General features: G+C 42.8%; 1 protein-coding gene across 2 annotated transcripts; it reads right to left on the bottom strand.

Annotated features, from left to right (window-relative positions):
- Nucleotides 1-15385: 15385 nt before the first annotated feature.
- On the bottom strand, nt 15386-64131 carry ptch1 (patched 1). Of its 2 annotated transcripts, none has more exons than XM_085180429.1 (24): nt 63992-64131; nt 60726-60918; nt 45308-45497; nt 44393-44462; nt 44189-44280; nt 42694-42889; nt 42439-42560; nt 40331-40478; nt 38807-38938; nt 38534-38689; nt 38082-38180; nt 36881-37006; nt 33685-33803; nt 32478-33138; nt 31641-31950; nt 29883-30025; nt 24783-24966; nt 22794-23074; nt 20620-20757; nt 20303-20445; nt 16999-17098; nt 16532-16885; nt 15873-16401; nt 15386-15754 (listed from the first exon to the last, which is right to left on the bottom strand). In XM_085180429.1, exons 1-23 carry the CDS (start codon nt 64016-64018, stop codon nt 15874-15876), a joined length of 4512 nt encoding a protein of 1503 aa, XP_085036555.1. In that variant the 5' UTR covers nt 64019-64131; the 3' UTR covers nt 15386-15754; nt 15873. The 2 variants fall into 2 exon arrangements, with proteins under 2 accessions (XP_085036555.1, XP_085036554.1); XM_085180428.1 differs by lacking the exon at nt 63992-64131 and adding an exon at nt 62334-63173.
- Nucleotides 64132-67873: the final 3742 nt, after the last annotated feature.

Here is a 67873-nt window from a genome sequence, read left to right as displayed (position 1 = left end):
TTTGAAAATATACATCTTTTCCATGCATATCCTTACATTCTCATCTGAGTGTACACATTTTCTTCGGGTTAAGGGTCCACAAGGTGAAGCAGAGTGCGTAGCATGGCCAGGAATTCAGGGGTCCCAGAGTGTGTCCCTCTGGGACCCAAACCCAAAACTGTGAAGGGTTTCTAATCTGCATAGCTCAAACTGACAAATCACCCAGAGGCTCCAGTCAGACCCAGAGCAGCCTAGCACTCTGCACCAGGAAACGGTTGTTTAAACATACGCAATACATTGTGGGAGTTCATGCATGTATGTCTGTGTACATAAGCACTGATCCCAACATTAGAAAAAGAGCAAAATGTTGGTATTTGAACTCCTTGCAACACGACTTGTGCATGTGTGTATGTGTGGCCCGGTAACGGTTAATGTAAGCCTTTAATGCTGAATATTCAAGTACAAGCTATGGAATGTGTGCACACTAGTAAAGCTATGCAGTGTGTTTGATTTGGGAATATGTTTAAAGTGGTTTAGTGGCTCTACATTAGACTTCAGAATTTCTGTGGTAGGAAAGCCCAGGCCTGTGGTTTTTGTGCAGATGAGTGTAAGCTATAGTGGGTGTGTGACTACAGGTGTGTGCGCTTATTTAAGTATGTATGTTCAATAGCTTTAAAATAATGCTGAAATTGTAGGTACAGGCTGTGAGATGTAGCTATCTATCTTACACATTTAAGTATATAAATGTGTTTCTAATATTGGGATCTGCTAACATCGAGAAAAAGCAGCAGTTAAAATGATAAGCCACCACCACAAGCTTGCCATCAGCTCCACCCTCGTTGCCTGCTTGGGCCAGCATGTAGGTCAACCGGTGCTTGATCACTCCACATGCATTGTGGTGTGTGTGTGTGTGTGTGTGAGTCTTGTAAAAACATCAGACTATGGGTTTGGAACAAGGTCCCTGGCAAAACTCAAAAAAACTAGCGAGAGAAGGAAAGAAAAACCACGGCAAAAACTTTAGAGAGTGTGGTTTGATGCCCAAAGTGGAAACCCACACGCTGATGTTTTTTGTGTGTGCACGCGTTTATGTATGCGGCTGTGGGTGTGTGTTGCGATGCTTATGCTTGAATGGGCACATATATGGATTCTAGAAGAAATGTAGTGTAAACCACGTGTGTTTTTCCTGTACTGCTACTCTGTGATTATTACAGAGCCAAGAGACGGGTTGTCATGCAGCGGAGCAGCAATTCATCCATTTGCTGGTGTGTGTATGTTTTGCGTGTGTGTATGTTTGCTTTCATGCTTGGAACGGAGGCCTGATCACAGCCAAATGGGCAATTGTGCCAGTGGGATCTTATTTCAGCATCCAGACACAGTTTGGGACACTAAATAAATAAAAAGGATAAATAAAAATTAATGACTACTATTGTGTTGACCTGTAGAAACTCTGTGCACTCTCAAATTCCCAGGTTCACCATCTCAATTACAATATCGATATCACTAACAGTAGTCCTATTAGATCATTTAGGAAAACATAAAGACACAAGATAGAACATAGCCAAACTGTGATGCTGGAAATTAGAAATGCAACTCCCACCCCAGTGAAAAAAATATTAAGCATAAATAGAGTTTAGGGAAAGGCAAAGCATGTGATGAACAAATTTTTCAAGTTGTCTTTTTGACCTTGTGGTTTGGCCAGAGAGAGATGGAGCCAAGTGAGGAGATTGGATATCAATCTCTCCCAGGGTCACTGGGACCAGGAGCTGCACAGCTGCTGACAAATTAGTTCTGATCCAAACCAATGCTTTTACCAGTTCTGGTCCAAACCAAAGCTATTACAAACCTGGCTCTGCCACCGTGGCTCTATACGACTTGCATTTCTCACTAAACCATCCACCGATGCTGCTCTGTTATATGGCCAGCTTCTGTGAGTGTATTCATGTGGAAAATATGATGGCTAAGATAAAGTACATTTTTAATTTCATCATTTAAGAAAACAGGGATTATTCTTTTTGCATTTGTAAAATAAAGTGAAGAAAATGAGATATAAGCTAATCTTGTATGGTGAAGTTACGTATAAATCAAGAAGCCTTGAAAGTTGTACTTTATTTGAAAGTGTGTTTACAACAAAAAACCACGGAAAAGACAAATTTCCCAGCATCTCAAAGGTGTTGATTCCTCTGTGATAAAATTTACCATAAATGATCACAGCTGGGCTTTATCAGGAACTCGTTAAGGTGAGGAAGGGGAGGAAGGAAAGAGACATTTAAATTAAAACAAAGGAATGTGCTGTTTAAAATCTTCAGATCTGTTTGGGCTTAACTCTGATGTCTGGCTTTGAGGAAACACAGAAGGAGGGGGCCAAGGAGAGAGAAAGAAAGAAAAAGCTCCTTTTTTTAAAAAAGAAAAAGGAGTAACTGTTAGAGGTGTCTCCTGACATTGGGCAGCTCTCCTTCATTAATGGATCAATGTCTCAAAAAAGTGTTAGTCTGTAACTGCATGTCTGGTGGTTTTACTTTAATGTGCATTCAATTATTAAGGAAAGTTGGGACAGGCTACAATGCCAATAATGTCTTTTGATAGAAATAAGTCTATTTTAAATGTACTAGTCTAGTTTAACTCCAGCAATTTTTATTTTTGTTATCTTCTCTTTTCATTTTCTTTGAAATGAAGTAGGAAGAGTTTGCTGGGTTTAAAGGTATCGACTCCATATGCTTTGGTGGCTTTGTTTCAGAAGGAAGAGCAGATTGTCCCCGGCTACTCACGGGACCCTCAAGTTGCCCTCATGTGGGAGTGTATGTGTAAATGTTACACAGGGTGCTTGCATATAGAAAAAGTGTTTGCATCAATCTATGTATGATTAGGTAAACAAGGCTTAAAAAAAGGGGGAAAGGAACCAGCCAGTCTTCCAGCACCCTGTCAGCTCCTATTAGCACTGTCTTTTACTTAGATTGCTGTTTGCTCACCTCCTGGAGCTCTTCGGTCTGCTCCAAACATGGAAATTCACTGATTAGCAATCAAGGTGTTTATGCTTGTATCCAACACTTCTGTTTAGGACAGGGACAAGCTATCTAACTATCCTTCATTGGTCTAAGGCCTGGTTCTTTTATAGGGTGCTTTGTGAGAACAAAAAACACATTTGTCAGCCAGTGAGTATGAATTTCTAGCAATTTCCAGCAACTGCTACCTGACGAGACTGCATGGAAACCACTTTCCTACAAGTTAACCATGTTCCTAAAACATATTCTTTATCCTCCTTTTTTTTCCTCTGAGGCCAAAACAAAATCATGTGATATTAAATAAGACTTAAAACTTAAGACTGAGGCCATAAGTGCGTTAAGAAAGTGTCTACAGAGGTCATAGATCAAGGGAGCAAACTGAGAATATTTGCATAGAAGTCTATAGTTTGTAGCTAGAGGAGATGCTCCCTGCTGGACGTGATAAAGAATGCAGCACTAAGCCTTTTCAGATTTAACTTAATTTTTTTAAACTCAAGAGCTGTGCCCACGATCTGTCTCACAACTGCATTAAAATGTTTTCAAAAGGCACCAAATTCACAAACATATAGGGAGGTCACGCTCAGTAAGTTGAAGTGTCCTTTAAACTCTGCTGTAGGACACAAAAATGTTAAAAAGCAGAAAATGAAAATTTGTCAAGCAGAAGGAAATCAAGTTCCACTGCCTTGGTGCAAACAGTCACAGAAAAAGTGTTTCAAATTCTGCCTAGAGGAACACACCTCACACAACCCTTCTCACGTCTTTCAACTGCAGACACTATAACACATGTAATAAGGTAAAATACGTGGCATCGAATAACCTTACAAATATACAAAAATGTATTTACTCTATCCTATTCTCTTGTTCGTGGACAAACACATGTAGTCACAAGGGTACACACTTTATTGGCACTAGTAGGCATTTTAAAGTATTTTTCTTTATTGCTTTGAGAGGAAGCTGGGGATTGGCTGAGAAAGGGTGAGTGATTCTGGGACCAATGTATACACCATCACACTATCAGGCATGCATGGACACACAAATACATACTTTCTACAGTGAAGTGAACTTGAATACTTACAGGAACTTTGCATGAGGTTGTAAGTATTTACACAAATGTTTATGTTTGAATGTATTCATAGAGTGCTTTTTTGGTACTGTGTGCGTTTTTTTATGACATGTCCTTGAAGTCTCGCATCTCTTTTAGATTGAAACCTCTACATAAAATGTAGAGGTTTCAATCTACTTTTGTCTGTACCTCTGCCTTTCTCTCCTTAAAACCATACTTACCCAAAACCTCCTCATCATCTCTCTTCCCTTCACCTATATGTCCACTGAAGTCTCCTCCAATCACTGCCCTTTCCCCCTTTTGGACACTCTCTTTCACTTCATCTGATTTACTCCTGAATAGCTCTTACTCTGCTGACTGACATCCAGCTTGTGGGGCATATGCACCGATATCACCCTTTCAGTTTCCTGCTTCAAACTCATCATCCTGTCTGATAGTTTCTTCACCTTTATTCACATCCTGTTACTTCAAGATTATACCTGCTCCATTTCTCTTCCTATCTACACCATGGTAGAACAGCTTGGATCAACCTCCAATGCCCACAGCCTCCCTTCTCTCTATCATCAGCCAGTTCTCTCCCTTTAATAGGCTTTTAAAGTCCCTACTCTCCCCTCCGCACTCCTGCCGTTCCTTCTATTGCTGCCTTCCACCGGCACCTTGCTGGCCAACAGCACCGGAGCCGCTCATTGTTAAACCAGGTCCCAATTGATCCAATATGGAAATCTCATTCTTGATGATGTAAATGTTTGATCTGGCAAAGACTTTACGCTGGCGCTTCCTGACGTAACTCTTCCCATGGGCTTAGCTGAAAGTCAAAATTTGCAATCAGTTAGTTGAAAAAAAAGCAAGAAATCAGCACTGAAACTCTGGCAGCTGTCATGTCTGACATCTTTAGCTTCTAATTGCCCCTCTCAATGTCAAATCCAGAAATGTACAAACTTTCTTTGAACTCCACAATTTGTGTTTCAAGCCCAGAAATTCTCTAAGCAAAGTTTAATCCATGTTTGATTGATTGAGTTTAAAACAGTACATTATAAATATATTCATTATTGCAGTGAACACTTTTAACTATTTATGTAAGTCGGATCACTAGTTTAACAAACATGAGCTAAAAGTTGATTGTGCTGTTGCCAAAGCTGGAATCACTCCTGGCTCTGTTGAGCCCCTAAAGACTCCACTTGAGCTAAAAATGACAGCAACACAACTTTGTTCATGTCATTCATTCATCGCCTAAAATCAACAAGCTGATACCAGAGACTTGTGCGCATTTTTACCATGACACGCTGTACAGTCCACACACACATACTCTTGAATTCATACCGACGCAATTACCGCACACACACGCATACATACACACCTGCTTTCTATTAGTCCAGTAGATTGCAGGGAAAATGAGTGGGAGTGTTAAACACACACACATCCATCTATCTGCCCCTCTGTCCACAATAATTACACACTTCCTGCTCTAAAAACCTTCTCCAACAGCTTCCAATCTAAGTTTGAATGTGCATATGTAGGTGTGTGTGTTTGAGGGGTTCGGTTAGCAGATGCGTAAGTTTGCATCGCTTCATCATTAGCAACACAGACACTACAATACTTCAAGCAAATATTTGACTCTAGCGCCTCTAAAATTTTCTTAGGGGTGGCCAGATGAAACCAACTAAAATCTTAGTGTGTCACAACAACACTAAAAACAGTAACAGAAGCTCCCATTTTGTTGTAGGAAAAAAACATTGAACAGTTGTTGTGGTGGGGCGTGGCCTGCGGTGCCATGCAGGGAGGGCGGACGCACCAGCACGGCATCCTTAATCACGTCCGCCAAGTTAAAAACAGGAGGACTCAGGGGTTGCGGGGTTGTGTTGTGATGTTAGATCAATACAATGGCTCAAAACACTGATCCCTGGACCCGCTACTAATACAAGTAGCATCACATTATCCGAATTTTGGTTCTGATTGTTGCTTCCAGCACAAACAACCTCTCAACCTGGTTTCTTGAACATGACAGTGAGTTCATTGTATTCAAATGGCCTCCAGTCACCAGATCTCAATTCTTTGAATGTAAAAGGTGGGTCCAACCTGGTATGATGAACTTGTACCTAACAGAGTAGCTAGTAAGTGTACATGTTCCAAACGATGCAGTTCAACAGAATGGTGCTTTGAGAATGACCACGAAAGAAAATCATTCACACATATTGTATCAAAGAGGAATAAAGCCACCATGATATTATTCAGCGGTTCACTACATTTTTAAGTCTCTGTTTTAGTGTTTTACAATGTTGTGGGGGTTTTTTTTAAGCTAGAAGGAAGCATACTTGGACGAGAAAGTGGTGCACAAGTTATTGGCTAATGCAAGCAAGTTTGGTTTATTAGCTGATTTTACTAATCACTCACATTAACTGAAGTGCGAACGTCTTGTGCCACATAAACACAGCATAAAGCACATTTAGCAGAGGCGAAAAAGCAGACAGCTACTTGGCACAGCTAACTGTTTCAGCCCATGTCTGTCAAAGTGTCTACTTCTCAGAATCCAGTATCCAGATGAATGATTAATCAAAGTTAAAGATTTATTTTAATGATGCAGACATGGGCGATTTAACATGGGAGCCACTTTTACAGCAGAAACAGGCAACACCGGTGGCCATAGCTACTAGCTGCCTGCTAGGTTTCAGCCACATTAGTTCAAGTCACAGAACTGTAACCTTTAGTTATGTTTGTGACTTTTGGAGCATTTTAATACATTTGTGATATATTAAAAAATGTTTTTTCTAAGTCTTTATTCTGTATGTAGTGGCGACTCAGACAAAATTCACAGATATAAATTCTGGTATATAGCAAATGTAACATTGCATTTGCAGGGATGTGATGAAATCAAAACTGAATTGGGATTCATAATATTTTTTAAAAGCATATCATTTTTCTTTAATCATCTATATCTATATGTGTATTTTATTCATCTGTTTCATCACTATTCTAGTTGTTAATCTTTGTCATTAGCTGAGATAACTGAAAGACTGAGGTAGACTTAACAAACTTGACATATAGATGAAGGACAGGATCCTGCTGTCTTTAAGTTTTGTAAAGGAACAAAAGGAGCGTTTAAAGACCGATAGTTAAACAAGTTATGACCTTGTGGTGTGCAAATACTCGGGGGCTCATCTCCACGTATTCATACACTCATATCTGTATATATATTGCAGACCGACTCTCTCCTTCTCTGGGGTCCTCAGAACCTCCTTCCAGCCCTGTTCCTCATTAAGCATCTGTCATGGTGCCAGAATCAATAAGCACACACGGAAGAGAAAAATATTTCTCCTCTCCTCTCTTCTTCTCTTTGTGAATGGGCTGATCATTAGCAAATTCCAAAGTGTTTACCATCATCACCAAGGAAATACCCTCCTCAGATTTACTGTACTTTGAGTAATTTGTAGTCGTATAATTTCCATCTTTTAAAAAAAACAACTTTAAGTCCTCCGCCTTCACACAAAGTGGTGCATATATGTGAAAATCATATGCTCCATTTTGGCATATCATGTCTTTTCTCAACTCTTCCAGACACAGATGAAAATGTTTAGTTGTGGGTTTCTTTCTGTTGCTCTTTCCCTCCTCTGACCCCCCTCCTTCATCTTCAGATGACACATCTGTTTCCATACATTGTTGCATGTTTGCTGGCTGGCAAAGACAAACAGAATTGTTTAAACAAAGAGGTGGGTGGTGTGTGCTCGTCTGGTGTGTGTGCGTGCATGCCACCAGGACTACATTAAACAAAAAGGAAGAAAGGATGACAGCATCCAACCTCAGTTTGTCATCTGCAGTGTAAACGGCCGTACATCACGCTAACATCTTGCATGTGCTCGCAGCAGCCGCACATAGCCGTGTCAACACAGCAGCAGTGAAAACAAAAGGCTGGAAAGAGGGAGCTGGGAAAGAGATGGATAGAGACAAAGGAAAGTTTAGCAAAGAGAAAAACGAGAGACGTCAGATGGAAGCAGAATATTAGCGAAGGAGAAAGAGAGAAGCTGAGGGCAGAATAAATGTTTCCAGTATTAGCGGAAGAGACGAGATTATGGCATGGCTTGGCACCACTCCGTAGCGCTCGTCTGTAACGCAAAGAAAGAGTGGGTGGGTTGTCCACCTCGCAGAATAAATGATGCGAAGGGAAATGGGAGTAAACAACATCAGTCATTATAATTACTCTCATACGGCTACTCCCATCCACCATCAACCATCCTACATCCCTCCTCCCTTCACTCTTTTACTCTTGCTATTTTCCATCTGTCCTAACTTCCAGTCTCTTGACTTGATTACACTTTTTACTCGATTCTCTCTCGCTCACACGCTTCTTTTACCAATCCTCAGCAAAGCATTTTTCTTTTTTTCGGGCAATTTCCAAATTAACCGATCTGTTTCAGGCCTTAGATCTGGGGGGTCTGGATCTACAGAAGTAATATGAGGCTGTGAGAGTTCGAAAAATCAGGAGATAAGCATTTGAGTTGGGGAAAGACAATAGCCAATAACCATAAGCCAGCGATAACAATAATAATGGCATATACATTTCTTAATCAAATAAAGGTTTTGAATTTTGGCTCTGTAGGCGACTATCGTGCAGCAGAAACCTCTGAATGCTGCTGGGTGAATACAGTGGATCATATCAGCTGTTTCTAAGAACTGGATGTGGTTCCCTCGCTGTCTTGGATGTCTCTGCTACTCTGTCTCCCCAGCTCTCTTTCTCTCATTTCTTATATGATTCCTGGAAAGCTGTAGTATGTTGTTTGAAAAATGTGTTCCTGGGCTATTCCAGGATTTTTTTTTAAATGTGGTGGCATATGTTGAACCAAGAACTGGGCAGGGAGGCCCATGGGAAATCAGAAAATTCAATCAGAAATAAATACAGTGTTGAAGATTGGCTGAGAAAACATTGTGGATGATTTATTAGGCAGGGATCTGTGCCCTAATACAGATGGTTATAAAAGTAGCGATGCCCAAGACTTTGGAAATTGTTTTGATTAACTGTTTTGCGTTTTGGACTGTGGAAGAAAGCTGCAGCACCCCATGGAGAGAAAATGCAAACTCCATAGGGAAAAGTCCTCGCCAACCATGAGGTTTGAGCACATTATTGCTGTGAGGTAACAGCGCAAACCACTGCAGCATCATGCCACCCAGATTTCAGTGTAGACCATGTGCTGAATAGCATTTTACCAATGATCTTCACCATGCTATGATACGCTACGTGTTTATTTGATCAGTTTTTGAATTTCTGATAAAAGGGATTTCGAGAGTCGCTGCATTCGTAATTTATTCTAAGGGGCACATTTTCAGCATACACATGTATCATGGCAATCTATCCAACCCAATGTTGTTGAGACACATCACTTCATTTTTTTTGCAAAATCTAATCTAAATTTATATAAGCATAACCTGCTTATCAGTCAGGTAATATCATGGCTTGTGAGGTTAAAGAACTCAAATTTAGAGTGAGGACTCAGAGAGATAAACTAAAGGCAAGTTTTATTAGAAAGCTAGAAATTAGTTCCAGACCAGAAAAGACAACAAACGAAGGGTAATCTAAATAAAATAGCTTAAAAAAAATGCAAGAACAGGCCACGGGAATACAGTGAATGCATGGCACAATGTGACAAAAGCTGCAGCAAAGACAGGACTTTTTATACACGTCAGGGCAATCGCGGAATTTGGCACAGGAGGCTAGCAACATGGACAATCAGACACAGGAGGAAGTAAAACTACAAGACACCCAAGATGTGTGATTACCAAAGTAAATTAGGAAATGTTAACTGAAAAAATAACTAACAGAATTCTAAAATAATAAATAGTAATTAGAACTAAAAGAGAACCAAGACTAAAAGCTCGAAAAATAAACTTAAGTACCAAACTCTACAGAACTAGCGCAAATATAACGTAATACAAAAGGAGCAAACAAAAACATTTTCTGTGATTCTAATTAAACACAGAAAAAACAAAAACCATGACAATGACAAAACCCATACACCACAACAGGTAATGGATCCTTAAAAGGTCAAACCTGATTTTACTATTGATTAAATTCTAAAAACAACTTTTTCAAGAATCAAGGGCATTTACTTTATCAACATTAGGAAATCCAGCACAGATAGCCACTAATAATTAGCATCCTGATAAACTGTTTTCTCAAATTTGTGAATTGCATATTTCTCAGATATTTCACAGGGACCTGTTTTTTAAACTATCCAACTCCCCGCCCTGCTGAACTGCTCTTTAACACTTGTGTAAATCTGGGCACTGGGGACTTGGACCTAAAAAAAATCATCTGGCTTACTCTTGTAGAAAGAACAGCTATCTTCCTCTGCAGGAGATAAAGCAGTCAGCCAAGTAAAACAGGTCCCAGAATGGAGCTGAACTCCAGCAAAACCTTCCCTAAACCACCCACCTTGTTGCTCCTACAGAATAGATCCGCACAGAAGAGGTATGTGTTGTAATGACAGTGGAGCTTCTAAATCTCCCTTAAAAATAATTTTCCCTTAAAAAATAATTTATTGTGAGCAAATAAAAGAAACATTTACATGCTTTTAATAAATTACAGATAAATGGAAAAATCAGTATCCCTCTCATGCCTCTTTATCATCTTTAATTTAGCTAGCTATTCTTCCTTGTTTCTAGCTTAAATGCTAAGCTAAGCTAAGGATCGTCTAGCTCATATTTAGCACCCTATGCCTGGGGATGATCATATTATCAAAATACTGATGACAAAAGTAAAGGGTGAATGACTGAAAAACCCTTTTAAAATGCCATTCAAATGCCTTTTGAAACAAACTGGCACCATCTTAAAGTGTTTAATGTTGATTTAAAGGAATGATCAGTAGAAACTGATGCGTGCCTTTCTTTCTCGACTCAGGTATTCACAAACCTCCAGCGATCTTGACGTCAGTTTGGCAAACAGTGCTTTATCATTGCTGTTAGACACATGGACACAGAAGCAAACACAAGTCGACGGTTAAATGCCTTTCAAGGTGTCTGTGAGGCCTCAAAGGTAAAACTCCCATTCGTCTGGACCTGGAGTTGAATCACAACACTATGTGATGTTTCTTGCAGATTTATTCTTGAACTCCCTTTTTAATAAAGAATGTGCAAATCTGCTTCCCTGGATCTCGCTGTGTGTGTGTGTGTGTGTGTGTGTGTGTGTGTGTCCCATGCAGTCATGTCAACAGAGCAATCATTCATGTAAAGGAGAGTATACACTTAGAGGGTTTAGCTCTGCTGGCAGGTGATGATGGACAAGCCTTTCAGGGAACAAGTGAGGGATGGAAAGAGGGAGGAGGGAGACAGATGGTTGGAAAAGAAGGAGTGGAACAGAAGAATCCATAAACCTCTTTGTGGAATTCTCCTCACAAGTGTGGGGTGGCGATGAGAAAGGAAAGGGGGCAAAAAAACAGCTTAAAACTTTAAAAAGGTAAAAGCTGTCATTGTATGGGGCATTTCCGTTCCATTGTCGCCCAGCCTGGGCAGAGAGCCATGGCCAAACAACCTCCCTTTCTCTCTCTTAAGAGGACAGGTACAGGAAACAGTCATTCATTAACAACCTGGAGCTCATTAGCTTTGGTGAAGTACTCTTCAGAATATGTGCAATTCCACCTCTGAGGGCAACTCTTAGTGTGTGCGCATACATGTGTTTGTGAAGGGGCTTAGAGGTGAGGGGGGGGCTAAAGGGTAAGGCAGGGCTAGAGGAGGTGGGTGTGCAGGTTTGGTGACCTGGGGTCCTCCAGCAGATGAGGGAAATGCTGGTGCGAGCGACTTTAACAACATTAGAACTCAGTGAACCATGTCACCTACAAACAACCACGATGATTTACCTTTCAGCAATTTGTTTTTCATTAATGGTTTGAATTGTGATTTTTGTGAGACTATAAGAGCTTGAAACCTATTTGACTGTTTTAAGTGCCACATCACAATCTGCATGTGCAACATTACCTCGGCTCTGAATTCTCATCAAGCAGCAAAGTAAAAAAGTCAAGTCTAGTTAGAAAAGTTCAGAACACGATACACAACAGGCTACCACCCAGTTTTCCAAGTGCACCCTGTCATTTGTAAGATGTCAGCCTGCCCCTTTGCACTGGCTGGACAGGATGCAGGAGAATTGTGTGCCTTTATTGGCTTTAAAAGATAATGACATGCCTACTGCCCACCGTTTACTGCTGATCCAGGGTCAGCGAGTTCCTCAGCCTCCTTGAGGTCCAAGGTTCAGACTGCAGCTTAGGAAAATAGCTCTTGTTTTTGTGGTTAAGAACACCAGAAACGACACTTGTATTTTGATTGAAGCACTTTCCTCTGGGGTGGCTAAAACTTTCTCTCACAACCTTCGAATATGAGAATAAATAGCTGCCACCCATGCAGTTGACAAGGCGCTCGCACTCTTTCACCATCACTGCAGCAAGCTTAAGGCCACATGCCCTTTTTCATTACTCTGAACAGGCCAGCTGTATTGTAACTACAACCAATTTCCTTGCAGTCTATAAAGCTGTCAATCAAAATCATGTAGAATAAGGAGCGGAGTGGAGGTGGTTGGGGCTGCTGGGGAAGGGCTGCAGGCCTCCAGACCAGATGTCAGAGTTTAAAACTGCCGGACGTGTCAGAGGGAGGAGAGAGGGGTGGAAGAAGATCATGTTTATCTGGAGAAGAATCAACCAATCAGACCAAAGCAATCGTTTTAAGTTCCATTTATTAAAGTTATGAACAAAAAGACAAATAAGTTATATTTTTATTTGTTAGAAATCTATCAGTGTTTGAACATTAATATTTAGGGAGCTAGTACAATTTCTACTTTCATGACTAGCTTTCGACAAACCCATAGAAACAGCTGATCGGAACATAATACTGAAGGGGAGGTGTCAATGTTGTCTAACAAGACAGTTAGCAATGAAAGTGTGCACCTTAAGGCTTTTTTTCTGTTATGGTATATCATTACATATAAACTCTTTAAAAATATACTTCTGTCAAATACCTTGACAACTACTATGTACACTACAAAAATAAATTTTCATATAAATAAATTATATGGCATACATTTATCTTTGTAACTGAAAACAGCATACATCCACGCCAAGCAAGACCAGAAAGGCAGTCTGGAAGAACCAAATTTTTTTTTTTTTCCTTTTAAAATCCTCTAAGAGCTATGATGAGACCTGTAGTGTAATATTGTTATATACTCTTTTTTTCCTATTTAACATTAGTAAGCACTTTATACAGATCAAAATCCATTAATGTAAAAACATTAAACTGTAATAGTGTTTTTTTCAATAGACATAAAAATCCCTGCATTTGTTATCCACATCACAACAATAATGAAAGAAAAAAAAAACAACAAACATTTTTTATATTACAAAAATATAAATATCGCAATTGACTGAAAAACAAACAAAAACATTTAAAATGAATAAAATAGTTGCCAGCTATGATTCTCTCCGCTACTGCCAATGTGACACTGGGAGAAAACAGAACAAAAAACATAAAAAAAACAAAACAAAGAGAACAACCACCTATTTCATGCAAGCAGCTGATGTAACAGGACGAGAAAAACTGCAAAGATTTCTGGGAAAAGCTACAAGTGTTTAACAGGATATGAGTGTAAAGGTTTTGAGGAGGGTACTCACGGGGTGCCAAAGGGGAATGGGGAGTCTATGGGTACACATGCAGGTATAAAATGGCCATTGGTGATGGAGTGAGGGGCTGGCGGTGTAAACTCTGACCCCTGAGGCTCTGTGCTGTGTAATGCGGCATTTTGAGGGGAGACGTCCAATTAGTGTCGTGGCATTTAGCTATGGATGTTTTGTGAGATGAAGACAGTGGAGACAGATGTTGCCAAACTGGAGCCAGCTCTCTTTACTGTCACTAAATTGACCATAGGCAGTAAGATGATGGACCCTCACACATACACGAACGATTATACACACATGCACATTGTAACACACATGGAGCGCATTGTCAGGTCATATAGGGCTTAGCCCTTAGCAGGCTGCATGGGCTTAGCTTACTGGATGGACAGAAAGAGCTACTTTCGGCAAGATATTCCTGTGAATAAAGTTTAAATGCAGTCAAGTGCCTTGGTTAATCGGGTCATACAGTATACAGTCTGATTTTTTTAGCTTATCCACTAGACACAACCACTTAGGGTGCAGAGTTAGCACCCTGTGTTAACCCTGTTCCAGAATCAGTAACATGAATGTCCCTGTAAAGGTAGAGTGAGTTTTTGAGGTGGGTTTACTGCTCATAAGTCAGTATGTAAGACGGAACCTGTTTTGAGCCTGCTAGGGTTAAACAATACATAACCTCATACAGTAAAATACAACCAGCTTAACAGACAGTGATACAAAGCTGAGAGCAGAAACAGGTTCCAATGCCGAGGCGATAAAATTAAACAAAATTTAAAAAACAGCTTTTAAAATTCTTCATATCAGCTCATATTAAATAGCACGCATAGCGTGTCAAGTTAAACAGTAAATGTTTCATAACTACCACAGGTTTGTGATAAAATTAATAGTTTTACAAACGTACCTTTATACAATACTCACACACACACACACACACACACACACACACACACACACATACATATATATATATATATATATATATATATATATATATATATATATATATATATATATATATATATATATATATATGTATGTGTATATATGTGTGTATATATATATATACACACATATATATATATATATATATATGTATGTGTATATATGTGTGTATATATATATATACACACATATATGTATATATACATATAGATATATATCTATACATATCTATATGTATAGATATATACATATCTATACATATAGATATGTATGTATATATAAATATATATACACACACATATATATATAATGTGTATATATATATATATATGTGTATATATATATATATACACACATATATATACGTATATATATATATGTGTGTATATATATATACACACATATATATACGTATATACCATAGCTTTGTTTGATCATTCTAACACTTTCCCTCATGTTTTAAATGAGTTTAAATGTTAGTCATTTCTGAGGATGTATCTGAAAATTATGACGCTGTTTCACATTATACAGCCCTACACACTCGTATTACACACACACACACCTACACACACACACAGACAGATAGATCACTTCTTTTGTTTAAAGAGAGATTTGCATAGAGTTATAAATGTATATCACTTAAAAAATATTCTCAGCAGCAACAGTGAATGCTGACAGATGATTTTTGCCAAAATGAAGTTTTCTAATGGCACAGATCCACAGATAGGTCGACAGTAATCAGAGATCTATCTATCTCGTGCACGCACACAAACACACACACACACGCACACACACACCAACATAAACACACATGCATGTACACACCACAAATAATATGGCAGCCCCAGTTTGTTAACATGAGGAGTTGTACAGCTCCTAAAATTATACCTACTTTATGTTCATATTTACATATGTATACATCTTTTAAATATAGATAGAAATATCTAAGACAATAGTCCACTGGGTTACAGTAAGAATGAGCACCATTATGGGAACACTGGCAAGTTTCTCGCTGCTTAGCATTGGTGGTGAGCCAACTTGGGCTATGCTGGGCTGGGTTGGGCCAGACTGGGTCAGCTGCTCAGTAATACCGAAGAGTCCATCTTTGGCCATAGTACTTCTATTCTCCAGACCTGAAAATCAAAGGAGATTATACTGTCAGTGGTTTATGATGAAACAGACATTTATTAAAAGAAAAAAAAAAGGATAGTTCTGCTACACGTCAAGCTCCTCAACTTGATAAGATCTCACCTCAGCTAGCCCGTCTGCCATTGTTGCTCTCAGCTGCCTCAAACTCCAAATCTTGGAGCTCCATGGACTCTACTTTGACTCCCCTGGTCCCTGTGTGGGTGTAGAGAGGCACATGTGGGTCCTGGAAGGCAGGCTCTGGCCCCTCTGCCCCTGATGGGCAGTAACTGTCTGCTGCAGTGTATCCTGGGTAAGTGGAAGCAGGGCTCTGGCTGGACAAGGGGGGTGGGTGAACGGCGACGGTGACTGAGGCCGATGCTGTCACCGTGGTGATGGGTTGGCCATATGGAGTAGGGTTGAGGTGTTGGTGTGGGAGGTGATGACTAGGTTGTGGGTTGTGGAAAGAGCGGCTTCTATGGCCTGCTGAGTGTTCTCTATGGCTATGCGAGCCATAATGGCCCCCAGCCTCAGTAGCAGTTTCAAAAGCGTCCATGCGCGGCAGGGCTGGGGGCGGGCCCTGCCAGTGCACCTGGCTCTTGGGGTCCCTGCTGCTGTTTGGAGTAGTTCCATTCTGCGTCCCAGGATCACAACCCTGAGAGAAGACAAAATATAGAAAAACAACAACAACAAAATTATCTTTCCATTTCATAATGTGACAAGCAAGAGAAAATATGCTATCAAAAGAGTCATGCAGGAGACACAATATGACACATTTCTCTTACCGAGGACACAGTATAGGCTGGAGGGTCAGGCTGTCTAGCTGAGCGCCGATGTCCTGATGCTCCCCTCCTCATCTCCTCTGTCCTGGCTCTTCCCCTGCTGATCTGGAGGTGGTACTGCTGCTCGTCTGCTCGAGCTTGTCCTCTGTGTGAGTGCAGGTTAGAATTTTGCAGCTCCTGGCTGATACCAGATGCTGTGGTGTTTGAGCTGTACTCTGAGTCTGATGAGTCTGAAACTGCACCAGAGGTGGTGGTGGCTGCAGTGGTGTGGTGAGGACGGACTGAGAAGTGGACCACATGAGGAGGGGCCTCTGGAGATGGGGTTGGTAACCGGCTGCTACCATCAACTGGTGATACCTGAGTGTTGAGTAGAGAGAGTTGTCTACAGTTTGGCTTTTGAATTTAAAAAAAAAAGTCACTAGTCCTGGTTGATTTAGATTTTCTTGCGTTTGCATTTTGTAAGATCTTACCTCGGGGTAAGGTCCAAAGTATGATAGTAATACTGGGAGCAGGACTAATCCATTCAGTACCCCAAGAACTGTTAGGATGGCTAACACTGCAAAGAAGTACCTGTATTACAAAGAAAGAGTTCACAAAGGGAAATTATCTTTAATATCAGCTATAAACACAATGAGCAAAAAATGCATGTAAAACACAACACTTTCCTGTGGCTTCTGCATCACACAACACAATAACATTTATTAAAAATAAAAGATTTAAGCAAAGTCACTCATACCAACAAGGACACACAAGAAGTGAAATGAAGCAAGCTGAAGAAACAAAGAAAATACCTGCGCAAAACCACAGAGGTTTAGACGTGGGGAGACATGTGCAAGATCAACCATTACACATGCCCAAAATAATACTTTCACAAAGACACTCGCCACTCCCAAAACACACACACACACACACACATAAACCCCCCACAGACAGGCTGGCATGCACTGCAGTCTTGAGGAGCAAAACATAAATGTACCTTGTGCGTTTCTAAGTCCTGCCAAAGAGGGTTAGTCTTAAAGAAGCCGCGTAGAGAAAAGAAAGGGGAAACATAATTAGCCAGAGCTGGTTAATTCAAAGGCACGGGGGGAAAGGAAAAAAGACAGGGGGTGGGAGTGGGGGGTTATTGGGGGGTGAGGGTACTCTCTTGGGTGTGTGTGGTGTATAAGCAAACAAGGAGAAAACAAAGCAGTGAGGAATGTGAAGGGGGAGTGGTAAAGGAGAGCAAAAGTGGGGAGGGTGACATTGGGGCATGGGGGGTGGGGGGTACAAGAGGACAGGGGCCTCTCTCTCTCTCTCTAGCTCTCCAAAAAAAAAAAAAAAAGAAAAGCGAGAAGCAAACAAATGAAGTGAAGGGTATAGAATTTAAACAATTTAGTCTAGGAAGAAGAGGACCCTCAGCGCCACCCCTCCCTGGCCTCTCTCACTCTCCTTTCTTTCTCTCTCTCTTCCTCGCTTTTTTCTCTCCCTTCCTTCCAGCTAAGCCCCTGTGAAATTCCCGGCCACTCCACAAGCCACTCCATCTAATTAAATCTCCAATGTATCAGGTAAGACTCCCCAATCTCCACTCTAAATCTCCCTCTCTCACTAACCCTGCTTCCTTCATTATGGAAGCCCACCCCATACCCCGCACAGCCACCCATTGGTTTTCCACTGGAAGCTCTCAGGTATTCAGGGACACGCCATGAAGGCTTTTTCTGGACTCTTGACTATGTTCTTTGTTTGTGTGTGCACGGGTGGGTGTAAATAGGAGCTAACAAAGGTGTAGATGTGCCATGCAGCTGGGCCTCAGATTAAGTGCACATTCATAACTAATCCTTCAGTTGTGTTTTATTGATGTGTGCATGTAGAGAATGAAGGGACACTGTGGAAAGGACTATCCACAAGTATGGAGCAAGGGTCCCTGTCTACACAGCAGGGGTGGCCTTTCATGCACAGTTCTAGAAAACTGAATTACAGTGAAACAGTCTCACCCTTTCAATTTGGTTTACTTGGAAAGTAACAGACATGCTAAGATCGAGTAAAAAAAACCCCAACAACCCAAAAACCAATGCAAAGCTACCCAAAAGATGGATGAAGTGACTTGTAGAAATTCTGATACTGCAATGATGAGGCAGTGAGGCACAATCTATAGACAAGGGGCAAGAGCATCTGGCTTATTTTTGTAGTTAACTTGAAATACAAGTTCTGTTAACCAATTGCAGCGAGTCAGGATTTAGTTGCATAGAGATAAGTAGTCTATGCAGGGAGCAAAAGAAGGACTGCATTTCCTAAATCGGATAATGATCAACTACGGTCCTAGGATGATTTTTTTTTTTAATATAGCTACCTAGAGCTAAAATAACCGTTTCATAATTATGGTCTGCATTTCCATACAAAGCATCAGGAGTAAAAGCCACGTCACCTTTGAAGAAACATGTGCACATATATGTACGTGTGCACGCGTGCAGCCCACATACCAGGTTGCATGCCCCCGCCAGGCTGTTTAGAGTGAAAACATTCACAGGGCTGATGGGGAAAGTCAGGGAAGCATTTCTTTCGGCGCAAGCAGAAAAATATGAGCTGGGCCTGTTGTTATTGCACCGTCTTGGGGCGCTGCTTTGTTTGCTCAGACAACAGCAGAACCTTTAAATGGAGGCCCGAGACTGAGCCAGAAACCAGAGCACACCACTAGAGGTGCGGAGAGAAGGTCTATAGGCCTCTATAGTTTGTGTGCGTATGTTTGTGTCTCTCTGAGTGTGTATCTGTGTGTTCTCTCACTGGCAGGCGCACCATCATTGACCCCCATGATTAAAGGGTCAGGGAGCAGGTTGGTGTGTCTATACGAGGGGGGAACTGTGTAACTGTGCGGGTGTGCACAGATGAACGCTTGCAGATCACATGGAGTTCAGTGATTCTAGCTCTCAAAGAAGCAGGCCAAATCATACAGCTACCTCATCTGGCAGCAACCAAGAATGTGTGTACATATGGCCATGTAAAGACATAAGGTTGTTTAAATTACACACTAAAGTCTGGGGAAACTTCTCATAATACTGTAGGAGTTGAGAACATACAGAATCATTCATACTCCTCCCTTGAACGGCAGCTGGTCGCTACCTCTCTGTCTGACGCTTAAGAAGGTGCAAACACAAAAGCAGCCACCTGCACGGAGCTCCGGCAGTGTGTCGGTTTTAATTTCCACTTCTCCTGTCTTTGTACAACTGCTCTCTTGCCCCCCCCCACTCTGTTACTCCTTTCCCTGCTTATAAATGTCTAGTGAGGGCAGTTAAACCAGTTGAGGGAGATTACAAAAGCCAGAGGTCTTTCCTGCTCTCCCTCACTCACTCACTCTCTTTCACTTTGCTCCCCTCTGTCACCTCCCTTACAGCCTACCCCCCCCACCTATTTTTCACCTTTAATTTTCAACCCTTTCCCTGGTTTCCATAAATGTCGGGCACGACAGATATTAGGAGGAGGAAGAGGTAGATAAAAGAAAAGACAAAAAAGGAAAGAGATTTTTGGTGAGGTTTCCTGGAGATCATCCCCCAGAAAGAGACGAAAAATATAAATAATAATAGTAAATAATAATAAATAATTGCTAGTGGTAGTGAAAATTGGATGAGATTTAAAGAAGAGAAGCAAAAGAAGAAGAGAGTAGCTGTCATGCATGATTGGGGTCTGAGGTGGATTCCTGTGTGGTATACAGGTATATATGATAACTTCTGTATGTGCAAATATGCATGGTTTCAAGTTCAAATTAAAGCAGTAGTTTCTTGTGAGTTTGATTTTGTAACTGACCTGACAATAAAGTCAAACTCAGAGCCTGCGAGCATCAGGACGCCTAAAAACGTGGAAAAGGCACCGTCGAGCACCGGTGCAAACATGTGCTCCAGTGCCAGCACTGCCCGCTTGTGACGATCCCCTATGGCTGTCAGGAATGCCTACAACACACAGAAAAAACAAAAAAAACTATTTATGTCTTGTTCTCAAAAGGTTAACTTGCTCCACAACCATCAGAGAGACCTGAATCCATCCAGCAATAGACCTCACCATTCCAGCAAGCAGCATTTAGGATTAGAAAGTAAGTAAATTCACTAATTCATTTTTAAACTTACCAGGGCCACATGGACAGTGAATTCCACTCCAATGCCCACAGAGGCGATGAGAATGACAACAGGGACGGCACTCAGCTTAATTCCCATCAACCCCATGAAGCCAAACAGCTCCACAGTCATGAGAGAAAGCACCAACACCTGAAGAAAAAGCAGGAGTTTCTGTGAGAAATGTGGGTAGTTGTTCAATTTACATGAACCTTTACTTACACTTGTGTAGTTAATAAACTCACAGCTGGAAAACATTTTTACACATAGAAAGTGCCAGTTGTTACAAAAAGCCTGCACGATTCAGTGTTTGCAACCGTTTTATTTTATTCAATATCCATTCAAATGGTTTCTGTAGGTTTTTCAGGACACATCGCCTTTTTCTCTTCGATGTTTGACTTTGACTTTTGATTCAGAATTATAATGCACATTTGCTAGGTGAAACAGGTAAAACTTGTCCGTGAGCACAGTGGGTTTAATTACCACAAATGGAGTTATTCTACTTTATGCTGTCTTATTATAGAAAGAACAAATCATTATTCCCTGCTTTAACTGTGTGAACTTCCATTTGACCTTAAATTTGACTGCATACAAGACAGATGAGGCAGAGAAATAACACACGAGGGTGATATGTATGAGTATATCTGCCTTATAAATGTGTTGAGCAGTAACCATACATGTGGGTGAAATGTATGTGTTTGTGGAAACTCCGGAGCAAAGCATTACAGGAGCTGCTATTATCAGCTGACAGGTGTCAGGTTACACGGGGCCCAAATCCTTTGAAGAGGGTTAAGGTGGGCAGTGGAGGTAACTATGTGTACGTACACCTATAGGTGACCCAGCACAGAGTATGTGCATATCCACAAAGGGTATTTGTACTGTGTGGTGTGTCTGCCACTTTATTCTGAAGGGCATTTTGGGTGATCTAATTACAAGTGTGCAGATACTGTATATTAAAATAAAATAGTTTGAGGAAAAGATGTCACTAGATTTAACACATTTTCTTGTGTTATATTACATTTACTATTACTAAAATTCTCTGTGTGAGGTAAAACCTTGTATACACCTGCCTTTTTGTTTCGTTTAAGCAACGTTTTTTCTATAAATAATATAAAACATAAATCAGGAACACAGATTGAGATTACAAAGGATTGCTCTAAATGTACTGAGACCCATTCAGATTTTAAGTGTTAAGATGAGTCAAAATCAAGTGGATTAAAAACTAACTGTATAAATCTAAACACAAGACATGATATTTACACAAAGCCTCTGTCTACATGGTCATAGTGGATTTCAGGGCTTGAAGGCTTTGAGAGTTTGATGTTGTATGGCTGCCTGTGCTTTGGGCTTTGATAGAACTCTGATAACTGATGTTTTGATCTTACTAGTAAGGCCTGAAGAGGATGAACATGAAGTCCTCTCCTCCCTTGTTTCAAGGTTCGGGTGGCCTGGCCACTGCCGGTTGTAAAATACAACCCACTAGAGAGAAAAACCAGAGTACTCTTTGTACGTGTTTCCGTGTGAATTATCACCTGCGAGTTTAAACATTCATACTGTATGTGTGTGCAAGTATGTACATGCACTAGAGTGCTCAAAGTGTTTTTGAGAACTGGCTTGTGTATGCGAACGCATGTTTGCCAATATCCTTGGAAACGTCTCGTCTGAGAGGAGCAAGAGTGGATGAATGTTAGAGATGGAAATAAAATCAAACATTTTACAGGTTTAGAGTGGGAGCCAGTTGCTGGGGCAACTTTTTGTCCTCTTCCCATTTATTTCAGAATTTGTGTCTGGGAGTATTGGACTAGACTAAACAGACTGGTCCTAACAAAACAGCACAAGATAAACACTGGTGACTGGGGCTACGATAACACACACCGGCCCCTTCTCTTTTCCGACTCTCTCCTCCTGACATGCATTCTGGACCACACGCAAAAACCAGGAAATGACATGAAGAGAGGGAAGAAATTGACTTTTAAATAATTGAAAGCTAAGATCTCTCCCTCTATGTCAAGCAGCCAAAAACCTTTTTAGAAGTAGCAGACACATTTGTATCTTTCTCTAAAGTTATCTCTCAGAACATCTGCTGCAATCTATGGAGCTACGTGTGTTTCTCTGGGCATTGTCATACCACATATTTGTAGTTACTGCATTTGTCTCTGTGCATGTGGTGTGTTTTCTCCAACACTTACTATAATGCCAGCGGTCCAAGGGTTGAGCAGAAAAAGGGCACAGACGAGAAAGGTGCAGGCGAGCACCACACTGATGGACAGCAGAAGCCAGTGGCGTAGACTAACATACTGTTCCCAGAACAGGAAAGGGTAGCCGTTGGGGTAGGAGGGCAAGCCTTGTCGGCTGTAGTTGCTGCAGATGGCCCGTACGCTCTCGATGGCTTCCACAAACTGCGGCGTCTCCCGGAGCCCGTTGAGGTAGAAGGGGAACTGTGCGTATTCGATGGGCTCAGCAGCCGGGACTGGATGGTGAGAAAATCAGAGAAGGTTGGTTTAATTGTTAGCAAAGCTGTACCCCCCCGACGTAGATTTTTCATTATATGACATATGCCATGAAGCAACTGGTGAAGTATTCTCTTTGGGGCCTTGGAAGCAAAGACCACACAGATGATAACGTTTCAAGACTGTAGACATCGACGAAGCAATCGGATAAATCAACAGTGGCTTCTGCAGATCACATTTGTCCATTTTGATTAATTCTCATTATATTCTGATCATTTCGTGTATCTGCAAAAATAATTGAGACTCCTATCCAAACCACGAATACCAAGGCTTTCCCTCCCTAATGCAGCTCTGTTCCAAGAGAAGCTACGTTTGCAGACGTATGTGCATGTGTGCGTATGTGCATGTGTGCGTGTGTGTGTTCTGTGGGGGTGGCGGAGGAGAGTGAAACAGACCTCCATTGACTCAGTTCTGGCCAGCCTGTGGCCCAGCCTGGCTAATGAGGGCCTATCAGTTCCAGACACAGCAGACTGTCAGAGCTAACGATGATTCAAGGTAATTACAATGTCAGAATCACTGCCATTACCACACCCTAATCTTAGCACCACCACGTAAGGCACAATATAAATGTGTGATCATGTAAATATCTGCCTGTCACGATGCTATGGAGGCATAGTAGGTGCTTACGAAAGATTTAGAAGTTGCTACATTTAGAAGTAGCTTTGCAGTATCACTACTAAAGACCAGACTACTAGACCAGTCTACTGCCTATTTTTTTATCTTATAGAACATGTTGTAGTATTGTCTAATGTTGCTTTGAATGTATTCATTTCATAGTAAGTGTAGGGTTAGATGGAAGAGCTTGCTAACATGGTATGGCCCATTATAGTCTCAACTATAAATTTCAATTAGAACACCTGTGGCTTTTGGCAAACATAGATCTGCTCTGGGGGTCTCCCGCACAGCCAAACACTTCATGCAGCTTATCCAGTCACGTCCCCCTGCTGTCAAGGACTTCCTGCTTGTTATCCAATTGTGCTTCCAACCCAAACCCTGTCTCTCTCTCTTAATTATCCAATCATCCCCCTTCCTTGTCCTGTAACACCTTCTTACACCAAATCACAGGCTAGAGTCAAATAACAATGTAAGTATATTTTTATGTGTGTGTGTGTGTGTGTGTGGTAGGAAAACGAGAACAGGGTGGGTGCTGTTTTTGGGGTCGCTGAGTTTTAATAATGTGTGTATTTGTGTGTAATGCTAGAGCCCCATGGTAGTCAGGATTATAGCATTTACCACAGGCACTATTAAAAGAATAACAGCAAGTTGTGTCTTGGTCCTCGGGTTAGCAGAGTGAGCTCAGTCATGCACAAATGCACACATATTGCAGTGGTACAGTAAAGTCTAATACCTCACTTAGAGCTAAAAAGGACCAATAACTCAAACCACAAGATGTGAACGTTGCTTACATGCAGCCGCTGCCTTATGGAAACTGAAAAAGTTGCAGCCGAGACTCATAAACCTCACTAAAGTTAGGCATAAAATTTCAGTAAGCAGATAATAAATGCAGTATGTTTGGCCGTACCTTACAGTAACATTTCAAATTAACGTGGAGCTGGATTACCGAACTTGTTGGAACTAAAAGCAATATTATTTCAAATTTCTTCCATTCTGTCGCACTACTCAGTATTCAGCGGTAAAATAATGTGAACATAGGGCATGCCGACTTACTGCTGAGGCGTGTCTCGGGCATGGAGTCGGTAGGGTCGTGGAGCCACTCGGGAGGGTGTGGACGAATGTTAGCTTGTGAGGCAGCATAGGCCACAGGATCATTGCTGACCCAAGCTGTTAGGTAGATGTAAAAAGCTCCGGGATTGATGATCCCATCTGCATCCACAAGCCTCTGGCGAGTCAGCTACAAAACCCACAAACGAGATGAATTAATGACTGTAATATTAGACTTACAGGTTTTGGTATAGCCTCTTAAATTACAATTTTCAAACACATAATTCATCGAATGCATTATGTCATTCGTCTGTCTACTACACCCAAGCAAACCGTCAAAATTTGAACTGAAATGGAATTATTAGAAAATGGAAAAAATTAAATTGAGGGGGGGAAAAAGTAGAAAAAAATTGAAGTGCTTGCGGCTGTTAAGTACACGCTGGAAATGAAGGTATTGTAGAAATAAGGGATGTTTAACCATAACATTCTACAGGTGAGCTGACCACAGAAATGCTTATTTATACACACGCATGAGCGCAAGAGAACGGAGCAGCTTTCAAAATATGAGTCAAATATTAGCCCCTCTCTCTTTCCAACCAAAGAAAAACCAACAAGTCAGACACTGGTTGCCTTTCTGAACATTCCCGTACTTGTGATCACAGCTTCCCAGAATTATCATGCCACATTAAAACATGGAAAATGTTGAATCAGCTTCTCCCTTTACATATAGTAGATATTGGCTGGCCAACCTCAGACCCAACATCCTGACCACTCTGAATAAATTTCTAAAGGAAGCCTTGCAACGCTCTCCTGTCAAGAAGTAGCTGTTGCTGCTGCCTGTAGAACCAAGCAATCTGAGCAAGGAAGCTTTAAACAGGCATTCTGGTTATTTTAGAGCTGTGCAGGTTGTGTTTTGAGTTTCTGGAGTTGGGCACTCTCAGGTGAACAAAAACATAAAACTATTTTTCTTTCTAATTGGTCTTGTTAGGAGAATAAGTGCAATGAATGCATTGTTGACTTTGGTAAGGTGGTCCATCACTTTGGTCCAGGCTAAATATCTCAGAAACATAGTCAAGGCTCATTCATTCAAATACTGAATCTGTGTGACTTTATGAGCTACTGGATCATCCATCCATCCATCCATCCATCCATGGGGGAAGGAAGCAGGTAGTGTGGGAGTAGCCGGAGGACATAAAAATACAAAGATTGACGTTCCCCTCAGTAGAATTTGAATAATACGTTTATGTTTTATACAGCGCTATCCGGTTCGAATTGCAATTTTCTTATATTTTATTACCACAATACTGAAAAGCTAATTACCTGTTTGCCTCAGCGACATAGCTATTTAGTTACTGTGTTAAACATAAGCATGATATTATATTTTGGCATCCTGGGCTAAACATCATTGCACCATTGTATTGTACCATTTTGTCTGTGCATGCAGGCGAAAACGGTACAAGTAATTACATCACATCAAACTGTCAAAAGGAAATCCAAGTTGACAACTCAACTTGGATTTCTTTAGGATAAACTCTCTGAGGGACTTTATTTATCTTTGTGAGCATGTGAGTCTGTGATTCTGCCTTATTGCACTCTTTTATTCAGCGTCATTTGCCTTGACGGCAAAAGTCAGTAGGTAGACGCGAATGACTGTCTCACTAAGGGCTGTTAGTTTTGCCCTCCCATGTGGAAACAGGAGTGTAGTCTAGCATTGCTACCTCCTGAGAGGTAAAACCATTACTGCGCACCACTCTGCCACTCTCCCTTCTAGGAACCATAAATCCCTCTTTCACAGAGGCAGGGAGCGTTCTGGGGGTTGAAGCTGGACTCATGGGGTTAGGTACAAGAAAGGAGTAGTTTTTTTTGTGGTGGGGGGTTGGGAGAGAAAAATTGCTTGAGTTAGCGTAACAATAAAAAAATTGGCTGGAGTCCCTGAGCGCGTCTGTGTGCAGTTAACCTGGTTGTTAACACTGAAGGAAATGCCACCCAGCAAATGGAGTAGAGCTATAAAAATAACACAACATCTGTACAAATGTTCCTCACACTTGGTTCTCCTGACCCCTGTGGGTACCCAGAATGCCTGGCGCCACAGATGGACCTGCCCTAAGAAGAAAAGAGCTCTTGATAATGTTAGCATGGCCTTTCTTAGGACTTATCTCGCACGCCACAGATTTTTTAATTGCGATGCATATAGCTTTAAGCCACACATATAAGGAACAAATGGTCACCAGCACAGAGTAGGGACAAATCAAAAGCAGAACACCTCTGCACAGATCCACAGAGTGGCATATCAAAATAAAACATCTAGCTATGCAATTTACCAGGGATGTTGAAGATCTGGTCCTCATTTTGAGGAACAAAAAGGAAGCTACTGCTCAACAAGTACACGCACACAGAAAAAGGAGAAGCACACATTCAAAACATACAAATGCACACACAGAGCTGTCTAAAAGAAACCACTTGTTTCCAGCTCCCTCAATGAAAGAGGACACAGCAGTGGAGAAAAGGAAGAGAAAGGGAGGGAGGAAAAGACAGAGGGAGTGAGAGAGCGAGTGGTGGTGCGAGCTGGAGTTTGTGAGCAGGAGAGAGAGACAGCTAGATTCCAGTGGATCTGGATCGAATTTAACAGCAGGATACTCAACAACTGTATGTCTTCAAGCTGTCACGGGAAGCCCAGGCAGCTCTGCTGGCGGCCCCCACGCCTCACGGCAAGTACACCTCTCTCACAGGCAGAGGAAGTGATGTCACGGGGCCGCACACCAGGACTGGCCCTGTTTCCTGTCAGCTAGATAACTGCTGCAATGGAGTTTATTTGGATAAACGAATAGCCATAAGAGCAAAGGGGAGAGGTGGCCAACCCTTAATAAACATCTGTAGAGCTGTATGATTGGAACACAGAGTTGCACAAATTCTAAATACAAATAAACAGGAGACACAGAAGAGCTATGCGTCAAAGTTAATCACCCTTGATGAAAATGATTTCGGTGTTGAAACGGACATGGCTTGTTTTGTGTTTGAGGTTTGCAGATATTCTGGCCAAGAATTTTGTTTTTATATTTCTCCAGTTTCTTATCTTCTGTTTTTGCGTTTTCCTGCCAAAGAATGCAGCCATGCATCCACATATGTTGTTTTTTGGAGGTGATACTAAACTAAGAAAAGCATTCAATGCCCTGTTGAAGCTGAGAACATTTACCCAGCTCCACAAATGCAATCTTTCCCCTCATTTCCTCCTGTTTCTCCCCCAGACTTTCACATTATCAGGTTGGTAAACTTTCCACTGACATACAAGAGACCTGATTTAATCTTCCTCAATAAGTTCCTGTCTCGACCTCCTTCCGAGACCCAAGGTGCTCAAGTCGCTACACTCAAGTCACTGCTGGACATCAAACACTCATTCGGTGGCACGCAGGAGACAGTTTCAACAGCTCAGCTGGAGCTTACCACATGATTCAGATAACATGCTTTGTTGTATACTCACTTTATGGCTAAATTTTGCACTTCAGCTTCACCAATGGCTGTGCAAACCTTTCAGAAGCTCATGGAGAACTACTTCAGTACCAGAGATGACGCTAAACAGTCATGTTCTGCACTCAAACCATAAATAATCCCCTTGCAGACTTTCAAGCCACAAAAAGAAGAAGCACCCTTTTCTCCTGCAGATCTTATAAATATATCAGTTGGTTGCATGTTGATGTGGATTATGGAATTAAGTATGTGTAAAAAGGAGACATTTTTACTTTTATGTACAGTGGATATAGGACTAGCATCTCAGACCTAAATAAATGCAACCAAAACCAGAGTCACCCTGGAAGCCTTGTGTCAGCTCATAGGGCTATCCATATAAGCAATAATGACATTAGTTTATCACACTCTTTGTCCTTCAAGGCTTAGAATGCATTAACTGCAACAGACAAGCATTTCTATATCACACCAGTAAACCTCAACTGCTCCACTCTGAAAGTAGTTTGACGAAGTAGACGCTATTGTTTATATTAGAAAAATATGCAAATATGTTTTAAAAATTTAGTTCTCAGTGAATCAGATTCAGGTTTCTACTTAGAGCCACAGAATCCAGATTAATTATTTATAGACACTTTGGAGTTTGCAGGCGTTTCTCTGCACCAGTTTCAGCCATCCCAGCCTCTCATACTGTAAACCGTGGCTGGAAGCACCGATGATGTGTCAAGCTGAAAGACTTGATGTTTAAGGCAAACAGCTCACTGTCGAGGCCCTGCTATACGCACATCTCATACACACACACACACACACACACACACACACACACACACACACACACACAAAAACACGCACACTGACAAATCGTTTAAATGAAGAGTTAATAGGTTTTTCAGAGTCAGGCTGCAGCTCCAGTGAGAGCTTTAAATTCCTGAGCTCGGTAAAGTCATCACACGAACACAGACAGAGAGAAAGAAAGAAAAATATGAATAGTCAGAGATGGTTTTAAGCTGGGTGTGGCTCCCCTAGAGTCATAACAAAATGCACAGATATGCATACACATACAGCGTCACAAAAGAGCTTTGAAAGTGGTGGAAGCATCTCTCAAGTCTATTATCAAGTTGTAGTCGATGTAATACAGTCTGCATGGTCTATGCTTACATAACATCTGCACATACTTCCTCATATAATGCAAATCAAGCTGCTAACCCAACATGTCCACACATCTTTTGAATTGCAGTGTACCATTGACAGTCAAATAGCCAGACAATAGACACTCAGATAGCCAGGATTTCATTCATCAGGAACCAATTCACTCGCAGGCTAGTGCTAACTTCCAGTATTAGAGCTGACAAATGAGAACAAGATTTCTCTAACGCAACAATAAAAGCTTACCGAGGTGTGTTCATCCATCTAAAGCCTTTGTTTCAGATCAAAGCTTTGTTTTCTTTCAACAGTTTGCACCTGGGCATTGACCAGGAAGCTTTTTTCATGATTTCTGTGAATTATTCTCCCCTTTCATCACCATAGCAGCACATTCAATTTACATCTGATGCATTTGATAGACGGATGAGCTTTTATGTGTTGCATTAATGACAAGAGGAATTGCTTATCCACTTTTAATAAATTCAATTTAAATCCTAAACGTACCAGGTTGAAGTTGATGGGCTTGTCCCTGCGCCCTGTCTGCACCAAGAGTTTATATGCTAGGACACCATCATCAGAGCCATTCCTATAATTGTTGTGGGTGATGCGGCCAGCCTCCCAGTCCTTGTCAAAAGCCTGCTGGAGACCTGTAGGAAACCACAGCAAAACACACTGGTTAGATGTGGATGTTTAAAAAGGTTACATGCCTTGTTATCTTCATTCTCCCACTGCAACACACAACAAACAATAACCCAACACAGTAAATAACACAACACCCTAACCTAACCCTAACTCTATAATAGGCTTGATTGATTTAATATGATAATTCAGTTCCATTCTCAACCACTAAACATGACTTCAAAAACAGAAAATCTGCTGCTTTTAATTCAAAGAAATCGTTATGGGGCTTTATCAGTAACATCTGCCTTCTTTTCTATACTACTCTCTGATCCATATGTGTATCACTCCTCTTTTCTCGGCTCTCCCCCAAGGCCCATGCTGTGGTCCGTCTGTGGGAGATGTTGTTTTGGGTCTCGTTCCTTGGCCTGTCTGGCTCCAATTTGTCCCACCATTGCAGAGAGCAATATCAGACACAGTTCTCTCTCTCTCTCACCCTCACACACTCCCTGTGTGGTTCCCAGCCAGCTCACACACACACACAGACTCTCACGATGTGTTTTATCGTTAAGTACATTTCCTCACTGAGAATTAAGCCATTCATAGATTGGGCTGACATATGAAAGAAAATACTGTTCACTGGTACTTTGCAATTCTGTATGAAACAATAAATCCATCCATCACTCCATTCAAAATTAATTTAAAGCGCTGTGTACCGTGTCTTACATGTCAAATATTCAATTTTTATCTAGAAAAACAAACAAAAACACTAGAGCAGGCAGTACTGGTTCAATACGTGCCGATTTGCACTGACAACATATTTGCTGCCAAAGGTTTTTGAATATTGTACATTTCCCAAGATGAAGTTGAAAAATATTGACTCCCACTATACTCTTCGCCATCAATCCCACTTATGGAAGAAACAAGTGATTTTAATCAGCTACTGTCAGTGTCCATTTGTGCAGTCCCTCCTACTTCTGAACTCCTGCCTAACATCTTGTTTTCTGCGGATTCATGTCAAAACACGGAATAAAATTGTGATCTCAAAATGCTTTCATGGGAAAGTAAATTATTCCCATGCCTAAACTATCCTGAATAGCAAAGTTAAATAAGTTAAATAAGCAAAGGTAAAATTTCAAATGAACTAACACTGGCTCTAAACCATTATGCCACATCTGACCCATTTTATTCTCAACCAGAAGGTGCAGTTTATGCCCATACCTGTCCACACTCATTTCATACCCGAAAATTTGAAAGGAATTTATGATGTGGACACAAATGATTAGTGTCACTAACTCAGTATCCAACCACATGTGAAATATGACCACAATTTCCCGTTTAGTTGAGTTACAGAATTAAAAATCTGTTAACCTTTGATATTTTTTTCATCATTTTATCCTATTACTTTAAAATTACTGACTGACACAGTAACCTTGACTTTTAATCGCTGAATTCTGGTCATCCTTGAAACCAGGTGAACTTTCACGCTCATGAGAAGATTATGGAGAGCCCAAAATATGACACCTCCAGTCATTGGTGTGTTCAATGCTGAGCCACAAAAATTTGACATATTCAGTTTTATTCACTGTTTAGGTCGGGTTGAGGTGGCATGTGTACGTCAAGCTTAAAATTACTTAGATTTACCTTGCAGCCAGTCCCTGAAGTAATGAAGCCACATGCGAGGCAGCTGTCCATTTTCCTCCTTCAGCACGTAGCGAATGGTGTGGAACCTCTGGTGGAGCTGATGAAGCAGTGGCTGGTTTTGGGCATAATCGGCGTGCTGTGTTACCACATACATGTTGTAGAAGGAGAAGAACTTGAACTGGGCTCCGAGAAAGTCGTACTCGCTTGTCTCCCTTGGTACAATATCTGTCAGCTCCAGGCCGTCCCTCACTTGGGTGGTCCCGTATAAACTGACTCCCAGCAGGCAGAGGAACAGCACAATCACAACCACCTGGAATCAGAGGGATGAAGAGACAGCTTTATCAAAAAACAAATATCCAATTAAAACATCTGCCTGTTTATAAGCTGTTTATAAGCTGTCTGATGCTTTTTGATACAATGTAGCAAAAGTGCTATACTTATTCTTTTTTCTGCAAAAAGTAAAGTGCCAGATTAATGCCTTGCAGGACTACGTGAAGCAATTTATATAAAAAAAAAGAAGAAGAAAGAAACTGAGGAACATTTTGTAATGTCAAGTACAGACCACCACATGATTTCAGTTCTGGAAGGCTTTAAAAGGTCTGGCCACCCACTGTGTGTCTGTGTGTGTGTGTATGTGTGTGTCTCAGATAGGACATAACCACAATTTCCACCCCCGATTTCCTCCTTCGTTACACACTCTCCGGTGACTAACCCTCCCATTCAAATTATCACCACAGTGAGTCAGCACACAAACCCACTTTTACCTCATACAGAAGCTATTCCGCTTGTTTCTTTGTCTCCCTGCTCTACAGAAACACAGAGAGCAACTGAACTCACCTTGGTGGTGGGCTGCAGAAGGAATGGCGCATAGTGCTTCTCAGCAAAAGAGGCCAGGGTCCAGCGCGAGCAGGGGGGCTCGAGGCAGCGTAGGCCCAGCGAGGCTTCTCCAATCTGGGACAACAGGTCCCGTGTGGAGCTGTTGTTCTCTGGACTCTGGCCAGTCGATGAGGCTCCATCACCCTGAGCAACTGAGCTAGCACTTGGGGTCGATGCAGCAGGAGGAGGTGCGGGATGATGATGATGGGAGAAGCTGGCAGAACCTCGAGACCCCCCATTATTCAGGCCCCCACTGTTGTTGTTGTTACTGATGTTGGCGTGATTGCTGCTACTGTAATACTCGTTGTTACGGTTGGTCCTAGCTGGAGCCGGGTTGATGGGCTGCACAGAGATTTGGGATCTGGGCTCAGCTGTGGTGTAGAAGGCCTGAGTTCGGGGGTCGTACTCAGTCCTGAGCTGCACTGTGGACTGCATAGTAATTTGGGTCTGCTGAGCAAAACCATGGCTACTGTAGGAAGGAGGGGGACTGCTGTAGCTTGGGGGAGGCATGTGATATGAGGGAGGAGGGGTTCGATATGACGGGGAAGGGCTGTAGCGACTCCCTTCTGTCCCATCCAGGTATGCCTGTGGCTCCATCTGAATCACACGATTGGAACAAGGGCTGCAGACATAAATACGATGAAACACTGTCAGGCACTGCTGTGAAACAAAATTTAAAACCAGACTTAACGGGAAAAAAAACCCATTCCAGTACGCACGTACAACATCTGATTTTGTGAAACAGTTAAGTGTTTGCATTACAAAAATATTTATTAGCCCTATGTTATTGTGAATCTTCTCTCCTTTGCCAGCAGCATGAAATATAGGGCCGGGACCCAACCGTGGAATTTAATAGTGTGTGTACACATCTGTACAATAACCGAGCCAACGAGCATGCCCGGGCTGGCAGGCAGACTGGCAAACTTTAATGAAGACTGGAAAAGATAAACATACAGTCAAACAACCAAGCAGTCAGACGGAAAGAGACAACTTTCGCAGTAATTAGTTTTTAACTGAGGGGGATTACGGTGACGATATCTTTAAAGATAGCTTTGTGCGTACACGGTTCATTATCATGGAAGAGATCGGTGGAAAACCATAAAAGGAAGAACGGTAAAGCAATAAGCGTCTCGTCAGATATGAAAGAGCGTCTTTTGTGTGTGCACACCTGTAGAAGCAGCAGAAAATGTCAAAACGCCTGTCCTCTCGCCGATAGAGATCCATGCTGAGGATGGCAGGAAAGATGAGCAGCACCATGGCAAAGTTAAACACCACCACCACTGCAGCCTGCAAGAAAAACAGAAAGGTTATTTCAGGTGAAAAAACCCAAACAAAACTGCTTTTTTATCAAGAAAAAGGATCAGATAGATTTTTTTTGTAGTTGCAAACAGTGGGGAAAAATACAGGTGATCATATGCAGTGTAGACAGTGAAGATGTGAAATGATGTGTAAAATTTAATGTAAAATGTAAAAACTTACAAAACTACTTTGAAAGTGTATTAAATGAAAGAATTACTGTTTAACAAAAACAGTGTTGCTCTGAATATAAATCAGAATAACACAAGCTGAATAGGCTCAAGTGAGGGAAAAATTGCCTTTCAACACATTTCCAGTTCCTTTCAAGGCAAAAACACTGAGTGTGCAGAGAAAAAGTGAGGCATATGTATGTGTAATAGAAGCCAGTACAATGTTGTGGTTAAGTATTTGAAGGTGGTGCACTAGAGCAGAGGGTGGGGGTTGAGGTTAGGTTGGGGCCCTGCCCAGAGTACAATCTGGATATTGCGTAGTTGCCAGACCACTACACACACACGCACACACACACAATCCCGTGTGTGTGCCAGACCACCCAAGGAGTCAGAGGCCCGCGGGGCCTGAGGTGATGAGCAGTCGCTGTGGCTGTACAGACAACACACACACACACACACACACACACACACACACACACACACACACACACACACACACACACACACACCCCTTACAGACTCACACAGAAAAATGCACATAAACACACATATCTGTCACCTTAAAAAACGTACAGCCTCCTACTTAAACCACACCATAACACCAACCAGACACAGGCACACACACATCCTTGCCCTCCCTCATTCCTCAGCTCGCTACTCAGTCAACGAGACAGATATAATGTCAATGAAGGAGATGTGGAGAAAGAAAAAGCTGTGTAAGTAGAGCAGAACAATTAATTCTCAATTGGCCCACTAACATCCAGACAGATACAGTATGAGTCCACTGACACACACACACACACAGTGACCGTGAGCTGACCCCAGAGTGGGGATATTTATCATCACATCTGTTTTCTGCACATGAATGTGTGTGTTCCTCTGTGTGTGTGTGTGTTTTGCTGCTGTTATCAGGACAAGATTCCTTTTCTTGTGTTTATACTGATAGAAGGAAGTGAATGAGACATAACGCAGGAGCGCGCGCGAAAGAGCGATGAATCCAAGGTGGAGTCGACCATGGGAAGTGTTTAATGCTGATAAAGAGACGCACACATACACACCAACACAAACTGCAGGCACTGACACAAGGTTGCGGTGTGTGGATGCACTCGATAATAAAAGATGAGTATCACCGTGAATGTCGACTTCGGGAAGTTTTACCGTCTAGCGGTAACAAAACCACTAGTGTGAAGTATGCATGGTATGCGTATGTGTGTGTGTTGAGCATGCGTCTTTTCCAATGTGTGTGTGTAGAAAACGAAGCTCCATGGATTAGACCCATGGGGTAAATGGATCATGTTTGACAGACTCTCTCTACTAAAGCCATCAATCCACACATGCTAATATTGTACTCAATGTGGCAACATCTTACCTCACACTGTGTGTGCATGCAAGTGTGTGTGAGTCTTTGCATGTGCGTGAGGACTAAAGAGCAAGAAACAGGAGGGGGAAATCACTTAATATTTTCATACAGTCAGCGATACATCACTTATGTAACTGCAAATACTTGCAAATGTGTATTACAACAAGTTTTCATAGCTTCCTTATGCAAAATATGTGTTGAAATTCTCAGCTGAATGCTTTTATTGTGTGTGCTTGATTGTGATGGTTCAGTGGTACAGTGGACTGTTCTTCAGGTACTCTAGCATCCTCCCCAAAGGCCAGAGGCCAGTAAGTTAACATAAGTGGTTATTTCTATTCTGTCTCAAAAGTATTTTTTGTGTGTGTCCCGTTTGGATCTTTAGCCATCAGAATTGTTGTCTTAAGGCCAAGAAAGATGCCAAGCGAATTTATTTTACCAAGTGGATCATCATGGCCTTGCCATATTGGTCCATTTGATTGACCTTTATTATAATTATGTATTTATTTTATTTTCGGTTGCTACAAACGGGACAGGCATGACTGGGGAATAGGAAAAGTATATTTGAGTCTTAATGAGTGCCTTTTTGTCTTAGTGGCAGATTGGCGAAGAAAGAAAGAAGAAAGAAAACCTTATGTAAACAATAAAACAGAAACTCTTTTGGGTAAATAAACTGAACAAACCAGATTTTTGACAAAACGGCAAAACCTACACTCACGTTAATGGAGGGTCACCCATGTGATTAAAGAAGATTAAGGTGATCATCAGTCCAAAACTGATTCAACACAAAGGTGAAATGTCAAATTTGTTGTTGTTGTAACCATCACTTTTTAAAAAATGTATGTAGCCTTTTCTTTCTCTATCCATCTGGTTAGTGCTGCAGTGACTCAAACTTCAAACCAGAGGTTTTTATCTGACCTTATCCTCTCTTTAGCGCACGTATCGCTATGACTGACTGTTTAAATGAATTAGTAATTTATTGATTATTGGAGGCATATTGTACTAGTTTTTGCTGTTCTGGTGATGTCTGTAATTACTGACAGATGTTAGAGAAGTCAGAGCTCCCCTCTCGTGTTCCCCCACCTTTGCTCGTACATTCGCTCACATGCGCACATGCAAACATCTAGGCCATTGCGTTTCAAACCTCCCACACAGATACTACAACTCCCCACACGCACACATGCACATGGATGTGAGGGTATGTGAGTACACAGACGCGCACACACACTCGCAGAGGGATTCAGTTACTAGGACCTCAGCCACAATCTGGACAGACACCGGGCCCACCACTAAACAGCCTCAAAGAAGGAGGAGGGGGGGGGATTTAAACAAAACGCACACTCTTCCTCATGCACACACACAAACGCACACAGACATACACACTTTCAATGTGATGAATGAAATCAATAAAACAACAGTCTGGAGAAATCTGGAGCCAATGAAGACGGGAACAGGACTATTAGTAAGAGAGAGGCCCCACACGACTGAACTCTCACACACGCACACGCATGCATACAACCCTCACTCACTAGCCACTGTACCTGTAGAGAAAAGGCTCTGAGCGCTGGGATGGGGATGAGCGCTGCCATGAAGAATGCTGTGACATTGCTGATGGAGGTAAGAGCCACACTGGCCCCTGTCCTCTTCAGACACTCCCCCGTGCGATCCTTGTCGAGACAGAAAGAGAAGTTGGTGAGAGGAAAAGCAATGAAACTTCTGATCAGAGTTTAGCCAGAGGCACACGTGTAATACTGGAGATTATGTACCATTATCATGATACTGATATGACTGACAGTGATTACGATGTTTCTTGAAGCCCTGAAGTGCTTAAATAATCCACCTGGGCCTGTCTACTTCTGTTTGAAGTAACGGAGGAAAAAGCCGACAGAACAAAACAACGCTTGGTAAAATCACTGCTGCTGAAAACTTGTAATATAATGCGCACAAAGAGAACAGTGATAAACACACAACTCTAGAAGACTTTGGCGGCAACTGTGTGAAGATCTAAAGACGTGCAGGACCACACAGAGAGCGTCTGCAGGCATGCGCATCTTTGTGTGTGTGTGCACATCAGACAGGAGAGATCAGGTTCGGCTCTGTTTAGTTTTCATCTCAGCCACACAATAGAAGCTCGGGGATGAGGGAGGCATAGAGACGAGGGCTTGAACGAGAGGGAGGCAGGGGAAAACAAAAACAAGCAAATACATGCCTGTGTTTTCCCCTCTGGAGATGAAAAGCTACGACAATCCACACACACACACACGCATATACACACACACACACACACACAGCCAGTTCTTTTTTTAATGCTATTTATTAGATTCTGTACACTTCATCAGCTAATGGATGAGAAAGCTCTTGTTCCTGGTTCAATCCACACTTCAGACCACGCGGAATACTTTAAATGCATCAAATTACACCCTGAACCTTTATTTATTTTTTTTATTAGACCCACTCACAAGTGTGTATGTGTATGTGTCTGTGCATATAATCAAAAAACTTATCAATCTGTGTTTAAAGCAGAAGCAAGGAAGTCATAATCTAATAGAAACAGACATATCAATCCATTTAAAAATGAACGTCTTTAATTCGGAGCATTGCCTAGATAAGAAGGCTGGGTGTGTGGCACATGGTTTGCTTGATGCTACATCACAGGCACAGACAGGCTTTCACACATTCCTCCGCGGAGTAGATAAAACAAGGGGATGTGCAGGAATGGGTGACGGTGGATGCTTGCCTCACCTCGAATGGGATCCTCTTGTTTTGCCCGGTCTCACTGAAGGCATGGGCGAGGAGAAACACATCATCTACTCCAACTCCCAGAGCCAAAAAGGGAAGCACCTGTGGCACACACACCCACAAACTTAATGAGCTCCTGCATGATTTTACCTCAGAGGTTTGCTATTCTAGGGGTAGCCACAACTACATATTATTATATATAGATACACACCCATGCAATATTTTTCAAATTCTGGTGCTAAGGTAAATTAAAATGAAGCGTCAAAACCTGTCTCCAGTGTCCAATAATATCTACTACATTATCTTGTTTACATTATTCTGCTGGTGTTGACCCACTTCAATTAGGCAATTTAAGAAAATGATTTTAAGTCTAGCAGAGACTTCAACTCAAGTCTACTAGCAGCTGCTGTGTTGACCTTTAGTCCATTGGGTCCAGTGGCATGTGTGTGAGTTACCTGCGTAGTGGCAGCATTGAAGGAAATGCCCAGGAGGGAGCAGAGGCCCAAACCAGCTGCCACTGACAACGTCACCAGGAGGACACCTGCCAGCCCCACAGCCCCCTGAGACTTGGCACAGTCCCATCGCAGCATGGTCAGGCATGCATAGGCCAGCTAGGCACAAACAGCAAGCAAACCATTAATCAATCACCCTTTTGTCTGTAAGTCCCTTCTCAGTTTCAAGCAAAGCAGAGAAAAATTGAATAAAATTTTCCTTCCCTCTAGTCTTACCATCAGAAGGTACCCACTGGCCACGCGGATAACACTTATGTCCGAAAAAGACTTGAGAATATCTTCCAGAGTGGTGGTTGTGAAAGATAAGACCTTCTGAGACGAGTTTGCTGACACGCTGTGCTGCACCGCCTGAAGACAAGACAATAGTAAATAAAGAGGAAGAAACTCGGATTAAATATCCTATATATACACTATAAAATATATATGTATATAGATTAGAAATAATAAAATAGGTCACTTATAAATGAACTCTTAATGCAGCACCAGTAGCTCCATCAACATTTAAATCTGGTTTACTGACCAGTAAAGCATTTACTGGTTTGGAACTTTGCAACAAGATTTTCTTATCCCTATCTCATTTTCCCTTAATATACCAACTAGATCTGCATCAGCTATCAAAATACAACTAAATCGAATTTTAGCAGAATAGATAATTGACCAACCTTGTTGCTGAAATGCACATTTCTGGAAAAAGGGAATTAATTTTTAGTGATTTAGCGCAAGCTGTCCCTCTTTTATGTAATATAACATCTTCCCTAGGTTTAAATTAACTAAATATTACAGGCTGTCTCTGAAAAAAAAAAGCCTTGAATCAGGAGGCTCTGCAGACAGTATCCTGACCTATTCCCTCTCTCTCTCTTACTATCTCAGGACAGACAGATGGCTTCGGCATTGAACTGCTGTTACTGCTCAGTGGGGAGCAATGACGGCTGACACACATTAAGAAACACGCTCTAGATCACACACACACACACTTGCACCCACATGTAAACTTCCACATGTGTCTCACACATACCGACATACGTGCATATTCTTGCAGACATGGCTAAATGTGAATAATACAAATAAAAAATGCAATTTTTGGCATATTTTTTCACATTGAAGCTTAAAAAAATAAAACTATGTGTTTGACAATATGATCACATTTTGTTAAAAATCTGTGATTTCTGGACCCAAAGATAAATGACACACACACACACACACACACACACACACACACACACACACACACACACACACACGCACGCACATTCATACACACAAGGTCACACCATGTGGAACAGAGGTTGGGGCCCCCAAAACAAAGACCAGATGATGTCACACATGAGCCACCAATGGGGCCACAGCTGGGAAAGCGATTGTGTGTGAAGTTGTGAGTGTGTGTTCATGTGTGATTGTGTGTAAGTTTAAGGGGGAGAGCGAGCGAGAGAGAGGAAGAAAAAGAGAGATATCCAGCACTCACTTAATGTATTCCAGACATGCTCACCCTGTTGCTCTATTGCCCCTCTCTACTCATGAGTGAGAGGAAAACTTTAGTCCTTTACCACACACCAACAGTGGTTTTAGTATCTATCAGGGGCCCCGGCTTTGGATGGGGCCTTCCCATGTTCACCTGTATCCGGTCTGTGATTTACAACGTGGCTATAGAGGACTTAGAGTAGATTTTGCTACTCTTTTCTCTTTCGTTCTCTCTTTTTCTGAATTTTTCTCGCTCTCATTTCTAAATTTTCTGGCCCTTACCTCAGAGTACCGCCTCTGCCAGGCTTCAAGTATAGCTGCAGCCTTTTCTTCATTCCAGTTGATGTGGGAAACCTCATCGTAGCCCCGAAAGTGCTCAAACATCTGCTTGGGAGTCATCAGCTGGAACATGGTCTGCAAGGCCTGGGCACTGGAAGGGAGTTAAGGGGGAAGGTGGCAGAGAGAGAATGAGGGAGGGAAATGGGAAGGAAAACATGGAAAGGATGAGAGAACAAAAGGAAGGAGGTCAAGACTTCAGTGAGAACATCCCATCTAGAAAGGAAGCGTGGGGTGATGAGCAGGCTCTCTGGATTGTGCGATATAATAACAAAATCAAAACTTGGACTTGCAAAGTTTTAGGCTCTTTGATTCACAGCGATGTCTAACACTCCATGAATATAAAGTAAAAATAAATTAGGTGTTCATCAAAATAATGGTCCCTCAAAAGCATCAAACCAACAGGGAGATGAGAGAATAAAAAGAAATCATCCCAGGAACTCCATTTTTCAGTTTAATCTCTAATCCCAGAACAAAGAATGTGTTAATTTAAGCAGTAAAAGGGAAAGAAAAATGAAACAAAACCAAAGTCACATTGCCTGGAGCACATTGGATATCAGTCATCATAAACAATGATGCGCTAAGCACATGTGCTGTCTGAGCAAATACTGTGCCATCTGATGTGACTATTGAGCCCAGATGCCCTCAGCCGTGAGACATGCGTCATTTCTTAAACCACACAAACTCCCTGTCATTACATGAGCAACTCTGAAGAACGCAAAGTGACATATATGGCATAAAATGCCCCAAAACTCAGTGACCCAAACACAACGCCACAAAGCTAAACTGAATTAAAAACCTGAAAGAGACGGCAAGTCATTTTACCTCAAATGTGCACTGTCACAGAAACTACTAATATCAATATCTCAAAATCATATACAAACCCAGTGAGAGGAAGCTTAATAAGGATAATTTAATTGTGTATTTACATATTTCCTCACATGCATCCTCTCCCTCCCACATGCAAGCTCTCCTTCAGCCCTTCTACGGGTTGCTGATCTTAAGGACTGCGACATTTAGTGTAATGAAAAATGCACACCGCTAATGGGGTGATAAATTATGAAGGTAATAAAGTAATATGGCTGATTAGGTAATAATAAATGACTCAGGACCAGAGTGCAGCTTTTTAACAGTAGTCTACTGAGTGGATTTATTTTCAAATCATAAAATTATATAAACCAAAGCAGAAGACATTTGCCCGTCTCTATGAATGTGTGCTGTGTAATATGGTGATAATCACAGTAATGGTGGCAGTTAGTAAACAAGGTGAAGAAGCTGAGTGCCAGCAGTAACAGCCCAACAGAGAGAGCAGCCATACTACACATATTCACTCACACACACACAGACACACACAAGCAGGCAGGCATGCACAGACACTCTAATGACCCAACCTTGCCAGGAAAAAACACAACCACAAAACACAAACAACGCACCCCACTGTACTCCGTGACCAGTATGTGTGTTAATGTGTGTGCGTGTGAGTTTGCCTTTGAGCATGCATGCATGCATGCACCAAAAGTGCATTTTAGCCTTAAAGTAGGAGGTCCACAAGCAAAAGATGTTACTGCTGCTGTAGCTGCTGTTGAAGAAACTAAATACATTTTTCATTTCTATGCAAATTTCATGCTTTCTACTTACATAAACATCACACAAAAAGTGCCAGACTTTAATTTGTTCCCTTATCATGCGTTGAGCTTGTATGTTGTCGGACGGCATACAACCTAATCTTTAGGCTTTCACCTGATTCTTGTGCTGGAATTAAGTCCACATATCGCTGTATATTTGGACAAACTAGCCAGGCAATACATCACTCTGTGCATACACATGTGTGTGTGAGTGGGTAGTGTCCAAGCAGAGCAGCCAGAGCTGAGCAGGAACAGCTGGAGCTCTAAGATTTCACTGGAATTTGCTAATGACTGCAAGATTTATAGCACACAGCACACACGCAAATGTGCACGTGCTGCACAAGAGAACAAAAAACACACAGTCTGTCCAGAATACGCGCTGTCATGATTACTACACTGTTTACGAAGAAGCAAGTTCGGTTATGTTACCTGAGCAGGGGTCCGCTGCCATTCTTGGTGGTCCCTCCAACAATCAGTTCCTCCTGCCAGTGCATGTACTTCCTGGCCAGACCATGGCAGCCTCCACTCAGAGCCCGTGCCACATCGAATGGCTGGAGCAATAAAAGCAATAACTGTCAACAACTAATCTCAAACGAAACACTTTACGTTTGACCGAAACATGTTAATACCCCACACTTATTGAGATATTCCGAGCCAAAAGCTTGAGGCTTGATGCATGCCCACCTTAGTCGAGTTCTTATTGGGCGCGGTGCGGGGGCAGTCAGGATCGGCTGGGTTCAGGCAGGGTCTATCCATGTAGCCGTGCCCAATGTCCGCTTTTTCTAACATCTCCTCAAAGATTTCCACGTGGTTTTGCTGTGGCAACTCCTCAAGGAATTCTTTAGGGTCAAAATTGGTCCACTGCACAAGTCCTTTGCCTCTGCAAAGGTTAAAGGCAAATGTTACTGTGCTTTTATGATGCTAGGTTTCTGTTCCTAAGAATAGCTGTATTTGGATCCCCAAAAAGTACAATTTTATAGTCAAATGACAATAAAAAATGTTACCTAAGCCATCCACTATATCCATTAGAGTTGACAGGTCAACACTAGATTCAAATTCTGGCCTATCTGGATGATTACAAAAGATTACCTTACACCTCTTTGAATGAAAGGTTTTGTTTTATGTTCTTAAACATTATCTGCCTATCACGTTTTATTTCTCATTCCAGGGAATAAAACCACAAAAAGATAAAAAGTTCAAGATTACATTTTAGCTGACGAAAAAGGCACAATTCTGATAACGGTAACTAATCTCTTTCTTGCTAGGTAATAAGTGGCGATAATTTTCCATCACGCACAAGCTGAGTTCCTGCTCCAACCCAGACCTCGTCCCTCTATGCTCCCTTTTCCTCACACATTCCGATCTCTCTTTTTCTCTCTGCCATTCAGACAACATTGTATGTGCTTAACCAGGCTTGGGTTATTATTCCCAGCCTCCCAACCAGAACATAGTAAAAACCTTATTTACCATCTAGGTCCAGACACTCACACTCACACAGATAGACACACATCCACGCACTCTGATGATGATGACTCAAGCTGATACACCTTTACACATTGACAGAAACGCATGTATGCACTGATGAAGACGACGCACAATATGGGCATGCGTAAACACATGCAGAGGTAAAGGTCTGCTGAGTATTACTGTAGCAGCAGGCCATTAGCAACAGAACGGCCAGACAATGGTGTGAGGCCCAGGGCTCGAGAGAAACCATCGCCAGCGATACGCATGCCAGCAACCACTACAATAGAGCCTTCAGAGGGGACGAGTTCAGGACACACACACACACACACACACACACATACACACACTTGTTTCTCTGTGGTGTTTCTTTAGATGGGTTGAGTGTGTTTGAGCTGCCACTTATAAAAGGGGCTAAAGCAAGATCCAAAGATTCACATCTCTTGTCATCTCTTTCTCATTATCACATTGCCACTGCTACTGTATACACTACCGTTATGAGCTGAGCTCAGCACTTTAGGTCTTATTGTCCCAACATCATCTGAATCAGTTTGCCAACTGGCCTCACAGTCAGTAAAGCTATTATGTAAGCCCAATTAGGATTTGATCATTTGGCCATAAGCTTGGAAGAGTTTGGTCAATCCAATGATATGTAGTAATGATCACATCACAAATGCAGATTCTGTCTAGTCAAAAAGAGCTTTTAAGTACTTACGGGAGATAGCCTGTTCCAGGCTGGAGCTTAGCCCCCTCCCAGAAGCAGTCCAAAGGTGTGATGATGAGGCAGGGATGTAGCCTTTCTATGATCTAAATGGTTGAGCAAATAATAGAATTGACAAACACTGGCGAAGTAGCAACAATACAGGGATAAAAAGTCAAAAACAGAAAAACTATACACACTGTGCTGGTTGTGTCTCACCTGATTCAGGTGATGTGTTTCTGTGACTACTTCCCCTGATTTGTAGCATAAGTCTTCTAATTTCCATTGTCTGAAAAGGAGAAAAAAAGAGAGTGAAAAAGTCACTTGAATGAGTGACGAAACTTTTCTCCCAATGAGAATGCTTCGTCCACAACAAAAGTTTAACTTTTTCATCACCACATAAACACCACGAGTGCACCCAGGATCAACTGAACAAGGAATAATACAAATATATCCTTCATCATTACGAATTTCTTTGTGTTTGTACACACAGAATAATTGCTATATCTCATCATGTACAGCAATGAATTCACTCAGAGATTACCACTTGAGGTGCATCGATTTGTTTTTTTCCTGCTGATTTTAATGTTGGCTGATATGATTTTGTTTAAATAAGTACAAGAGTTGATAGCATACAGAAAAAAGTTTGCACATGTGCACCACGTTACAGCACCTTTCAGCACTCCTACTCAGACATATTTCAAAATAAATTGTTCCAGCTTGTAGGATAGAGCTTTTTTCATAAAGTGAAAGTGTATTGCAGTATATCCCACTTCATCTTGCATGTTTTAGATTGTTTGTGCCGTTCTGCAATCACACCTCCAAATGCTAGTTTGCAGGAGGGTTACTCCACTGTTGGGATCAGCTTATTCGTTTACTTCCAACAATGTTGAATGAGCTGAGCACATTGTGTCAGCGTTGTAGCTGAGAAATGTTGACTGACACACAAGTAAGAGAATTTATACCTGGACTGGCAGAGCTATAACAGGGCTACACTCAAAGATTACTGGCCACTGTGTTAGAATAAAAAGGAAGCCAGATACAGTTATTGGACTAAAGATATTAAACTTGAATTAACTTGTCCAGAATTGGAAAACATGATCCTTAAATACAAAATGACAAGAGGCACGTTACCTGTTATAAAGGTAAACATGAACTCTGCTGGCTCGGATAGCTGACTCCAGGTGCTGCAGGAGCGCCTCCACAGTTAGAACATTGGCTCCCTCCTCCCGCGGCGTCTGGATCATCAGCTGAGGGTTAAACATGGCCTCCTCGCCTATCTTCTGTCTTGTATACTTGAGTTCCTGGTTCACACGCCCGCCAACTTGACAAAGAAGAGTGAAGTTACATATTTAAGGCTTTTGTGAAAACATCCAGACCATTATTGCATTTGATTCACAAAATCTTATTTAGTAAAGTTAAAGGTTAGAATTGTGCTGGCTTTGAATATGTGCTTAAAAAGTCTGTGTTTTTCTGACACAAAGGCACAAATATCTGCAAAATATAGACACAGTAAAGGTTAAAACATTGACTTTCCTTCTGGTTCTTCAAGTAAAACAGGAGTAAATGGACTGGTTCTTATATAGCGCTTTTCTACTCTGCCCGAGCACTCAGAGTGCTTTATATATATAATTCATTCACCCCTAACCTTAAGTATCTAACATTCATACACATTCACACTCTGATGGATGCATCGGAGAGCAACATGGGGTTAGTATCTTACCCAAGGATATTTGGCATGCAGACTGGAGCAGCCTGGGATCGAACCACCGACCTTCTGGTTAGTGGCTGATCCGCTCTGCTACCTGAGCTACAGCCACCCCATTGAGTACAGCTGTCTAGAAAACATCACACGACTACCAGATCCATTCCAGATCATGCATACTTTTTTATTTTAATGCATTATTTTGCTCTGAACTACAAGATAATAATAATGCACACACACAAACAGCATGGTGTGCTATAAAGTCTGCGACTCACACAAGAGATCCCCTGCTTGTTCTGCAAAGCAGACCCAAAGACATCACAGCCTGTCTGTGACATTATCTGACTTGTATCTTAAATAAAAGCACTCTCCTCACAGTGAGCTTGTAACACTACAATGGCAAACATCCCAAGTCCTTTGAATCCACAAAAGCAGCATCACCTCAACAAATCCACATTTCACAAACAGCTCAGTGTTTCTCCTCAAATTTGCTAACTTGTCAGCAGCGCCAAAACACGTTGTCTGCATGTGTGTGTGACACTAGTGTGTGTGTGTTTGATACAGAGAGGCTGTCTTCCAGGCTTTGCTCCCAATATCGTGGTGAGACTAAGCCCTGTGCGTGCGCTCTGAGCCCTGAGCTAGCTCGAGCTACAAAAGCAGCCTTTCAGACCCTTTAGCTGTCCAGCTCCACCCAAGTACATCCAAGGAAAGTCTGGCAAAGTATCCCTCACAAACACACGCACACACATAAACACACACGCATGCAAACGAATGCGGGCATGCAAGGATGGGCAAAGACGGGCAAAATTATAAGGCAAATTAAATTTTAAAAAAGTACCAGAATTGTTTATGTTTTGTGTTCAGGGTTAAGATTCATGTGTCTTCATATGCATCCCCCAGTTTGGTGTGTCTGTTTCTAATTTACGAGCTGATGATTTGAGCCGTTCAGTCATCAGTGTCTAAACGCTCAACGAAAGCTCAAGCAATTTATACTCATATTATTTCACTTGGTCACCCAGCCACACACATACACAAAACAAGAAAACTGTCCGGTGAGAGAGCCGACTGTGTGAAAAATCTGTAACATTTTATTATGCCTTAATCCAATTTAACAATTCTGCTCAATCCGTGTAACAGTGGGCATGGATTGAATATTTTTTTGTCTACTGTAATGGCATTAAAGTTGAACATAAGCATGCCTGTTCTGCTGGGCTGGACCACCCAGTCAGACCAAGGGAAAAGGGAGAGGAGGGCCATGTCTTGGGGCATTAGGAAAACACATTTGATTTCTTTTTTTCTGGACTCAAACAGCATTCCTATCTGAACCTGTCTGAATGCATGTTTATAATGCTCATCATTAATAGCAGGCCTAGGCTAACTGGAGCGACATGCTTTCCACTGCTAGGCCAGCTACAGAGGTCCGTTACACCAGCCCTCCCTTCAAAGGAAAGCGCATGGAACTGATTAAGATCTGACGCACACTGACAGCGCACTAACAAGTCGGCTTGTCTGATACACTCAACGCTCAAAGGCAATGCTAGCCTGAGGCTTGGTTTAAGTGCACTGCCAGGAGGGGACAACGGAAACACGGGTATATGGAAAAAGGTGCATCCATCAGTCAATACCCTTCTACACGTGTGGAGATGGCACGGGGGGATGGGAGGATCAAGTTTAGAAAGAACCCACTGTCTGTTTTGAACTCTTTCCAAGTCATGGACTGCCACCCAAAGATCCCGAGTTTACAGCAAGCAGTGAGGAATGGGACAAGTCAAAGGAATGTACTCTCCCGCTACAGGAAACAGCACATTACTGCCTCAGGCTTCGAGAATTCCACACTTCACGAGGTTACAAAGTTTTGGGGTCAACACTCACACAGCCTTGGGGTGAAATTAACACCCCAGCTGGACCAAGAAAACATGTATGTGTGTGCGCAAACACTCAGCATACGTGCAAGCATGTGCACACGAGTGTGCGTGAACACACAGCTGTGTTTCTTCAATGACACATATTCCCATATTCCTTCTCCTAAGAAAACTGGTTGACCCCAGCATGTGTTGATATCTTGAAGGTGTCCCGCTCCAGGCTCAGCTGCTGAGACCAAAACAAAGTGGAAATAATTTTCAATCCCTCCCCTTACCGGCCTCGGTCTCTTACGAAAACAAAAATCATTTGTAATGTTTTAGAGTGACATGAAAAGTACACATCCAAAATAGATAATTAAGAGAGTCTGGTGAAGTCAAATTGTACTATCCATCAACTGGTTTTGAGCCAAAATGCTTTCATTCCAATAAATCACAAAACTTGTATGTGTTCTGACAGAACTGGAATCAGCAAGCTGCTTTCTGGTTTTCAAAAGTCTAGTTTCTTCACCTGTGTTCATGAACTTAGGCTCCAGAAACTTGTGACAGAAATATTTTATTATTTTCTTACTTGTAATAGATCAAACTGCTAATAAAAGTAATCAGCAGCATATGACTAGTTAGTTATTTAGCTAATCATGTCTGTATTTATTTTTACTGAGTTAGTGCGCACTGTTGACTACATGGGTTTGTAGTGTACGAGTTATTAGTTATTAATAATTGACAAACCAAAAACCTTAGAAGAAGAGAAGAGAAGAGAAGAGAAGAGAAGAGAAGAGAAGAGAAGAGAAGAGGCCTATGCTTGTCACTGTAGTGGAGCCCTCGGTGTGGGTATTCAGCATGTTGCATAACATTAACCCCTGGTCCCCCTATTCTCAAAGTAGAGGAATGGTGGGGGGTGGCGGGCACCAAAGGAGAGAAAGTGGGTTTCTAAGGAACTGACATCACCCCCTTCCTCCTTTCAGATCTGAACGCCCCCTCCTCATTCTCATTTTCTCTCTCTCTTTGCTCTATTCAGCTCTACACTGTGATTGGCCAGATCATGATGGCAATCAGCCCGGCCCCTCTGTCAAAGCCAAACCACCCCCCATATCCTTTTGCCAGCTTTCTCTCCTTTCCATGCAACATACAACAGCTTGCCCCCACCCCAGCACATCTCTTATGTCTGACAACGGAAGCAGCCCATAACCTTCGAGGAGAACACGCACCACCGGCGGCAAACACTCCTGTAACTGTGAGTGATTCTGGTATAATTCCAATCCCAATTATGTTCAGTGTACACCTGAACATATTTACACATCTATGAATAAATAGTCTGAAACACCTGACCTGCTCCACTACTTAAAGATTTGTGACATAATGTATTATATGTATTTGCATGCGGCTGAACACATCTCTGTGTGTGAGTGTGTGTGTGGGTGTGTGTGTCTGTTTGCAGAGAACGGATTAGCTGGATTAGCCCTCCATCCCAGCAGGCACCCCCTATGGTGAAGAGGAAGCCCCCCAAAACCAGGTCATCTCACTGCTACCAAGTCTACAGCGACCTCCCAAAATCTGAACCTCCAGTATTATCAAAGGGATAAAGAGATGACCACCCCATGAAACTACAACGGCATGTACTTTAAAAGCTGCTTTAAAAGTTGTGTGAAGAAAATCAAATTTAAGTTGATTTACACTGAAAAGATCTTTTAAACTTGGGAAGTGACACCTGTTGCATGAGACAGAAAAAATATGCTTTCATACAAGACCTTGATATTTTGGGTTTCTCTGGAGTTTAGCAATACTGGTACTTAATGAATATTTGCAAAGGTATGAAAGGTTCTTACTGTGGTTTTTCAAGTTGTGCTTTCAAGTTTTCCATATGCTGGTATTAAAAGATCGATATTATTAACCTTTTTCTTTCTAATAAATCAACCCATAATCTCCTATAAAGACATTTTGGTATTTTCTGTTCAATTATTAAATAACTATAACATAAATATCCCATTTACCTACATACTGAGAACCTTATCCTAACTTTTGTCCTAACTGAATTAATTCAACGCACTGAGCACAGGCACACACCTATTCATAGCAGGTCTCACAGTGGATTATATAAGCCAGAGTGAAAACCAAGAAGTGAAGTCAACAGGATTGCGAACTTGAAACATTATTGTATTAATACTTGGATCTGAGGAAGAGGAACACTTCTGCAGAATTCTTAAATGGTGGTTTTCTTCCTACCAAGAGTCTTTCTTGGTCTGACCACTTTGTCAGGGGTGAAGACTTCTTCGTGGAGATGCTCAGTCAGTGATAAGAAAATTTTCAGTCCATAACAACATCCAGAACTTCTGACACTAAAGTAATGTAGGCAGCAGAGCAGTTTGCCAAATCCTCCTGTAGGTTTAGGAGTCAGACGAAGGTTTTCATTTTCCGTTTTAGCCATCCCATTTGCAGTACTCTTGTCAAAGTTTGTTACTTGATCTCCACCGATTCTGTATACTGCCATTTCTTATTACATTACAAACTTCAAAAAAAACCAGTGACCTACAAAATCTTTGCAGTTTTCTAGCAACACTCCTTTAAACTTTCAGGCAGGTGCTTAGAGGCAGCCTTGGGCTATAGGAGTCCTAAATCCTGAGGCAAAGTTCGAGGAGTATAGAGAAAAATTATATAACTCTTCCTTTCTTTTTGTCTTCCAACATAAAATTGCACAAGAGACAATAAAAACATTTGTCTTTTTTTAAGATGATAAGAATATTACTTTAATGTTACTTGGCTATCTTGGTCATTTATTTGAACTTGCTTGGTATCTGCTCCTGGTCACACTGCTCAGGTAGTTTCCCACAGTAGGTCTGTCCAGTGACCTCTCCTACTTCCTGTTTTTCTCCCATTCAGCTGCTACTGTCAATCACCTGCTTTGATCACTAAGAAGACCCCACCTGTTTCTGTCCTCCACCATTTGTCTGCTTTCTCTTATCCATCTGCTGCCACGGCTCTGAGTTGATCTTTTTTCTTAGATTTTCTGCTGCTCCAATTTTCTGTAGGATATCATCACTGCAATGTGACAGACCCTCTCAATAGAAGTAGATAAACATCAACAGATCTATGCTAGAATGCATTTGTTTATCACTTTATACACCGATCTAAAATATTTAACTGCAGCTAGGTGAAAAAAAAAGTGCCATAGATTTCTGTCAAAGCATTGTCAAAAAGTGTTAGAGAATTGTTGAACTGCAGGCGGGCACAAGATTATGATCAGCCCGCCACAGGAACAAGCAAGAAAGAAGTCCAGGCTTTAATCCAGGAGCACACAGGATATGAGGACAGGGTTTGATGAGAGGAAAAAGAGAGGCAGGAACTGGCAAAGGAGATGCCAGTGTGTAAAGAGATGCAAAAGGCTCAGAACAACTTTGCAAGCAGGAGAAGGAGCGCTCACTGCAGCAGCACGCACAGCAATCCACAGAGCATTAACAGCAGTTTCCAATGTTCACTCTGCAATGCAGGTGTGCACACAGCCACAAATATGTGGTGAAAGGCCTTACTGGGAGCCGAGACCCTATCTGACCTGTGGTGAGTTCCCCTCACTTGTACTGCTCTCCCTCCCTTGCACTCTCTTTCCCTCCCTCCTGTCAGCTTATAAGAAGAGGGGGCTGCCACACAGAGAGGGGAGTGTAAAACAATCATGGTCAAGAGTGGAAAACTGTGAAATAAAAAAATGAGGAAAAAACCATGAGAGTGACAGAACGGAGACTGGAAGTCCTCGGACTGGCAGCTGTAGCCGAGGGTCTCCTCATGCAGCAGCGCACCCCCGAAACACTCCGACCCCCGACACACCCCAGCTGCCAACCACTGCCCCCAGAATCCCCACCCATACCACCGAACCTCACCCCCCAACTACTGCATTACCATATGTATAGCTCCCCTCTCCCCTGATTATGCTAATCACCTGTCCGGCCTCTGCAGCCCCTAAAATGGGTGTATTTAGCAGTCGGCTGGCTCCCAATGCAGCTTCCCCTGGGCCCGAGGTGTACATTCACACACTCCTCAATGGGCAGATTCTTCCACGTTGCTGCCTTCATTCAGGTCCCTCTCTCGCCTCTCCCACCCCCCACAAAAAAAAAAAAATCCTATTCAGTGCCAATGGATTCAGAGAGCTGTGTAAAGAGTAGTTGGGGAAGAAAACATTGACAGAAAGTCTGTTTTGTAGCATGTGTGCATGCAGTGGTTGTAGTTCAATTAAAAGTGATGTCATAATGCAGCCAAACAGACATGGCAGATCTGAAGCCACCATCACTACTCTTCAGCGATAGTACACCTCTTATTCTGATAAAGTCTAGCCGATTTTACCCATGAATTCTGTACAATTTTTAGAGAATCAAACTGAGTTATTTTCTACAGTCGTCTGCTTCATAAAACTGTAAATATTCTGTTTGGTTTTATAGAGGGACCTGCTTGAACGCAATGCGAAAGATGCACCACACGTTACGCTCACTCACTAGCGGTGAATGCCGGTGATAATTGTGTGGTTTCACACATCTGTAAAATCTGAAAGCACACGTACTTTGTACCAGGAAGCTGGCAGGTAAAGACCAGATAATGTCCAATTAAACTGCAGCAGATATTCTGCATTCTCAGGTGTGTGATAATGAAGAGAAAAAAAAAGACTCCAGGACAGGGAAAAAAAATCACATTCTGTATTCTTCTGCAGTGCCTGTCAAATTTAAGCCAGGTGAGACTCGTCCTCTTGCTGCATTTACAGCCTTGTGATTGGCCCACAACCAAACCATAACAGACCGTGACATGAGCCTCAACAACCAATCTCAACTAGCTATCTCTTTGTCATTTCCTGTAAAGATGGTCAATGATTTCAGGTATCCCAAAAAGAAAACCACACATTCTTGAGTGTGCAATAAAGGACACAGAAACAGTATGAAAGTAAGACAAAGAAAAACCAACAGGATCTGTATTTGTTTTTTGAGATTCATGGCTCATAATTCAACTGTTATTCCATCTTACTAACAAATCAAGGAACCTCTGAACTTGCATCTGTTATGTACTCATCACAACAACCAGTTGCCCAGTCTGTTTTAAACATGGGCAAACTTAGTGCACTGCTGGGAATCTGACTTTCTCAGATTCCCAGCAGTGCACCCACCGAGTTTAAACAGACAGGATGTTGAGGTTATTTGGATAAGAGGTGATCTCATTTTTGTGTTCAGGGCATCTCATGGACCGTCTGTGTCTTGCTTGCTCGTGCAGCTTTCTGGGATGTATCCATCACTTTGTGCCTGACAAAGGTAAGAGTGAAATGCACTACAACTATCTATGAAGAATTAAACATTTCTCTTCTTTTGTTAATGGCAATTATCATCTAGTTTATAAATCCAGCAAATGGTGGTTGTTTATACTCCATTCTGTTATGTATAGGTCTGCCCAACAAACAGAGCCAAACTTTTACAGAAGGGCGGATTATAGCGAGAGCACTGGTCCCTTTATTTTGAGGCAAAGTGTTTATGGTTTACATGGATCACAGTTCAGGTATTAGGGTCTGTGGTGACAAAGATGAGCTCTTTTCAAACATGTTATTTGGTGAAATTCATACATTTTTGAATGAACATATACATTTACAATGTATGTATTAATAATTGACACAGTAAATACATCAACTATAAAACAACTGTAAATGTGTATGAAATAGTTATTTTGAAACAAGAAGATGGAAGATATATGAAACTGACCCAACTCGATACTTTAATGTGCATCTAACCTAAATATCGAACCCGTGATTTCAGCTACCTTTGTCACTGTAAGTGTTGTTTTTAAACCAAAACAATCTCAATCCATTGTAAAAAAGCCTAGAAATACATATCAAATGATCATTTGCACACACAGTGAATGTGTAGCTAGCTAGAAATCAGCGCTAGTATAGACACAGACTATACTAGAAAACGCCTGCAATTTGTTCTTCTTGCTGAATTAACTGCTGACAGTCAAGACAGATTTCCTGATTTTTTTTGTTTTCTTCTGGAAGAGGGTCATGCAATGGGGGTGAGTGACAAAATAGAGAATGACACATAGTGACTGATAAAACCCAGTATGACAGGAAGAGTTCAGACTGAAAGACAGCACAGTGGTGTCCAAACTTAAAGAGCATTAGAAGTATACAAAAGCTTCCCATTTCTGGGCTCCTGTGATGGACTTGAAACCCGTCCAATGTACTATAAGCAATACTTATTGCTCTGTGTCAGCTCCAGTAGGCCCTAGACCCTCTGCAACCTAAGGTGGGTGAGCAAATAATAAAATGGACAAATGCACAGGTCCAAAAACACTGGAGTAGTGCACATGCCAGGGAACAACGAAGTAGAAAATGTTTAAGTGTAAACATGGTCTTTATAACACCCAGTGCTCTTTATGCAGATAGGTTACAGTGCAAGAGACGATTTCACTCAGTTGCATGCTGATTCAATCTGGAGATCCTAACTTTTCAATCATCTGACAGAGGAAATGTTATCTTTGTGTCTTTATGTCTTGCATGTGCATGTGTGGTACTTGTGTAACTGCCGTGGTTGCCAGATTCTATGACGACGTGCTGCAGGAATTGCAATGAAATATACAGCTACGTATGTAACTGTGGTGTGCCAGAGGGGCTAAAAAAAATAATAAAAAAATACACACATACACACACACACAGTTGGAAATGTTAGCGAGAAAATTTCTCTGCTCTGCAGTCTGAGAAGCATCAATCCACACCCCAATCTCTCTTTCCTAGTGTACGGTAGGCACTGCAGCCAAAACACAAACACACTACTGCTACTATACTCTTGCTTCTTCCCTCACTCAGTCTCCTCTCCAACACACACACACACACAGACACACGCACACACATACTCTCCCTCTGCTGTTTTGTACAGAAGGGTGTTTCTCCACCCTTCTGGCAGTCATCGCTGTGAGGGAGGGAACAGAGGAAAGGGGAAGAGGGAGGGAGAGGAGGGGAGGGGAGGGAAGGGAAAGAGGGAGGCCAGACCACCCTGCTCTCATGGCAGGGCTGAGTGTTTACATTGCCGTGGCTCACTCTGTAATACATCTGGCATTCTGAGGCCACTCTCTCTCCAGCCAGGGATGGGGGAGTGGTGGTGGTGGTGGTGGGAGGGGGGGGCAGGAGGGGGGGGAAAGGAGGCTGGGGTAAAGAGAGAGACCTTTCTGGCAGAGAGGAAAAGAGAAGAACAGAAGAGAGAAAGAGAGAGAGCGAGAGAGAGGGAGGTAGAGGGGGAGGGTAATTCTCTCCACAGTCTCCTGTGGTCGGTCATTCGCAGGGCTCTGGTTTTTGAATAAGAGCGCCTGAAAGAATGCAAAATGTAAACAGAGTGCTTGGAGGTATCTCAGGATGTTGTTTGTGAATGGGAGCATGCTTGCCTTGGGAGCACACACACACACACACATGCCCGCACACACGCAGGGAACGCTTGACGAGCAAATTTTTAAATGTTATTTCACATTCACTTTTACCAGGTAGGCCTAATATACACAAAGCTGTTTTCAAACGCTAGCTTGAGAAAACAGCGCAGCGAGTCTGTGTACAGTACCAGAGGCGCAATGTTTCCCCGCACTAAATCCCTCACCAGCCAGCCTGCACTTTTCATCAACTCGTAAAGTTTAACACAACACACTGGAATGTTATTCCTTATAGAGGGGTTTAATCATGTTTGTAGTGAACTGATAAACACAAACTCAGTGCAGTTTGGAACAAGCGCGCATGTGTAGGTGCACTCACGTTTGAGTATTACTGTATACATTTGATGTCAGGGAGCAAAACTGATGAGGAGAGAAGAATAGATGACTCTATGTCGTGTATGCCGCGCTAACTAGGGAGAAATATTGCGTGTAGGGGGGGCATTTGTATGTTTGATCGCTTGCTGCTGCTTCTGCTGAAAGAAAGCTGCAGGAGGTGTAGTGTGAGAGAAAGAGTGAAAGGGAAAGCGAGAAAAACAAAGATAAAGGGGAAAAAAAGATACTACCAAAATAGACTGGCATGCCAACCCTCCTCAACCACCCACTCATTCACAGAGCCAAAACTCCAAAGCCTCTTTCTGCGTACATGTGTGTGTGCACATGCACCCATGCATGTATCTATGCTTGCATACACATCAAAAGCTGAATAATTCAGCCATGCAAACCACAATCCTCTCAGTGGAGACACCACATTCAGGGCACTCCTCCTCCTCCACAAAAAAGGATGTCAAGGCTTCTTCTGCATGCACTTAACATTATACTGCACCCTTTTCCACTGCCATTACCAGCAAAACAACAAAACAACCACCAGTTCTGTTGACTCAGTTCTTAATCATACTAGATACAAAACAGACACAGAGGAACGGGCAAGGAACGGCTTTAGAAAAAAAACAAAATAACAACAACAACATTTGATCCTATCAGACTGGATTTTGAAACCTTAAATCAGGCTCCACACAAACATAGCCTGGCACCACTGTAACTGTTACCATACTGATTTCAGGGACAGGCTAGAGGCGCTCCACTTTCAATTTAAAAGGAAATTAAATTGTGAAATTTCTGCAGTATGACTTTGAAATTACTCCCTCTGTGACATGTCGCTCCTTCAAGTGTGTTCTGTCGTTGAAGCTGGAATGATGATGTGCGCTGTTGTTGCCCTTGGATATTTATTTGACATAAACTTATTATACAGTAATTCAGAGATTAAATTAAAAAATAGATTCACTGCCCTCTGCTGGAGAAGAGATTTTAAAAGTTTGATCAGAAACTCACAAAACTGAATCATCACACAATGAGAAAAGAGTGCAAACTCGAAACAAAACAGCTGGCACTGAGGCGCTCTATTATACAGTAGGCATACACATGCGACATGCCCGCACGTAAACATATACAAACAGTGACCGGTGACAGCTGCGACCTTTGCTGCAGTTCCTCCACCCCCCCCCCCCCCCACTTCTGCTGTGAGTCTTCACTCTGCACCCAGGCCACAGGGTGAGTATCAGGTAAGGTTTTAAATAGTGGGGCCTCTACAAGATGACCTCAGGGTCTCAGGGGTCTACCCCCGTGGCCCCCGGCCTCTGCACTTATGCCCCCCAAGAAAGCGCTCCGGGACCGAGGCCTTCCCCTCAGTCTGCAGCCTTGAGACTACAATCTACTGCCCTGTGCCCCAGTCCCAGCCATAAATCTGGAGACCACAAGCTCTTTTTAAACTCGAATCATTCATATAATTGCCATACATTTGATATCAGACACAACTGTCAGGCAATTACACTCGTTTTCCTTCTTGGTAATAAGTTTCCATAGGGGAAAGAGATTCAATTTTCCTTAACCAATCATTACGGAGCAAAGTGTCTGACTGGATGTAATATATTTCTAGGTCAACACTGATGTGTAGCCATGTCAACATGTCAGTGGTTTTAAGATTGGAGCAGAGTTAAGTTCAAATAAACTCTGACATCGGTCGATACTGCAAAAACATGCCGTTTACGTAGCAGTCGCCAGTGTTAACACAAAGCCTCCGTCTTCTCCTCCTTCACTTATTCTTCATCAAACCTCTTTGGTCCACAGATTCACAATTCTGGATCCTGAGGTGTGATGAGAACAAAATGCAGCCACTTAATGCCCGCTTCATCCTCACATCGTCTCCACATCGTCTGCTTCACCCCTGGCTTCAACTTCAACCGTTGCCCAGAGCTCAAGCTTCAAAAGCCCCAGTTTCCAAACCATCCCCTCCCTGCGTCTCCTCTTCCCAATCAGCACAGCTCCATAATCTCCAGCCTTTCTCTCTGCAAAGAAACGAAGCAAAAGAGAGAGGGGCTGTCCTACAGGAAGGCCAATGTTTATGTGATACTGTTTTAATTAGTGGCAGGCAGTGCTCCTATTTTCTTTACAATTTGGCCTGTTTTTGCCATAACCTAGAATGCCAAGGGATGGCTCCATTTGCAGCCAGGAGGAAACCTAAAGGACTCTCATTCCTCGCTTGTCCATGTCCCTTCTCCATGAATGTGGCTTATTGTTAATCACTGCAAGATCATCTAGATGATCTTCAGGTTTAAGCTGAGGATGCATCTGAGGTCGCAAGCCAGTGAGCATGTTTTCCAACACCGAGGAAAGCACACAGAGAGCTTCAGACCACAATTGTGTGTGGGGAGACAGTACACCACAATACTACAGCTTCCTGTTTGAACTAATCATTTCCTGTGAGTGGATATAAACACAGAGCTTGTCTGTAGTGTGGATACAATCTGCCCCAAACAGAAACCACGGTCACTTTGATGTTTTCTAAGTGGGAAAAACAAGACTGAAAATCTTACTATCTTGCCCCGATTGTTAAGTAAAGAACAAACTTCCATGCATCCTCAGAGGTCTGACACCACTGCGTCTTCGTGCAGGCATGCATCTCGCTCCCAATTGGTCTCTGTCACTTTGTCTAATAAACAGAACTTCCTGTGTCAGAGTATTTATAAACAGTGCTGAGTGAGCACTGTGTGAGAAAAGACAATCCCCGCAAAAGCTGCGGCACGTGACCTACAAGCTAACTGCAGTAGAGACTTAACGGCGGTCTGCCGGAGACCTAAGCTGCTCTGCAGCTATCAGAAAGCAGGTGACGACCGACACGACACGAGATCGCAAACGTGAATGTTGCTCCGGTCAACACTGGAGGAGCTGAGAGATCTGATGGGAGCTGGGCTGTATTGTATGCGCGCACGCATCCACAGGCCACACAGCTTCCACGTGGGGTCGTCCATGGGTCGCCTGCGGAGGGGCAGTTCCAACCAAATGAAACATAAACAGGCACTCTGTCCTCTCCTCTTTTTCCTCTCGGACGATGGGCCAGTCCCCCAGCACAGCGTTCCACGGTCCAGGCAGAACTAATCTATCCCTCAGCTGTGCAGTCTAATCTAAACAAACAGATCTCTCCCTACCAGCATCTGGAACCCCTCACTTATCGGGATGTAGAAAACCACAGCAGCCCTGTCTTGTAGTCAGAGCCTGTGTACGAGCAGGGGTTCGCATCTTGGTGTGAGTCAGTATGAGACTATTTTGTAGATGTCTACCAGAGGTCACTACACTACTTGTGTGTCAGTCAAGGTCAGGTTCAGTTCTGTCAACACCAGAATTTATTGGTGGAACAAAACAAAAGTGTACAGTCACTCTGGGTTTGAGTATCCTGAATTTGATGCAACACCAGCAGCGCTAAACTTGCAACAGAATCAGCTGAAACATCTGAAAATGCTGATAAATCCCAAGTTACCAGACCTTGCAAAGACAAAAAGGTGCAAATAATAATGGGAAACTGAGAAAATCTAAAAATTCTCACATTTGTGAAGCTACAAGAAGACCGTTTACCTACTGAATCAATAACTCTGAAGCTATAACTTAGTAATTTTAACCTCAGTACTCTGAAGAAGCTGAAATAAGTCTACAGTTTGCACTTACAATGTATCTTGAAGCCAAAAGGCTTCATTGCTGTCCTTTTAAATATGCTTTAAATAAAAAGTTTGCCAAAATGTTTCTAAACCCCGTTCTTTGAGAAGGGCAGCAGTATGAGAAGGAAGAGTTAAGCTCATAAGTTACAACAGGCCAAAGTGATGCTCTTAGTATTTTTTAGTAATTTTTGTTAAAATCCCACACAGCGTTTAAAATTAAATCAAACAGGCAACAAAACGGCGGCAGGTCCCTGCAAATGTTTGATTTATTAATATTTTTTTTACATAAATTACAAGAAGTTATGAATATATTACTAATTCATTTCAGCACTTGCGTGTAAGAGTAAAGGATGCACTGTGAAGTGTGCAATAATATTCAGTTCCAAAAGGTGCCGGTCACTTTAGTATACACGACCGTGGTCAGACATGTGAAAGGGTGTGAAAACAGTGCGATCCTCTGAGTATAATCAGGATTCCTATCCCAAAGAGGCTCCCCTCTGCCTAAACTGTTGCCAACTGCGCCTGCGCCGCATATTAGAAGAACACGCTGTCTGTCAGACCCCTGCAGCTGCACGCAAGGGGAGAACAGCCAACCCCGGGCAGGAGGTGTGGTGTTTGATCTGTACAGGAATCAGTTTGCTTTAGTGCTTGGTCTTGTTAACTTGTTTTTTTAAACCTGAGACAAAGTGGTTTAAAAAAGTTAAAAAGGCAACCACACAAGCAAACGCTAAAAAAAATGCATTCATTTTTATAACCAAACAGTACTCCACTTCAATTTCTCAACAAGTCTGCTCCTCCATTCATGACTCCTACAGCCAACTCTACCCATAAGCACAGGAATGTGGATCAAAGGAAAGGAAAAAAAGCTCAGCCCCTTCCCCTTAAACCCCCCCACAAGCACCACCCATATGCACAGTTTCTTTCTTCCTTATATATTTTCACTCTTCATAAGTTGTTTAGGAATTTCAAAAACAAGGAAAACTAACAAATGTTCCATCCACCCCGCAAACACGAGTTCCTGCCCTCACTCCGCTTTTTCCCTGCAGCCAGAGACAAATCTTTTTGGAAAGTTGAGAGCTGTCCAAAACGGGACCACACACAGTCAACTGCTGGGGGCAGGCAGGCAGACACACACACGCACACACACACACTCACACACATCTCACAAAATGGCGGCTTTCACAAAAATTTCCTCTACCCCGAAAGCCCCTTATGAACTTAATTACAACTTTTTATGAGCATAGTTACACTCAGCCCTTGCACATCTTATGTGTGCATCTAGAACAGTTTTAGAAGCTAAGTGTGTTGGGAATAGTCAAGTATTTTCAAGTTTTGTTTGGGTGCTTGCCAGCACCTATACAATAAACAATCCCCTTACCTACTTCATTTAGTAACACCAACAAACCTTCTTCCTCCAAACTAAACTGTGTCAAATTCTTGGAAACATGTAATATGAAGTCAAACAGTTTCAAAAGCACTGAAATAAAGAAAAGTCCCAGCAGGTCACACTTAAAAACATCATGAATTGCACAGCTTGTCAAAAAACAAAATAATCAAGAGCGTCTTACCTTCCACCCAGAGTTTCTCCACATCCGTTTCCAAATTAGCTGCCCGTAAGCCCACAGCAAAAGCTCCAAAAATCATGAGGCCAACAACCAAAAACTTTCCGCAGTTCTTTTGAATGTAACAGCCCAGCCTAAATAAAAGTCTCTGGAACTTCGCTCTCAGCCACAGAGGTGCTTTCCTCCCAGTTGCCTTCCCCTATGATAAGACAAGAGTCACAGAGTTACTGTCAGTTAACAGACAAAGCACCACACTTACCTGCTCAGGTGAGGCTGTAGGGTTAAAGACAAAAGATTTTATGGTATACATGCAAATAAGCTACAACAATAAATGTGTCCACTTAAAAGAACCTTTACAGTTTTAAAGTACAAGCCTCTCTTTGATCAAAGAATCCCACCTGCTCTCTTTTCAGTAAGACTGCACATTTACCTACAACCGGGGATCTAAAGTCAGAGAGCTGGGATCTTCCAACACATCCACTAAATCCCTCTGCTAACCTTTATTCACTGAAAAACCACAAATCTGCTGGGGATCCTGGGCACTGCTGAGGACTCCCCAGAGTGCGAGCTACAGGTCCTGTCAGATCAGAATCCTTAGCATAATACATGCACTGGGAAGGTACCACCATTCCCTGTCATTTCACAGCCACAATAATTGGCTAATATTTTTTTAAAAATAGTCCAAAATAAGTACATCTGTACCTCCAGAGTAGACACAGGTAAACAGGACATAACTGTCAAACCACAACTAGACTAAGCAGGCTCCCTTGTGTCTTTGTTCTACTCTTTATGTAAAATGGCCATTGGAAGCACAATGCTGCTGTTAGTAGCAGACTATAAGTCTTAGAAGACAGAATAAAATAAAATACTGAATGCACTGTAGACCACATGCTCCCCACTTGACAAAAACTATTACATTTTGAGGTGTAGTGTAATTGCTACTGAAGTAACCTGCACGCACACATCGCCCGGTGATATTAAATACCCTGAATGGGCGCATGTGGTAAAACCACAAATACCACCACCACGCACTCACACGCGCTCTCCCCGTCTGGCCGCTCGTGTGTTCCGGCCTGCACGGGGAAGTGAAGGAGCTATCACGGGGAGGAATCACAATATTTGTGAACGGAAGAGGGCAGCCACATGGATTCTTTACTTTCCTCCTCTTTACACGAGTCACCCAAGTTTAGACAGTGTCACCGAAACTCTTTAAAGCTTTGGGTGCTCCGCGTAAAAGAAAGGCTGGATGTTATGAAACGGTCAATGGCAGCGTTGCCTGCGAGAGTAAAAGCTGCATGTTTTTTGCCTGGTGCGGGACCGCTCTAGGTTGGGGATGCACTGGAAACAATCGCGTGTTTGTACTGGGGAAACGGGCACTTAGAACTTGCAGCACATCTTTCATCATAAGCCGGTTGTATCGGAAGAGTCGCGTGAAATCAAACACAACTACTTTGCGCTTTTCTGCAACCTTGCCTTACCGCTGTGTACCCCGTGCCCAGCCCGTCCCGTTACCTAGCAGCGACTGGACAGTTTGGCCACATTTTTTTCTTTTCGACGAATACAATGAAAGCAGCATCACAAAGCCTTTTCCCGTTCAAGATGAGAAATAAGCACCTCTGAAATCTGCTCCAGAGCAAAGCCCGCATCGCAGTAACTCGGCCGCTGCAAATACTCCAAATCCAGCGGTGTGTTGCGGGTATAGTCCCCCCTGTTCCTCCGCGTTATCCTCGGCCGATCGGGGTCTCTGTTTTCCTGCTCGGAGGGCGCATTACCAGCCGAGGCCATGTTGCGGGGACAGCGATAAGGTTTCCCACTTTATAGTATTTCCCCGAAAGCGTGTAGCGATATCCCAAGAGAACAGAGTTTCACTCTCGGAGATCTCACACCCGTGAAGTAGGGCTTCATACTCCTGTTGGAGACGGCGAGTCAAAGTCTGCGCCTTCCATCCCAACATTTCGTGATCCGGAGGTCTCCACCGCTTTCACCGCATTCACCGTGTCTCTTAAAAAAGTAAGTTTCTCTCAAAAAGCGAGCTTCGCGAAGTGATTTCCATACACAAGTTGTCGGGTATGAAACCTCGATAGTCGTAGCATTCTGGTGACATCTATGTGGTCTTCCCCTGGGCCGCGCGTCACGGCCAACTCTGAGATTCAATAGAAATGAAGAAAAAGACCTCTCTCCATTTGGAGGCAGAGAAAGAGGAGGGGTGAGAAGAGGAAAAAAATACTCGAGATCCCGCCTCTGGGGCTGTCAGATTGCAGGAGTTTCTTGCATCTGATTGGTTCCAGAAGGGCAGAAATTACTCAGCAAACACGACTATTATTAGCTGCTTAGCAACAGCTCACTAAAGTAGAGAGACCACCCAGGCAGGCAGACCTCATGTGAGCATCTCCAACTTCAGGGGAGGCTCGCCGAGAGTCGAACCCATTTGGTGCATTCAGGTTTTCACGTAGAGCTCCGTTACAATAATGAAGCGTTTCCCTGAGAGGACCCGGAGTCAAAGACAAGGTACCCGTTTGTGCATCTGAGGGGGCTTTTTGGCATGTCAGAACTTTAACTATTTTTTCCCCCTCAGATGAGCCTCTAACTGGTTCAATGAGAGGGGGGCGGCTTGTAGGCTATAGTGTTGTTGCGATCTTTAGAGTCAAACCGCCAAAAAACAGCTCATTAGTGTTTTGTACATGTCAAAATACGCCACAGCCTCAGGACCACAGCTCTCTACAAGGCAAAACAAAAACCCTTTGATAAAACGTCTAACTGGGAAAATATTACCTATATAGACCTGCGATGTGTTTATGCGCAATTACGCATACAAATGCATAATTATCTCCCCTTTAGTCTAGTGATTCGACAATGTAATATCACAGTATTATGGTTATTTAGCTAAAAAAAAAAAAATTACATTTCATATAGATGCAGATATACATAAGAACTATTTGTGCATTTACATCTTGCTGCACAGTAAGCAAGCGGATTTTAGGATTTCATTATAATCTGATGTCCTTAAATTCCTAACAACTGGTTGCCAAAGGAGGTAGCATTTATCTGTTTTTATTTTAGAATTGACTTTATTCTGATAGAACTTTTTTCATGAAATAAAGATAAAAACAAATTCATTCAAATAAACAGACAGCGGGTCAAAATAATAAGGTTATAATAAGCAAAACAATTAACTCCAGCAGCCACTCTTGGCTCGCCAGAGCATCAGGTGTACTTCACACCTAAGCCCTCTAAGCTGACTCTGGGCGTGTGGCTGCCAGCCGAGCACTTACCATCTTCTGTCCTGGCGGGGAGAACATTCAGAACAAATCCGTGATTTCCCGCTCCTCGGAGAGCGAAACGAGTCAGTTATAATAAAGATATAAAGGAATGATTAAGTGTTGTGAGAAGAGAAAGAGAAAGAGATGCATCGTAATCTGTCTTAGTCACAGTCAGAATGCTCAGAAAAAAGTTCACCCAATTATAGGACTGTTCCTTTTTTGACCACGTTGGTGGTCTCCTTAACTTCATAGGCAGGACCCTTTGATTGTCACGTGATTCGTCGTAAACCGTGCCAATCACGCAGCAGCAGCTTCCAGTATTTTAGGCTGTGGTAATTGAAGGAAAAGAAAGAAAAAGAGCGCACAACGCACACCTGTGCACTCTGACATCAAAGAAGTGAATGCAATGCAATTTAGAGACGCACAGATATACGTATGTGCACATGTGGGTACTTAAGGAACAAGCACATAGGATCAAGCATACAGATTATTTCCATTGATGCATAAGGGACTGTAGATGCTGTACAATAAGGAAACCACAAACAGATTAATACAATCACATGTCCTCAGCCACAAAGTCTCAGATTATATTAACTTACAAAGACCGATTTGTGTTACTATCAAAGTAAGTCATTTTACTACCCTTAGTGTCACCCTTGGAGCAAATTACTTTACATTTGGTCTGGACAGAAACCGTCCATTTTACTGGAAATAACATAACATTCATATAAATGCTTATTTCTGATCTGTCTGTATCATAAAAGAAAACCCACCTTAAATATATACAATTTAACTGCCATCAGATACTCCAGGTGTGGTGTCAGATACTCCAGGTGTAGTATCAGATACTCCAGGTGTAGTTTCTGAGTGAGGGAAAGCGTCCAAGGGGGAACAAAGTTAGGCTGCGATGCCCCCTAATGCTCCTGAGAAGAACCAGGCCTGTGTCAGTGGAACAGGAGGAAGTAGGAGCCGTAAGTGCTGCACAATATCTGTGCTATGCATGTTCAAGTTGTTGTCATGACAGTAACGCTGCAGGACTCCGTATATGTGCCTCAGGTCATTGTGGAAAATAGTCCCCCTCCCCCCATTTGAATACTGTAGTTAAAAGTTGTAAAGATATGCCTGTAAAAATGCTCTCGGGAGATTATATTGCAAGCATCTGTGTGAACTAATGAAATACATATGCACAAACAACACTAAAACACCCTAGACCAAACATGAACATATATCATTTTTTATTTATTGACCGTTAACATGGATAGGATGCACTAATTGTTGGCTTTAGGAAGGGAGAAATTAATGCAGCTTATTCTGATTTGTAAATGCAGGAAACAGTTTGGGTTTCCGATTTTGTAAGATCAACAAGTCCATTCAACTTGTAAGGTATGGAGCAACAAACAACAAACTAAAAGGTTTCAGTAGTCACCTTTTCATACTTGTCATCAAAATTGTCATGGTCCTGGGTCAGTGACCCAGTGTGTTGAGTTTCTTGTGCCTCTGAGTTTTTTGTATTATGTTCTTAGTTCACTTTGTTGTCCCAGCTTATTCTTTAGTGTAGTGTCTTTGTTTGGTTTTCTTGTATTCTGTTTAGTTCTCTGAGTATTTAGTAGCTCCCGTCTGTGTCTCTTTGTTGTTGGTATTGTCTGTGTTTCTTAGTTGCTCTGTCTCCCCAGTCTAGTTTGCGTCTTCCTGTTTTACTTTGAAGGTCTGTGTCTCATGTGAGTGTATCCTACTTTGCTCCCGGTCTCGTCAGTTCTGATTTTCCCCAGCTGTGCTCTCCTTCCGTGTCTCATTCCCCTCGTTACTTCCCAGTGTATTTAAACCCCGTGTTTCTCTGAGTCAGTGTCGCGTCGTCCCTCTTGATGTGTGGATCTCCCTGTGTCTCCCCGTGAGTCTTAGTTTGTTAATTCCCTGTGTGTTTTAGTTTGTTTTTCCTGCCAGCAAATAAAGCTGCGATTTTGAGTTCATCCCCTGAGTCTGAGTCCTGCATTTTGGGTCCTACTCCTGCTTGCCACACTGCAATCCTTGACAGAACGACGCGACCAGTAATGGATCCAGCGGACTCACCGTGGAAGCGCAGCTCCCGTTTTGACGGGACCCGGCTGGCGCTTGGAGGGCCTCCGTGCTGCCGTTCCTCGCTAGCAGCCCACCCTTCGGCCCGCTCGTCTGCTTCCTCCCCGCGGACGCCCCAGTCTCGCAGAAGACGCTCCAGCCGGTCCCGGGAGGATTACTACGTGCCTGCCAGCAACCAGCTTACGCCTGCTCAGGCATTCTATAGGATGTTAGGGATTGTTATCGTGCCACCCGACTCACCCAGCGTGTCCACATCACCGCAGCAGCCACCTGCAGCTCCGTCAGCTGATCAGCAGCCACCTGCAGCTCCGTCAGCTGATCAGCAGCCACCTGCAGCTCCGTCAGCTGATCAGCAGCCACCTGCAGCTCCGTCAGCTGATCAGCAGCCACCTGCAGCTCCGTCAGCTGATCAGCAGCCACCTGCAGCTCCGTCAGCTGATCAGCAGCCACCTGCAGCTCCGTCAGCTGATCAGCAGCCACCTGCAGCTCCGGGTCCAGTGTTTTCCGCTCAGCAGCCGCCTGCAGCTCCGTGTCCAGTGTTCTCCGCTCAGCAGCCGCCTGCAGCTCCGGGTCCAGTGTTTTCCGCTCAGCAGCCGCCTGCAGCTCCGGGTCCAGTGTTTTCCGCTCAGCAGCCGCCTGCAGCTCCGGGTCCAGTGTTTTCCGCTCAGCAGCTGCCTGCAGCTCCGGGTCCAGTGTTTTCCGCTCAGCAGCCGCCTGCAGCTGATCAGCAGCCGCCTGCAGCTTCGTGTCCAGTGTTTTCTGATCGGCAGCCGCCTGCAGCTCCGGGTCCAGTGTTTTCCGCTCGGCAGCCGCCTGCAGCTCCGGGTCCAGTGTTTTCCGCTCGGCAGCCGCCTGCAGCTCCGGGTCCAGTGTTTTCCGCTCGGCAGCCGCCTGCAGCTCCGGGTCCAGTGTTTTCCGCTCGGCAGCCGCCTGTAGCCCATTCACCAACTCCACCACCATCACTTTCATCTCAAGTCCAGTCACCCATAGCTCGGTCTTCACCCCCGCTATCTATAGCTCAGCCGCTACCCCAAACAGATTATCTGCAAACTTTGTTACAGTCCATAGCCCAGTCAGTAGCGCAGTTAGTAGAGGAATCATTAACTTTGTCATCTGCACAGTCAGCCACTCATCTTCACCCTCAGCCAGGGGTCCCTATTGCCTCTGGCCCTGCATCTGCTCCAGCTGGAGGGCTCGAGGAGCCCGTCCAGCCGCCTGTCTCGTCCGCTGGAGGGTCCGAGGGGCCCGTTCAGCCTCCTGTCTCGTCCGCTGGAGGGTCCGAGGGGCCCGTTCAGCCTCCTGTCTCGTCCGCTGGAGGGTCCGAGGGGCCCGTCCAGCCTCTTGCCTCTTCAGCTGGGGGTTCGGGAGGACCCAGCCAGCACATCCTCATGTCTGCTGACGGTTCTGGCGAGACCGTTCAGCCACCACCATCTCCAACATCTGCAACCTCCACGCCGCCGCCTGCAGCGCCACCGTCTCCGGCTTCCACGCCGCCGCCTGCAACTCCATTCTCGCCTGCTGGTTCTGTTTTGTCCCTGCCAGAGGCCCGTGCGCCTGCTGGTTCTGTTCTGTGCCTGCCAGAGGTCCCCGCACCTGCTGGTTTTGTCCTGTGTGTTCCAGGGGCCCCTGTGCCCACTGGTCATGAGACTGTTCTCGCTGGAGGGCCTGAGGAGCCCGTCCAGCAACTGTCCTCGCCAGCTGGGGGGCCCGAGGAGCCCGTCCAGCCTCCTGCTTCGCCAGCTGGGGGGCCCGAGGAGCCCGTCCAGCCTCCTGCTTCGCCAGCTGGGGGGCCCGAGGAGCCCGTCCAGCCTCCTGCTTCGC

Source organism: Neolamprologus multifasciatus, chromosome 12 (assembly GCF_963576455.1).
Source record: "Neolamprologus multifasciatus chromosome 12, fNeoMul1.2, whole genome shotgun sequence".
NCBI lineage: Eukaryota > Metazoa > Chordata > Actinopteri > Cichliformes > Cichlidae > Neolamprologus > Neolamprologus multifasciatus.
Note: the sequence above shows the minus strand (reverse complement) of the source record. Positions and strands in the feature narration are given on the sequence as shown.

Coding starts and splice junctions, on each gene's coding strand:
- ptch1 (XM_085180428.1), bottom strand. CDS start 62,504: ATGGCCTCGGCTGGTAATGCGCCCTCCGAGCAGGAAAACAGAGACCCC. Junction 31,951..32,477: donor TTCTGCAGCCCACCACCAAG/GTGAGTTCAGTT, acceptor CTCTGATTCCAG/GTGGTTGTGATTGTGCTGTT. Junction 16,402..16,531: donor CAGCCTATACTGTGTCCTCG/GTAAGAGAAATG, acceptor GTCTTCTCTCAG/GGTTGTGATCCTGGGACGCA.